This window comes from Engystomops pustulosus, chromosome 4 (genome assembly GCF_040894005.1).
Source record: "Engystomops pustulosus chromosome 4, aEngPut4.maternal, whole genome shotgun sequence".
Classification (NCBI taxonomy): domain Eukaryota; kingdom Metazoa; phylum Chordata; class Amphibia; order Anura; family Leptodactylidae; genus Engystomops; species Engystomops pustulosus.
The window spans coordinates 209,672,766-209,744,854 of NC_092414.1; the positions used below are offsets into that span (position 1 = coordinate 209,672,766).

The window sequence follows — 72,089 nt, forward strand, 5'->3', positions numbered from 1 at the left end:
ACTGTGACATCACTGTGTGTATTATTTCTGTACTGTGACATCACTGTGTGTAATATCCCTGTACTGTGACATCACTGTGTGTATTACCCCTGTACTGTCACATCACTGTGTGTGTTATCCCTGTACTGTGACATCACTGGGTGTATTATCCCTGTACTGTGACATCACTGTGTGTGTTATCCCTGTACTGTGACATCACTGTGTGTATTATCCTGTAATGTGACATCACTGTGTGTATTATCCCTGTACTGTGACATCACTGCGTGTATTATCTCTGTACTGTGACATCACTGTGTGTATTATCCCTGTACTGTGACATCACTGTGTGTATTATCTCTGTACTGTGATATCACTGTGTGTATTATCCCTGTACTGTGACATCACTGTGTGTATTATCCCTGTACTGTGACATCACTGTGTGTATTATCTCTGTACTGTGTGTACTGTCCCTGTACTGTGGCATCACTGTGTGTATTATCCTGTAATGTGACATCACTGTGTGTATTATCCCTGTACTGTGACATCACTGTGTGTATTATCCCTGTACTGTGACATCACTGTGTGTATTATCTCTGTACTGTGACATCACTGTGTGTATTATCCCTGTACTGTGACATCACTGTGTGTATTATCTCTGTACTGTGTGTACTGTCCCTGTACTGTGGCATCACTGTGTGTATTATCCCTGTACTGTGACATCACTGTGTGTATTATCTCTGTACTGTGGCATCACTGTGTGTTTTATCCCTGCACTGTGACATCACTGTGTGTATTATCCTTGTACTGTGACATCACTGTGTGTATTATCTCTGTACTGTGACACCACTGTGTGTATTATCTCTGTACTGTGACATCACTGTGTGTATTATCCCTGTACTGTGACATCACTGTGTGTATTATCCCTGTACTGTGACATCGCTGTGTGTATTATCTCTGTACTGTGACATCGCTGTGTGTATTATTCCTGTACTGTAACATCACTGTGTGTATTATCCCTGTACTGTGACATCACTGTGTGTATTGTCCCTGTACTGTGACATCACTGTGTGTATTATCCCTGTACTGTGACATCACTGTGTGTATTATCCCTGTACTGTGACATCACTGTTTGTTTATCCTTGTACTGTGACATCACTGTGTGTACAATCCCTGTACTGTGACATCACTGTGTGTATTATCCCTGTACTGTGACATCATTGTGTGTTTTATTCCTGTACTGTAACATTACTGTGTGTACAATCCCGGTACTGTGGCATCACTGTGTGTACTGTCCCTGTACTGTGGCATCACTGTGTGTATTATCCCTGTACTGTGACATCACTGTGTGTATTATCTCTGTACTGTGGCATCACTGTGTGTATTATCCCTGTACTGTGACATCACTGTGTGTATTATCCCTGTACTGTGACATCACTGTGTGTTTTATCCCTGCACTGTGACATCACTGTGTGTATTATCCCTGTACTGTGACATCAATGTATGTATTATCCCTGTACTGTGACATCACTGTGTGTATTATCCCTGTACAGTGACATCACTGTGTGTAATATCCCTGTACTGTGACATCACCGTGTGTATTATCCCTGTACTGTGACATCACTGTGTGTATTATCCTTGTACTGTGACATCACTGTGTGTATTATCTCTGTACTGTGACACCACTGTGTGTATTATCTCTGTACTGTGACATCACTGTGTGTATTATCCCTGTACTGTGACATCACTGTGTGTATTATCCCTGTACTGTGACATCGCTGTGTGTATTATCTCTGTACTGTGACATCACTGTGTGTATTATTCCTGTACTGTGACATCACTGTGTGTATTATCCCTGTACTGTGACATCACTGTGTGTATTGTCCCTGTACTGTGACATCACTGTGTGTATTATCCCTGTACTGTGACATCACTGAGTGTATTATCCCTGTACTGTGACATCACTGTCTGTATTATCCCTGTACTGTGACATCACTGTGTGTTTATCCTTGTACTGTGACATCACTGTGTGTACAATCCCTGTACTGTGACATCACTGTGTGTATTATCCCTGTACTGTGACATCATTGTGTGTTTTATTCCTGTACTGTGACATCACTGTGTGTACAATCCCGGTACTGTGGCATCACTGTGTGTACTGTCCCTGTACTGTAACATCACTGTGTGTACAATCCTGGTACTGTGGCATCACTGTGTGTACTGTCCCTGTACTGTGACATCAATGTATGTATTATCCCTGTACTGTGACATCACTGTGTGTATTATCTCTGTACAATGACATCACTGTGTGTATTGTCCCTGTACTGTGACATCACTGTGTGTTTTATCCCTGCACCGTGACATCACTGTGTGTATTATCCCTGTACTGTGACATCAATGTATGTATTATCCCTGTACTGTGACATCACTGTGTGTATTATCCCTGTACTGTGACATCACTGTGTGTATTATCTCTGTACAGTGACATCACTGTGTGTAATATCCCTGTACTGTGACATCACCGTGTGTATTGTCCCTGTACTGTGACATCACTGTGTGTTTTATCCCTGCACCGTGACATCACTGTGTGTATTATCCCTGTACTGTGACATCAATGTATGTATTATCCCTGTACTGTGACATCACTGTGTGTATTATCCCTGTACTGTCACATCACTGTGTGCATTATCCCTGTACTGCGACATCACTGTGTGTATTATCCCTGCACTGTGACATCACTGTGTGTATTATCCCTGTACTGTGACATCACTGTGTGTATTATCCCTGTACTGTGACATCACTGTGTGTATTATCTCTGTACTGTGACATCACTGTGTGTATTATCTCTGTACTGTGACATCACTGTGTGTATTATCTCTGTACTGTGACATCACTGTGTGTATTATTCCTGTACTGTGACATCACTGTGTGTATTATCCCTGTACTGTGACATCACTGTGTGTATTATCCCTGTACTGTGACATCACTGTGTGTATTATTTCTGTACTGTGACATCACTGTGTTTATTATCTATGTACTGTGACATCACTGTGTGTATTATTCCTGTACTGTGACATCACTGTGTGTATTATCTCTGTACAATGACATCACTGTGTGTATTGTCCCTGTACTGTGACATCACTGTGTGTTTTATCCCTGCACCGTGACATCACTGTGTGTATTATCCCTGTACTGTGACATCAATGTATGTATTATCCCTGTACTGTGACATCACTGTGTGTATTATCCCTGTACTGTGACATCACTGTGTGTATTATCTCTGTACAGTGACATCACTGTGTGTAATATCCCTGTACTGTGACATCACCGTGTGTATTGTCCCTGTACTGTGACATCACTGTGTGTTTTATCCCTGCACCGTGACATCACTGTGTGTATTATCCCTGTACTGTGACATCAATGTATGTATTATCCCTGTACTGTGACATCACTGTGTGTATTATCCCTGTACTGTCACATCACTGTGTGCATTATCCCTGTACTGCGACATCACTGTGTGTATTATCCCTGCACTGTGACATCACTGTGTGTATTATCCCTGTACTGTGACATCACTGTGTGTATTATCCCTGTACTGTGACATCACTGTGTGTATTATCTCTGTACTGTGACATCACTGTGTGTATTATCTCTGTACTGTGACATCACTGTGTGTATTATTCCTGTACTGTGACATCACTGTGTGTATTATCCCTGTACTGTGACATCACTGTGTGTATTATCCCTGTACTGTGACATCACTGTGTGTATTATTTCTGTACTGTGACATCACTGTGTTTATTATCTATGTACTGTGACATCACTGTGTGTATTATTCCTGTACTGTGACATCACTGTGTGTTTTATCCCTGCACTGTGACATCACTGTGTGTATTATCCCTGTACTGTGACATCAATGTATGTATTATCCCTGTACTGTGACATCACTGTGTGTATTATCCCTGTACAGTGACATCACTGTGTGTAATATCCCTGTACTGTGACATCACCGTGTGTATTATCCCTGTACTGTGACATCACTGTGTGTATTATCCTTGTACTGTGACATCACTGTGTGTATTATCTCTGTACTGTGACACCACTGTGTGTATTATCTCTGTACTGTGACATCACTGTGTGTATTATCCCTGTACTGTGACATCACTGTGTGTATTATCCCTGTACTGTGACATCGCTGTGTGTATTATCTCTGTACTGTGACATCACTGTGTGTATTATTCCTGTACTGTGACATCACTGTGTGTATTATCCCTGTACTGTGACATCACTGTGTGTATTGTCCCTGTACTGTGACATCACTGTGTGTATTATCCCTGTACTGTGACATCACTGTGTGTATTATCCCTGTACTGTGACATCACTGTGTGTATTATCCCTGTACTGTGACATCACTGTGTGTTTATCCTTGTACTGTGACATCACTGTGTGTACAATCCCTGTACTGTGACATCACTGTGTGTATTATCCCTGTACTGTGACATCATTGTGTGTTTTATTCCTGTACTGTGACATCACTGTGTGTACAATCCCGGTACTGTGGCATCACTGTGTGTACTGTCCCTGTACTGTAACATCACTGTGTGTACAATCCTGGTACTGTGGCATCACTGTGTGTACTGTCCCTGTACTGTGACATCAATGTATGTATTATCCCTGTACTGTGACATCACTGTGTGTATTATCTCTGTACAATGACATCACTGTGTGTATTGTCCCTGTACTGTGACATCACTGTGTGTTTTATCCCTGCACCGTGACATCACTGTGTGTATTATCCCTGTACTGTGACATCACTGTGTGTATTATCTCTGTACAGTGACATCACTGTGTGTAATATCCCTGTACTGTGACATCACCGTGTGTATTATCCCTGTACTGTGACATCACTGTGTGTATTATCCCTGTACTGTGACATCACTGTGTGTTATATCCCTGTACTGTGACATCACTGTGTGTATTACCCCTGTACTGCGACATCACTGTGTGTATTATCCCTGCACTGTGACATCACTGTGTGTATTATCCCTGTACTGTGACATCACTGTGTGTATTATCCCTGTACTGCGACATCACTGTGTGTATTATCTCTGTACTGTGACATCACTGTGTGTATTATTCCTGTACTGTGACATCACTGTGTGTATTATCCCTGTACTGTGACATCACTGTGTGTATTATCCCTGTACTGTGACATCACTGTGTGTATTATTTCTGTACTGTGACATCACTGTGTTTATTATCTATGTACTGTGACATCACTGTGTGTATTATTCCTGTACTGTGACATCACTGTGTGTATTATCCCTGTACTGTGACATCACTGTGTGTATTATCCCTGTACTGTGACATCACTGTGTGTATTATTTCTGTACTGTGACATCACTGTGTGTATTATCTATGTACTGTGACATCACTGTGTGTATTATCCCTGTACTGTGACATCACTGTGTGTATTATCCCTGTACTGTGACATCACTGTGTGTATTATCCCTGTACTGTGACATCACTGTGTGTATTATTTCTGTACTGTGACATCACTTTGTGTATTATCTCTACTGTGACATCACTGTGTGTATTATCTCTGTACTGTGACATCACTGTGTGTATTATCTCTGTACTGTGACATCACTGTGTGTATTATCCCTGTACTGTGACATCACTGTGTGTATTATCCCTGTACTGTGACATCAATTTATGTATTATCCCTGTACTGTGACATCACTGTGTGTATTATCCCTGCACTGTGACATCACTGTGTGTATTATATCTGTACTGTGACATCACTGTGTGTATTATCTCTCTACAGTGACATCACTGTGTGTAATATCCCTGTACTGTGACATCACTGTGTGTATTATCCCTGTACTGTGACATCACTGTGTGTAATATCCCTGTACTGTGACATCACTGTGTGCATTACCCCTGTACTGTGACATCACTGTGTGTATTATCCCTGTACTGTGACATCACTCTGTGTATTATCTCTGTACTGTGACATCACTCTGTGTTTTATCTCTGCACTGTGCCATCACTGTGTGTATTATCCCTGCACTGTGACATCACTGTGTGTATTATCCCTGTACTGTGACATCACTGTGTGTATTATCCCTGTACTGTGACATCACTGTGTGTATTATCTCTGTACTGTGACATCACTGTGTGTATTATCCCTGTACTGTGACATCACTGTGTGTATTATCTCTGTACTGTGACATCACTGTGTGTATTATCCCTGTACTGTGACATCACTGTGTGTATTATCCCTGTACTGTGACATCACTGTGTGTATTATTTCTGTACTGTGACATCACTGTGTGTATTATCTCTGTACTGTGACATCACTGTGTGTATTATTCCTGTACTGTGACATCACTGTGTGTATTATCTCTGTACTGTGACATCACTGTGTGTATTATCCCTGTACTGTGACATCACTGTGTGTATATCTCTGTTGTTCCTCGTTCTGCCAGTACATAGATGATGTTTTGTCCTTTTATAGTGACACAAGGACGTTTCATTCCCGTGATATCCGGATGGACTCGGATGATTTCCCGCTTCTTGTTATCTGTGTATTAGTTGTCTATAGTGGAGGCGTTTATTCCAGAATTACTCAATGTCCTCCCGGCAGAAGAAGGAGATAAGAGACTCTGCAGAGCGTGTATAAAGATATATACAATTACCTTCATATTACACCACTCCTCACAGTGACTGTATGGAGCTGCCTGTATATATGGACATGAATAGTCAATAGTTCTCGATCTGTCTTTCGTTTCATACATCACCTAATCAGGAAATGATTTTGGTCTCTTTCCTCCCTTATAAAAGCAACATCCCTTACTGCCTCCTGCCCCTCTAGTGCCTCCTGCCCCTCTAGTGTCTCCTGCCCCTCTAGTGTCTCCTGCCCCTCTAGTGTCTCCTGCCTCTCTAGTGCCTCCTGCCCCTCTAGTGCCTCCTGCCCCTCTAGTGTCTCCTGCCCCTCTAGTGTCTCCTGCCCCTCTAGTGTCTCCTGCCCCTCTAGTGCCTCCTGCCCCTCTAGTGCCTCCTGCCCCTCTAGTGTCTCCTGCCCCTCTAGTGTCTCCTGCCCCTCTAGTGTCTCCTGCCTCTCTAGTGCCTCCTGCCCCTCTAGTGCCTCCTGCCCCTCTAGTGTCTCCTGCCCCTCTAGTGTCTCCTGCCTCTCTAGTGCCTCCTGCCCCTCTAGTGTCTCCTGCCTCTCTAGTGTCTCCTGCCCCTCTAGTGTCTCCTGCCTCTCTAGTGCCTCCTGCCTCTCTAGTGTCTCCTGCCCCTCTAGTGTCTCCTGCCTCTCTAGTGCCTCCTGCCCCTCTAGTGTCTCCTGCCTCTCTAGTGCCTCCTGCCTCTCTAGTGTCTCCTGCCTCTCTAGTGTCTCCTGCCCCTCTAGTGTCTCCTGCCTCTCTAGTGCCTCCTGCCCCTCTAGTGCCTCCTGCCCCTCTAGTGTCTCCTGCCTCTCTAGTGTCTCCTGCCCCTCTAGTGTCTCCTGCCTCTCTAGTGTCTCCTGCCCCTCTAGTGTCTCCTGCCTCTCTAGTGCCTCCTGCCCCTCTAGTGTCTCCTGCCTCTCTAGTGCCTCCTGCCCCTCTAGTGTCTCCTGCCTCTCTAGTGTCTCCTGCCCCTCTAGTGTCTCCTGCCTCTCTAGTGTCTCCTGCCCCTCTAGTGTCTCCTGCCTCTCTAGTGCCTCCTGCCCCTCTAGTGCCTCCTGCCCCTCTAGTGTCTCCTGCCTCTCTAGTGTCTCCTGCCCCTCTAGTGTCTCCTGCCTCTCTAGTGCCTCCTGCCCCTCTAGTGCCTCCTGCCCCTCTAGTGTCTCCTGCCTCTCTAGTGTCTCCTGCCCCTCTAGTGCCTCCTGCCCCTCTAGTGTCTCCTGCCTCTCTAGTGTCTCCTGCCTCTCTAGTGCCTCCTGCCCCTCTAGTGCCTCCTGCCCCTCTAGTGTCTCCTGCCTCTCTAGTGTCTCCTGCCCCTCTAGTGCCTCCTGCCCCTCTAGTGCCTCCTGCCCCTCTAGTGTCTCCTGCCTCTCTAGTGTCTCCTGCCCCTCTAGTGTCTCCTGCCTCTCTAGTGTCTCCTGCCCCTCTAGTGTCTCCTGCCTCTAGTGCCTCCTGCCTCTCTAGTGTCTCCTGCCTCTCTAGTGTCTCCTGCCCCTCTAGTGTCTCCTGCCTCTCTAGTGCCTCCTGCCCCTCTAGTGCCTCCTGCCCCTCTAGTGTCTCCTGCCTCTCTAGTGTCTCCTGCCCCTCTAGTGTCTCCTGCCTCTCTAGTGTCTCCTGCCCCTCTAGTGTCTCCTGCCTCTCTAGTGCCTCCTGCCCCTCTAGTGCCTCCTGCCCCTCTAGTGTCTCCTGCCTCTCTAGTGTCTCCTGCCCCTCTAGTGTCTCCTGCCTCTCTAGTGCCTCCTGCCTCTCTAGTGCCTCCTGCCCCTCTAGTGTCTCCTGCCTCTCTAGTGTCTCCTGCCCCTCTAGTGCCTCCTGCCCCTCTAGTGTCTCCTGCCTCTCTAGTGTCTCCTGCCCCTCTAGTGTCTCCTGCCTCTCTAGTGCCTCCTGCCCCTCTAGTGTCTCCTGCCTCTCTAGTGTCTTCTGCCTCTCTAGTGTCTCCTGCCTCTCTAGTGTCTCCTGCCCCTCTAGTGTCTCCTGCCCCTCTAGTGCCTCCTGCTTCTCTAGTGTCTCCTGCCTCTCTAGTGTCTCCTGCACCCCTGGTGCCTCATTCCCCTCTAGTGTCTCCTGCCTCTCTAGTGTCTCCTGCCCCTCTAGTGTCTCCTGCCTCTCTAGTGTCTCCTGCCTCTCTAGTGCCTCCTGCTCCTCTAGTGTCTCCTGCCCCTCTAGTGTATCCTGCCCCTCTAGTGTCTCCTGCCTCTCTAGTGCCTCCTGCTCCTCTAGTGTCTCCTGCCCCTCTAGTGTCTCCTGCCCCTCTAGTGTCTCCTGCCTCTGTAGTGCCTCCTGCCCCTCTAGTGCCTCCTGCCCCTCTAGTGTCTCCTGCCTCTCTAGTGTCTCCTGCACCCCTGGTGCCTCATTCCCCTCTAGTGCCTCCCGCCTCTCTAGTGCATTCTGCCTCTCTAGTGCCTCCTGCCTCCTAGTGCCTCCCGCCTCTCTAGTTCCTCCTGCCCCCTAGTGCCTCCCTTCCCATCTAGTGCCTCCTACCCCTATAGTGCTTCCGGCCTCTCTAGTGCCTTCTGCCCTAGTGCCTCCTGCTCATCTAGTGCCTCCTGCTCATCTAGTGCCTCCTGCTCATCTAGTGCCTCCTGCTCATCTAGTGCCTCGTGTTTCCTGCCCCTCCAGCGCCTCCTGCTCATCTAGTGCCTTCTACTCCTCTAGTGCCTCGTGTTTCCTGCCCCTCCAGCGCCTCCTGCCTGCCTAGTGCCTCCTGCCCCTTCCCTGTACCAGGATGTCAAAATGCTTCACCTCGGCTGAACTACAACTCTGATCTATCATCTGGTTAATGCCAAATCATACATCACAATGACTATTCCCAATATTTTGTGGAGGGAAATTTGATCCCAGGACAATTTTGCAAGTTTTCCCTCCAACAAAGAATGAAAGAATGGAGACGTCTATCATTGTTATTGTAGGTCACTTTAACAGAGACAGAATCTAAAAAAAAATCCAGAAATACACATTGGGGGTCTTTACTAAGGGACCGATTCGTGTTTTCCCGACGTGTTACCCGAATATTTCCGATTTGCGCGGATTTTCCCTGTATTGCCCTGGGATTTTGGCACACGCGATCGGATTGTGGCGCATCGGCGCCGGCATGCACGCGACGGAAATGGGGGGGCGTGGCCGAACGAAAACCTGACGGATTCGGAAAAACCGCTGCATTTAAAAAAAAAAAGTGTTGCGGGACACACGCTTACCTGCACCAGGTATAGGATCGTGCATTCCGGCGGACCTCGGGGAACTTCGGCGCAGCAGCGACATCTGGTGGACGGCGGAGGAACTACCTTAGTGAATCGCCGGAAGACCCGAATCCACCGCACAGAACGCGCCACTGGATCGCAAATGGACCGGGTAAGTAAATCTGCCCCATTGTATTTGTAATTAGCTTTTTATTGCATGAAATAAGTATGTGATCCCCTACACATGAGCAAGAATACTGTCTCTCTCAGGGCTGTTAGTTTTTCTTTAAGAAGCTCCTCCTACTCCTCACACATTACCTGTAGCTCCTCCCACTCTGCACTTGTAACCTGTATTATTTGTACCTGTTTGAACCTGTTGCCTGTATAAAAGACACCTGTCCTCCGGGGCCGGTTTTAGACAAAGTGGGGCCTTGGACAAAACTAAAAGTGAGGCCTCAAAATAAAATATTTTATGAGCCGTCACAGTCAGTAAGAGGCTCCCGCAGCCCTGCACAATAATAATAACACTTTGTAGTTTACAAACATAAATAAGCGGAGGCGCTCAGTATAGCTACCAGACAGACAGACACAAGACAGACAGACAGGTATGAGATAGACAGACAGGTACGAGACAGACAGACAGGTACGAGACAGACAGACAGATACGAGACAGACAGACAGGTACGAGACAGACAGACAGGTACGAGATAGACAGACAGGTACGAGACAGATAGACAGGTACGAGACAGACAGACAGGTACGAGACAGACAGGTACGAGATAGACAGACAGGTACGAGACAGATAGACAGGTACGAGATAGACAGAAAGATACGAGACAGACAGATACGAGACAGAGAGACAGATACGAGATAGACAGACAGACAGATATGAGACAGACAGATACAAGATAGACAGATAGACAGATACGAGACAGACAGACAGATACGAGATAGACAGACAGACAGATATGAGACAGATATGAGATAGACAGGCAGACAGATATGAGACAGACAGATAAGAGACAGACAGATACGAGACAGTCAGATGCGAGATAGACCGACAGACAGATATGAGACAGACAAACAGATACAAGATAGACAGACAGTTCTGAGACTGACAAACAGATACAAGACTGACAAACAGATACGAGATAGACAGACAGATATGAGACTGACAGACTGATACGAGACAGACCGACAGACAGTTATGAGATAGACAGATAGACAGATATGAAATAGACAGACAGATACGAGACAGACAGATACGAGACAGACAGACAGACAGATATGAGACAGACAGATACGAGACATACAGACAGATACGAGATTGACAGGCAGACAGATACGAGACAGACAGATAAAAAAATCTTCAAGCATCACACTCAGGGCTTAGAAACATGTGGGTGCACAGTACATTAGGACTTTCCTAACTATATAACAATGGTGCAAACATCATACATAATATTCCACAAACCTCTAACTACTAACCAAAATGCCTCCGCAAGATTTTAACCCCTCAATGATGTTGTATGGGGTTTTTAGGGGAACCATTAAGCGTTCTTCATCTGACGTGATGTGGGACATCAGGTTGTGTCATCATAGCCCAGACCCGACTCTAACAGGCGGGGTCTAAAAAAGCTCAGATACCAATTGTTAAACCCCTTACATGCCACGGTCAAGCATGTAAGACTATGCCCCATGGATCGTACCCCCCCCTGGGTTTACTGTAATCGCAGTGAACCAGAGAATAAAGATAAAATATTATGTTTACGTCAAGCTGGAATAAAATGTACTGAGAATACAAAATAATAACTGATTATTTGGTTTGTGTCCCCCTTAAAATCTTGTGAATAAGCCCTCAAATGTTCACATTACCAAAAAAATTTTATTTTATAGCTTGTACAATGTGACAATAGAAATCTGCTGTGCCATCCTATGCCCGGCCGTGCGCCCATACAGCAGTCACCACCACATATGGAGTATCCGTACTCAGGAGAAATCGGGCATCAAACTTTGAAGAGTATTTCATCATTCAATTCATTATGAAAGTGTCAGTTTTGTCCTAAATTAATGTATTTTCCCCAAAAAACTGTAACGTTTCTAAATCGCACCCTTAAATGGTTAATATACTTAACAGAAGTTGTTTTACATACGTTGAGGGGTGTAGTTTCTATAGTGGAGTAATTTATGGGGTTTTTACGACTATTTACGCCTGTTCACTTGAAAGCTGAGTTGTCCCTTAAAAACGTGAGTCTTGGCGATTTTTATGAAAATGAGAAAACTCGCACCTAAAGTTCTGCGCCTCATAACATCCTAGAAAAATGACAGGACACTTATAAAACCATCATGAAGCAGATATTCCCTGAAATTTTAGTTATAAAGGTTTTGGGGTAATTGTACTTCCTGCCCGGGAAGCAGAACATTTCAAACTTTGAAAATAAAGAATTTTCCCGAACTTTTGGCAAATTTAATTTTTTTCAGAACGAAACACAAACTTATTACTTAAATTTTTTTAAATTTACATGAAGTACAATCTCAAAATCACCCGGATATGTTAAAGCTTCCGAAGTTATAACCAATTATTGTAGCACATGTTAGATTCTAAAAATGGAGTCTGGTCATTAAGCTGAAAACAAGCGTTGGTGATAGGGGGTTAAACAAAGACAACGGTGCTAGAGGAAACACAAAAAGTCAAATTCCAAAAAAATAACCTTTCAGAAGTCCAACACAATTCCAAATGGTTCCTCTGCTTTAATGTGCTTTCGAATATCAAAAAGAAAATCTGCAAACTTAAAAAAAAGTATGAAGCATTTCAAGGTCTTAGAGTTGTCCTCCCCGTTTCCAGACCAGAACCCAATCAGAAATCTTTGGAGGGAGCTAAAATTCAATGTTGCCCAAGAAATACAGGAAATGTCCGACCTCTGGCACTTGTTTCTGTACCAAATATTCTGTTCTGTTTTCTATGGGATCAAAAACTTATTTCATGCAATAAAATGCTCATTGATTATATAAAAATCATAAAATGTGATTTTCTGGATTTTTTTTTTCTTAGATTTTGGATTTTTTTTATTTTCTGTCCCTAATAGTTGAAGTTGAAGTAACCTACAATACAAATTAAGGACCTCTCCACTTTTGTAGGTGTGAAAACTTGCAAAATCAACCGGGATTAAATACCTATTTCCACCAATGTGCACCCTGAGAGGAGATTCATGAATGGTATCACAAAATACATAAATGTTGGGGTCAAGACTGGTGAATGATGGTGGAATTTAGTAATTTTTGGTGCAAGGTTTACTATCTGGTGCCAGCTTTGAGGTGTTTTCTCACTGTGATTTTACATTGTGGTGCACGGCCTTGATTTATTTGGCCCATCTCAAAAAGAAATAATGGTTATCAGAAATGACAATCCATATTCATGAAGGGGTTTCGAAGTTGGGAGACTTTTGTTGGTCTAAGTTTGTGACAAAAATTGCACCAAATTATTCGTCAGGAAACTAGAACTGAAGGAAAAAGTGTTAGAAATAAAAGCTCCGTCCAACTTGAAAAACAAAAAAAATCTTTGTCGGAAAAATGTGCTTTTTGTGGCGCTGACATGGTAAATCTGTCACAAAAGGTGCAAAATAAACAACCCTGGGATTGCCCAACAAAAAACTCCCTTTGATGAGCCTACAGGAGGTGGTGATTTTAAAGGCCCACTCTCCATTCATAAATTCCCATGTATCATCAATAAAAATCTAATTACCGTATATACTCGAGTATAAGCCGACCCAAATATAAGCCGAGGCCCCTAACTTTACCATAAAAACCTGGGAAAACCTGTTGACTCGAGTATAAGCCAAGGGTGGGACCCTGCCCCCAGTATATAGCCTGCTGGACCCTGCCCCCCGGTATAAAGCCAACCCCCTGCCCCAGTATATAGCCTGCCCCCTGCCCCAGTATATAGCCAGCAGCGGGGGAAGCCATTAAGGTGAGTTTTGATATATACATTTTTTTTACTCAAGTATAAGCCAAGTTTGGGTTTTCAGCACATTTTTTTGTGCTGAAAAACTAGGCTTATACTCGAGTATATATGGTATCCATTTGTGGCTCAGAGATAGACCATAGTGTTGAGTGCTTGCTCAATTTGCTTCCAAATTTATTAGTTTTTTATTGGATCTTTGAAGGCCATAATAATTTGTCAAAATATAGGTCCACTCTGATGGGTCAGTCCAGCCCTGATTGGGTCCTGTACAAATGACACGTGTTATGGTAGCTCGATCATCCTACTATCTTCTTTATACCATTCCATCACTGTGTTCTTGTATTCTCAACATAGTTGTCCTGTAGATCTTGTGTGTGTATTATACATGTTCCATTTAGTTGAGCTTGAAGAACCTCAAAGCCAAACCTTTTGCCTTCTGCCCCTTATAAGATTTGCGTGCCAAAATTGTAGAATTTCCAATAATAAGAACACAAGAACTAGTAAACATAAGCTTTATTGCCATTTAAAAAAACAACGTAGAATTGAACACTATAGGTATAGTAAATGTGAACGTAGAAGGCAGAAAATCGTTAGTGTTCCCGTTTCTATGAAAAACATCCATTTATCTCCAGATTCGCAGTGAAGTCAGCGAAGTCATCGCACTGCTTGTTGTTTTCCTCATTCTGACATTCTCTTTCGTTTGGCCACCATTCAATCCATGTGTCTTTCCCAATAATATAGGAGTAGCTGGAAAAAAAATGGAAGTTATATTAATCATGGCATTTGAGGAAAGTTTATCTTAGCCCAGAGGAGGTTGATCTTGATGACTCATCACCATGTTTTCAAACCATTTCCCACTTCTGACTTTTTGGCACTGCCCACTTGTCTGTGTTTGTGTTCTGGCGCATGTTCACTGTGCATGTGTCTCACCCGGAGGCTCGGAGTAGTAGGCAAGGGCATACGAGCATCCGTAATATGGTTGTGGATAGTTGTTTATCGCTAGGGAGGTGCTAGACACCCTTTAAAACAATGAAGACAAACAGAACCCCTCGGGTGCCAGTACTGGAGTCCAACATTTTGTCACTCATGGAAAAACTCCACAAAGGATTTTTTATCACATGAAATGTTATCTTCACTCTGAGCTTTTGAGACAACTGTAAACTTAGCCTTATTGTGAATATAAATTAGACAGAATAAAAAAAAAGTTAAAAGGAAATCAACCACTCAAAAAAATACAAAAAAAAATAGAAATACTCACCTCCACTCATCTCCATCTTGATCTTATGAACATCCTTGCTACCTCCCTGTACCATGCTCTGAGCATGGGAGAGGGAGGTGACATCACATGAGAGGCATGTATTCATGAATCTCACATGATATCATCTCCCTCTCCCAGGAGAGGGGTTGGTGAGGGCGTGCATAATTAGCAGCCCGGAGCACCGGACATCTTGCCCCCATGTTCCGTTCTGCTAATTATAATTTTCTTTTCTAGGTGATCCTGGCGTGACAAGACTAGCAACAGACAGCATCAGGATCATAATGAAGAGGAGTGGAGGTGAGTATTTCTATTTTTTTTTTGTTTTTTTGAGTGGTTGATTTCCTTTAACCTTCTTTGGACGCATGACAGCCATCTTAGCATCAAGCATGATGTATTGAGTTGACTCAGCAGTAGAGTGCCAGCCATAAAGTGACTGCATAAATGTCCTAGTTACTAAGAAAATATTGATCCCTTGGTTAAATAAAGGGGAAATAAAAAACTAAATGGGTAGATCTACAGTTTTCTGCCCAACAAATATTGAATGATAAGAGATCGGCAAATCAAACATTCAGCCAAAACAAAAGAAAGAGCCTTTACACTTTGTAAGCATGAAAAGTTATAGGTGTCATTATATGATGTGCATGAGATATGGTGACACCCTACCCCCCATGCCATGATGAGCTGATGGATAGGGATGAGTGAGCCAAAATCCACAATGTTTGAGTCTGTACCAATAATTACAAGTTAGGATCCCCAAACCCAGATTTCAGCAAGAGGTTTCGGTTCATCGTAAGTTTAACGTCCCCCTGCCAGGTGTCAACTCTTTGAATGCCACCAACAAAGCATGATGTCCTTGAGTGGCCATATGCAATTTTGTCAGTGGCATTAATAGGGGAACACCGCAATCAGTGACAACACCGATCATCAGTGTTACCAATGGCGGTGAGCATTTGGGTTGGAATCTTAACCTTACCGGGTTTGCTCATCCCTATCAATGGACAGTTCACAGCTGCCCTCATGTATGCCCCCAACCTCAAGAAGTTTTCACTATTATTGAGGCTGAATTGTCATCTGTTGAGTATTATCTCCACTGAGTACCACCCTTGGTAAGCACAGACGGTAACCCTATACTCCTGAATATTGTAATTGTTATTTTTTAATGGGTTTAAGTCCCATACATTGATCACCTATATGTCTCTATAAAATGTGCCTCCGATGGAGCATTGTACAAGAATATCAATGGATCCATTAATATAATCTCATAACTGTCATGATAATTGGAATTACTTGATCATATGACTCACCCAGATGGCTGGTCCCAAAGGTCATTCTTAATGCCCCAGATCAGGTAGTCGCGCCCTTCTATCAGATTTAGTGATTTGCGGCACTTGATGTGACTGACGAAATTCTTCTGTTTGTTTAGAACATTTTCATCGGTACCTAATAATGTGGCAAGAGGTAAAAAATAAAGTGTCAACACAATGGGGTGCATATATATATATATATAGTGTCAGATGAATAGTGGAGTGTGGACATTTTCTTACTAATGTGGGCCAAGTGTGATCAGTTTCTCATTCAGGGTTGTTTAGTCATTATAATTTCTTATTCAGCAATTCATAGTGTGAGCAATATATTCTTCCAGGGTTCACAGAATGGACATTTTCTTAATCAGGGTTCATAATGTAGACAATTTGTTAATCATGGAGACATAATGTTGTCAATTTTAATATTTGGGGGGTTAATATGGGCTTTTTCTTAAACAGGGGACCATAGTGTAGAAATGTTCATATTTATAGGAGCATAGTGTGGGCATTTTCATATTACGAGGAGCATAGTGTGGGCATTTTCATATTCAGAAGAGCATAGTGTGGGCATTTTCATATTCAGAGGAGCATAGTGTGGGCATTTTCATATTCAGAAGAGCATAGTGTGGGCATTTTCATATTCAGAGGAGCATAGTGTGGACATTTTCATATTCAGAGGAGCATAGTGTGGGCATTTTCATATTCAGACGAGCATAGTGTGGGCATTTTCAATTTTTTCCCAGCTTCCCATACACTGAACAAAGTATAACATAGTGTGACTATGGGTGTGGGTATTTTTGGTAAGTGTATGCTGTTTATGTCATGTATTCTCTGATAGTTACCTTCCTTGATGACAAGGATTATCTCCATCACATAGTTGTCGTAGTTTTGAGACTTATCAATTTTTACCAGTCGCGTCTTGTACACTAATAAAAAAAAATTACATGGGATTAATATGACATTGGATGGACCAAATGGCAACCAAACATTTATTCAACGTAGTCTGGACCTCATTGGGGATAACAAATGTCAGAGACAAACAGAAGAGAGATTTACCGATCCTGTAACATAAACTTAGGACACAAAGTCTAAAATAATTTCCAAATTTACCAAAGTGGTCCATTCTGTCTAATGAATATGGCACCTCTTTAAAAAATGTGTGTCTTACTTCACACTAGTTACTGTCAACCAAATTCTTGTGAATTTTGGGAGATCTTTTTTTTTTGGTATAAAAGCCAGGCATATGATTGCAAATATGTTTAAGTTGCGCTAATTTAATCAGTTTATGATAAGCTAAAAGTATGTGCCCCTCACCATAGTCCACTCCAGGTGCACACGCTCTTTCATATCTCCATTCTGCATCAATTGCGCCTTCCAGTTGTTGCTTCATGAAACAATTCTCTAAAAGACAAAATCCATTAGAAAATCAATATATTAGAGGTTTAGAATGGAAACACTCTAGATTTGATAAGCTTCTACGGCAGTCATTTTCAACCTTTTTTGAGCCGCGGCACACTTTTTATACTTAGAAAATCCTGGGGCACACCACCAACCAAAATAGCACAAAATGACACTAAAACAGTCATAAAAGGCCTCCCTTTACTAATAAAAACCCCCTAGCGGCCTCCTTTTACTAATAAAGAACCCCTAGCGGCCTCCCTTTATTAATAAAAACCTTTAGCGGCCTCCCTTTACTAATAAAGAGCCCCTAGCGGCCCCCCTTTGCTAATTAAAAGGCCCTAGAGGCCTCCCTTTACTAATTAAAAGGCCCTAGAGGCCCCCCTTTACTAATTAAAAGGCCCTAGATGTCCCCCTTTACTAATTAAAAGGCCCTAGAGGCTCCCATTTACTAATTAAAAGGGCCTAGAGGCCTCCCTTTACTAATTAAAAGGCCCTAGAGGCCTCCCTTTACTAATTAAAAAGCCCTAGAGGCCTCCCTTTACTAATTAAAAGGCCCTAGAGGCCTCCCTTTACTAATTAAAAGGCCCTAGAGGCCCCCCTTTACTAATTAAAAGGCCCTAGAGGCCCCCCTTTACTAATTAAAAGGCCCTAGAGGCCCCCCTTTACTAATAAAAAGCCTCAGCCTCCCTTTACTAATAAAAAAAAGACCCTAGCTGCCTTCCCTATACAAATAATAACCTTATATACTTACCCTTGATGTCTTCTTCCGCATACCTTCACTCCTAATGGCGATCCGCCCACCTTCTGTCACGTGACATGGGCCGCGCAGTGCAGGAGCTATAGAAGATGGGCGGATCGCCGACGCGGGGCTTGTAGGTAAGTATGGGGGCCGAAACACGGGGGCGCGGCGGCAGCGCTACACAGGTGCACCATAGTTCGGGGAACTTTCCCCGCGGCACACTCAACCATGTGTTGCGGCACACTAGTGTGCCGCGGCACACAGGTTGAAAATCACTGTTCTACGGTATACAGAGAGGTGTCGTTGGGTGATCTCTATGGCCAGTTGAGTGATGGTAGATGAGTCTTTGTAAGAAGGAACCATGTTCCTATAAAAGTTATGCAAATGACCCTGATGCACTCAGGCTACCTCGGCCAAGTGCCTCATGGAGCCTTGTATTTTAATAAAAGCACATCCCAAGTTGTACAAGTGACTACTGGAGGTTAAGGAGGGAAACACTCAACATTTGATTAGCTTCTACATACATTGTCGTTGGGAGATCTCTATGGCCAATCAGTACGCCCGTTGGTCACATGAGGGAGAATATTGATCTCATACATTGTCGTTGGGAGATCTCAATGGCCAATCAGTACACCCGTTGGTCACATATGGGAGAATGTTGATCTGACTGTTCTCAATATTATGAATGGAGTAGTCACTGATTTACCATAGTGTTAAACTGTCTACTGACACCTCTGGCCCCACAGGAACTTCCAGCCATAGATCAGAGAGACTTTCTCGGGAACAGGAAGTGAAAGCAAGGTGCTTTTGCTAACCTCGTTTTCTTTCTCCAAAATTTACATGTCAATATAAGTAATTTAAGCCAATTACTTGTCTTGAAGAGCATCGAAAATGTATTCGTAGCATAGTGGGGTCAACATCTTGAGAGCAAAACTCTTCAATCAAAGACCAAAACACAACATTTGGCATGCCTTACATCAACCCCAAATAGCTATAGTGTTTGGTGGTGTAAAAGAGATAACTTATTTACTGTAGTTTGACTCTTTGCTTCTATTGTTCATTACATAACCCATGTGTAGTCTAAGGACTTACCCTCGGCACACCGGCACACATCATTTTGACATATGGTGCCCAATAACTTGCTGTCCTGGTCCACGTGGTAGAATTTAGTGCAGCGGTTTTCTGAAAACACATCACATGTAAAATAAGAGTATAGTTATATGTAATATGTAATGTTCAGATCATTTGGAAATATCTGTTTTTCTCACCTTGAGCGTAATAGTCATACACAGTGACAGATGCCGGTTGGATGAGACCAACTTTAAAGATCTGTTTAACATTGAATTTGATGCATTCCTCTCGTTTGTGTGAGATCTGTTCAGAGTAAGAGAAGACAAGTTGTCAGATTATTGAAGAACTGAAACATAAAATGTTCATATATTCTGGGTGTATTTGGTTTAAACTGGTTATTTCAAGAGTACCGTATTTTCCGGGCTATTAGGCGCACCGGACTATAAGGCGCATTAGTAGTCAGCGCCTTATATATGGAATAATTCCATATATAAGGCGCAGGGTACGGGGGAGTGGCGGAGATCCGGGGGCGTGGCAGGAAAACGGAGCAGAGACCGACCCGGCAAGAGGTGAGCGGTCTCCGGGGAAGGGGGTCGGTTCAGGTGGAGGAGGGCTGCGGACCCTTACATAGGTCCCCGCTACCGGAGACAGCAGATCTCCACTGGGAACTGTAGACCGACGCCGCAGAAGTTAGTTTGCGCTATGGCGCCTGTTGGCCATGCCGCGTGGTCTGCAGTTCCCGTTGAAACGCGTTAACCTTATCATCTCTTCATATGAACCTGTGCATCTTACAGAATAAAGGATACTTTGTTTGGCGTAAGACTCAACATGGATTTCCTTTGTGCAGTCCTGGCTTGCACTTTTTTTGTACTGTTTATCCAGAAGGCTGTGGATCATTTTTGTGCACCGGAAGGAAACCGGAGTTGTGATTCCATTTTGAAGTCCCGTGATTGGGTGAGGTGGCGTTTTTTGCTACTTTATAGTAGTTTAATGTTTTCACAATAGAAATAAATAATGTCCTGTGCGTGACCAAGTAGAGTTTGCTGGTGGCATTTAAAGGGTAAAAACCATATGCGATTATTGTTCGGGTTCAGTACCGGGACCAAAATTTCAGGGTCTACTCATCCCCATTCATAACCCCTATAACTTAAATATAATTTAATATTTTTATTTATAATGTGCCATCATATTCCGTAACATTTTTACAAAACATTATTTGGTTAAAGACGCAAATTTCTCATAAAAACAATTCAATAAAACAAACAAGCCAAACACAAACCACAGTTTGGCCATGCAGAAAAGTGAAAATGTTAACAAAGGATCTCTGCATTGAGAAGAAAGTGTCCTTCGAGTAGTTGATAGGTCCTACCTTATCCAAGTAGATGATGAGGGATCCCTTATCGGTTGCTTCCTTGTTGATCTCATACTTGGTGATATATTTGTCCACTCCCTTCATCAGCTGTGAGTAAGAAGAACACAAATTTCAGCTAAGCTTCATAAAGAATTATTAAGTATAATTTTAAGAAAAAAACACATGATATACAAAAGTTTTTTTTCCCCTTTAATGAACTCCACCTTATTAAGACTCTCAACATCGGGGGCGAATCCAGTCATCATGGAGACATCAATGATAGACATGGTGGCATCAGTGTTTTTCAGATGTCTGTAAAAAAAATAACATAATGTGAGACCGATCGCAGATGAGAGCAACATCCAGGAGAAAATTTTGGAGTCCTGTCTGCGGCCGCATGTACGTCTTCATGTACGGCAATGGCGGCCCAGCACCGGTACAGTGCCACACATGTGCACCGCACCGTACATCGGGGAAAAAAATAGCCTGCTCTATCTTTCTCCGCTGTTTCCTATGGAGGGGGGCGGAGTCACCTCCTCTCCAGCGCATACCGCCGTGTGCATGCACCTTAAATTTAAACTATATTGTATTTTTTTTTATTATTATTTTTTTAACGTTTACTATAAGCACAAAATAATTTTTGAGATTAAAAGTTATTTTTTTTAACTTTAAATGCAAATTCTCACTCATATTATTTTGTGTTGTTATTGTATATTTCTTTTCTATTGGAAGATTTTCAGTACCTTGCACAGATTTCAATAGAAGCGGTCAAATCGTCTCTGAACGCTGAAAAATACAAATGGATATTATTTTTTAAAGAAGTTTTTTTTTTCATTGAAAAATTTAGGTCAATATAAATGATATATTTTGAGGTGTAAACTTACGATTGTTTTCTTCCTCTACTGTAATGGAAAGATCAAAGTTTTTGCATTCCTTTTCTTTCTCGGTCACGAGAGCGTAGTAAACTGATGTAACCTAAACGGATAGATCAAACAATAAAAAGAAGATCCCTACATCTTTAACCCAATTTCCAATTTAGGTTTTGACTTGTTTTTTATCTGTTTTTTTTTCTAGGTTTAGCTTATTTTATTTGACAAGCTACTTCTCAGCCAAAGGGTTTGGAAGATTAGCAGTGGCCTAACTTGAAACTGATGGGCCCCAAGGCAAAGTCTCTGCCAGGCCCCCGACTATAATGTATGAGGTTACGCCCCTGAAGATTAGGAAGCTTGTAGTGGAACAAACCAACTCAACTTGTTCAGTTTTAACCCCTGATCATTAGGGTTCTAGTTTTGTCTAATAAAAACTATGCAAAATACTGACCAACATATGAAACAGGTCTACTGACGTCTAGTACCGACTTAACCCTAACCTGTAAAGTTGTTACACTTTTATAGTATAGAATCCCTTTCTATATTACTAAATACTGAAGTTTACTTTTCTTTGTTTGGTTTCCAACTTTCCTTCTTAGTTGATCCCATAAATAGGTACCATAGTCCAAGTACCTGCCTGATAATTTGTAAAACTGAAGAACTTTTTGTGTATTATGTTACATAGTTACATAGTTTATATGGTTGAAAAAAGACACATGTCCATCAAGTTCAACCAAGGAAGGGAAGGGATTGGATGAGGAAGGGATTTAGGGGAAACAATTCTATATAACATAACCATCAATGTTATTTAGTTGTAAAAAGGCTTTAGACCCTTCTTGAAGTTCTCTGCTGTCCCTGCTGTGACCAGCGCCTGAGGCAGGCTATTCCACAGATTGATAGTTCTCATAGTAAAAAAGCCTTGTCGCCTCCGGTGATTAAACCTTGTTTTCTCCAGACGGAGACAGTGCCCCCTGGTCTTTTCATTTGATTTAACCTGGAACAACTTTCCACCATATTGTTTGCATGGAGCATTCATATAATTACATAAATTGATCACGTCTCTTTTCAAGACTAAATAAATCTAGGTTTTCAAATCTTTCCTGAGACCCTCCATACCTGTATGAACCCCCTTGGCTTTAGATGTAACTTTTATAATTTTATTCTTTGGTGTTGTCAAAAGAAAAGGTGCTACAAGCAAATATCGACTTACCGTTAGTGTCCCTTGGCCTTTGCCCGTGGCTTTCACAACAAATTGTTTATTCAATTTGGTCTGTAAAAAATGTATGGATGCAATATATATTATTCTTTATATGATGTGACATTTTAAAACACCTCAGCAGTTCTGATAATTTTTTTGGCCAATTTGCTCAAATCTTGCCCATTTCACCTTTGGACCTCAGTGCTCAGCGCTATATCATTTTTCAAAAATATTCTATGTCCCCACGCCCCTCGTGCCTGTCTGATATTTCAGGAGGATCTGTTCTCCTCATGTCTATGATTGCGGCTGTGTGCTGCAACCCAGGAATGCCCCATGTTGCCCACTCTGCCACTGGGAGCACCCCCTTCACAATGCACCATGCTCAGTTGGTGCAAAGGTGGTGCAGTGGGAGAAATTATCAAAATATCTTGCATGTAGGGCCTAAGAATAACCTCCATAGTGTCCAGTTGAGCTATTCCATACTCACCTCTGCTGAACGTGCCAGTAAAGCATTATCCAGGTTAATACGGTATTTTGTGTCAGTGCTCCTTCCTGGGAGTTTAAGGGACACATCTAGTTCAATGTCCTCTAAAGATGGAATGTCTATCTGATATTGGGCCAAAGCTTGAAACATCACAATTGTAGCCTAAAAAGACAAAAAACACAGATGCATGAAACCGTTGTATAATCATGTCAGTGTACTCTGCTTATACGGGACAACGCACAATAAATGACAACAACAACAAAGTATGGTCGTTGCTTACTTGAGTGTTACCCCAAGCTGCTCCATGATATCTCTGCTCGGTGATCCAGCGCACAATTGGTCCTGTAAGATCGTAAGCCTTCAAGCGCAAAAGAGCCAGAAGAGCATAAGACGTGGCCTCAATGGTGATGAAATGGGAGTTTGTTTTCCATTGAAGTTTGTCTTGTAAAGGAAAGAAAAAGTCAGTTTCTGACCAACGGTTACACCTTTAGAAGGTATTACTATGAGCTATGGTACAGTAACTCAAAAAATCCTAAATAGGTCCACCATAGAGAATTCATGCTAAAATTATGGCTTGTATGTCAAAAAGTTATTAGAAACCTTTCCTCATTTAGGTTTAATGAAACTATAGATTAAAGGAAGTATCGAGTGAGGTCCAGTACCTGTGGTAGCTGAAAGCAACTTTTCTGGATGCTTTATTGCCCCAGCCATAGCGAGAGCATAAGAGGAAATAGCGATGATGTACGGTTTGTTAAGATCTTCGAACTGACCCAACAAGAAGCTGGTCGCCTTCTCTATACTCATCTTCAGGTTCTAGAAGGAGATAGTGGGAACATTTTTACATCAATACAGACACGTAATGGACTACAGACTAAGGGATGATCAAGATAAGACACTCACATTGACATGTGGAGTGCAGGTCTGCTCACTTTCAAGCATAGCGATGAGGACAAAGGCTGTAAGTGCAACATCTTCTGATGTTCCTTGAATAGCTCCCTGGAAGGAAATATCAATAATACCAAGTACATTCATTGCAATAGTTTACAAGGCACCAAAAGAAAAGAAATGAAAATTACACGAGGGAAGCCTTCAGCTAATACATACCACCATCTCCTGATGAATAACCGGGGCGTCTTCTTTGAACATTCCATCTGGTTTTTGTCTCTCAAGTACCAGCCACTTAATGGCGCCACACAACACATTGGTCTCAATTTCCACCAGTGGTTGAGCCATTGCAAAAACCTTGGCCACGTAAGCTGTGAGCCTGGTCAGAGAAAAAGAGCGTTAACAAAAGATATTCAATGCCAAATGACATAGCTTGCAAAATTATCCTCAAAAACAAGGAAAAACATACATTTCAACCTTCCTTTAAAGACGGGGCTGTATAGCAGGATTTTAAGGCCATGATTAAGAACTAGAATATAAACATATGGTAGATCCACGCCCCCCGCTCCCAACTTCCCATTATTTGCACTTTTTTACATTTTTGAGTAATGGAGTTTTGCTTTCTTTTTAATGAAGTTTTTAAGGCTAACTTGGTTTGTTTTCTGGGCATTGCCCAGTTTAAGTGCTTATTCATACTTCTGATTATGCGTCATGGTCAGCAATGGAGAGCACCCCATGATATCAAATACACATGCAAATGGTACATCTAATATTAAATCAGAAGAGACTTTGTTTTAATGACCCTAAAAACCAGAAGAGTAGAGTATTCATTTATTAAAAAAACTGGTAATGTTTTTAAGGTCTTTTCAAAAAGTAGAATATTTTTCTGTAAGAGTCAAAAAAAAATATGGTGACAGTTTGTAATGATTGCCATAAAAAGCCTTTAAGTCTTCAAGTGGTCAAAGTCTTCAAGTGGTCAAACACCATTAATAAGATATTTGTGAGAAATCCTAGTTACAGGAAGTAAGAGGTCTCCTTATGGAGACTTTGCCAATTAAGGCCACCTTGTAGGCATGTGAAGAATAATAGCCATTGATGCTCCACTGGGGTGTTCTGGGAAAATATGCAAATAAGTTTTCCAGGAGGAAAAAAAAGAAAACAACGTCAATATTTACTCCACATCAGATATGACTCTTACCATGTGCTGGCTGGCCTATCTTTGAAAGCTGCATAGGAGCTATCCACTTTACGGTACACAAGTTGCTGCACATAACCTGCAAAGATAAGAATCATCTTTTACTTCCATAATCACTAAAAGCTTAAGTGCTCCCGAACATTTGAATAATATTAATCTAGTGCCCTGTAACAAGATAAAGGAGTTATTTTTTCAGTAAAACCTCTTGGTCAGGAAACTGTGAATGTTCTTTGACCTATTCTTTTGCAACCTTGACCCTCTGTTAGTGTTCACATTGGCCGTGTCGAAGCCCCCTCGATTACAATGTTCTACTTGTTGAGGAACAAAATTCGGCAATAGATCCAAGATTGTAGATCTTTACATTTTTAAGAATTAAACACTGTCCTAGTTTTAAAAATTTTTAAAAATATATGTAAAAATATTAATTAAAAAGTTGACTTTTATAAAAAAAATAGTTTTCTAAAATATTAACGAAAGGACATTTGAGAAAGGTAGCAAATCTCAGAGGCGTAACTTGAGGGGGTTCAGAGGGTGTAGTCGCAACTGGAACCAAGAGGATTAGGGCCCAAAATGGTGTCACTTTTCATATTTGAGAAGGCTAGAAACCATACAGTATAGTATAGTAAATTCTATAGGAACAGAATTTGAACTGGGGCCCATCATCTTCAAGCTACGCTACTGGTAACTCTGGTTAGAAAATGCAAATTGCAGTTCCTGTTCCCGCTCCTGCGCACTAGTTGCAGTCAGTGAAAGTTGAACATTCTGCACTTATTTCTACTCCTGGTAGAACCTGGCCTAGGAATATACGATATGCGGCTGCCCCACTGGAGACATCAGGAGGTGTAAGCCCTCTTGTTGTATTCGGCGGCACAAGAGGGGCAGGAATTTCATCATATGCTAGCACTCTACCCTAGAGGGTTTACTTCATCCATTTATATTTTTCAATGCTGAGCACTCAAGGAGGCAGTCTCTCAGGAATGGACAGCTATCGTTTGTTACCCGGCCTGATGTATACTTAAAAACAAGTAACATTTGATATTTTCAGTTTTTCCTCCACTCACCCTGCTTGATGTTCTTGAGTGCTTGTTCTCTTCGATTCAGACCAATTCTCTCCCACTGGTTGGTGGCATCCAGGTAAATGGTGGCTATTACACTGGGAGTCATAGTGATCATGTTTTGCTCTCCACAACCTTGTGGAATAACGATCAGATGATTGAGATTGCCACCATCGACTGCATTCTCCACCATCTGGCTGATTGGAGTTCCTACAATAAATTCAAATGAAAAAAAATGTTTTCATATGGGACTTTAAAGGAAATCTACCATTACCTTCAAATATGATAAACCTAGGGACAATGACCTTGGTAATACTATTTTTGTTATTCGTGGCTTTCTTCCTTTTAAAACGAACCTTTAAAATTATTCTAATGAGACAGAAGGGCTCTAGGGGCATTCCCAGAGCCCCTCTGTGCTCTGGCTTCAAAAGCTGTAAGTATCATACATGTCTGACAGCATTATTAACATCTAAGGCTTGGAAAGGCATCATTACCTGCTCTATCATTTGGTAAACATTTTAGTTAAGTGTTAACCATACAGTAGACCACCCTGTATTAGTGAAGCTCAGAGAGGCGATCAGTAGATAATACACAACCGGATTAACATCTAGCTTTGGTTTCAGCAAAGAATAGGTACATCCATACATGGTTGCGTGTCATACCTTGAATGGTCACCGTCGTTTCAATATCTGTCCTAGGTACGATATTTTTTTCATCCAATGGAGACACAAGCTCTTCCTGAACACCACCTATTGGAGGAGAAGACATTAGTCTCTTTATTAAAACGCAACTCCAATCATTTTTCTCAAATCAATAGCTCTGTCATTTAGGGCAACTTTGCCTTTTGTTACCGATGTCCAGAAGGTCCATATCTACTCTTACTGAATGTCGCTATGTATCCATAGAGTGTTAACACAAAATATACAAGATGGGTTCACAGGCGGAAGAGGCTACTGCTCCCGCTGCCCCCTAATCAGTAAGTCAGGAGTATGGGGGCTAATGTGATTCTGCTCTCTTTGTGAATTTAACTGGAGTGTTTCCATGCAGATCTGTGGATACAAATGTCTTCTGCAAAGAATTCTGACAAGTCCCTACAGTCCATGAATCTACAGAACTTTCATTATTGCTTTAGGCACCTCAAGCTATATCATAAACTATTCATCATCTCCAGACACTATCTTCACAGCAGAAAAGCTGTTAGAGCTTACGCAGCACAAACTATAATTTATGTAACAATTTTACTGTTTTATCTTACTGCTTATTCCATGCTCTGTGCTACTATATGGCATTAAAGCTTCTAGGATAGTCACCAGATAGATGCTGTATGCAAGTCCAGTGTCACCCCTGTCACTGCTTAATTAGTTTAAAGGGAACACACGGAATTATGGAAACTGTGGGCAACTTAAAATGGACTGGTGGAGATTTGTCTCTACCCACTTCCTTGCTGCTGATAAAGATTTATGACAAGTAGCTTTAGAACAGTAAAATAGAATAAATCTGGAAAGAAGAAGGGGAATAACACAATATGGGTATCATTCTATTTGCTTTGAAAGGGGAAATGAAATATAATTAATTGGTGAAAATCATTATGAAATCAGAGCTACACTTTAACCAAAAATTCCCATTTTGGTCTTAGCAAATCTAAAACCATATTTATACTTTCTAAACAAATCCACCAATTATTATTTCAGATACATAATATATAACAAAACAAAGAGACATGGAGAATATGCTCTATTAGTGGATTTGGTCAGGAATTTAGAAATTCCTATGACCCTTTTTAATACCTCTAATGAAAGTTGCGAATGTACTTTCATTTTCTAGAACAAGCAGGGACACAGAGTCACCTGCGTCTATGCCTGTGCAACGGGTTAATGCGTCACTGAAGAGATGATTGGCTGCCAGGATGAGTTTCGTCCCTCTTTACCAATGAGTAGATGAGTGGACCTGTTATGTATTAGTCTGTGTTCAAGCTGAGCCTAATGGTAGGACCTGTGATTGGTGCATTTAAAGACCACTATTGATTTTGTAAATGGTGAGGAGTGAGCTGGATGTCAAAACCAAACTTCTGGATGACATTCAGGTCCGTGGACCCAAATCTGCAATGTTCAGCACAGACCCGGACATTGCTGGCTTGGGTCCGCTCACTATTAATGTCCTGTCCGAATAAATCCTTTAAAGTTTCAAGTAAATCCAGTGCAGATGGTAACCCATGAATCTCCATTGTAACAGGCAAAAAAATCAAAACCCTATGTTATGTGCAATCCTACAGTTATGTGTTTCCCCACTATCTTTACCTTCTCTTTTTGCTAAAATATTAAGTGAGTTAACTTTATAAAATTTTATTAAATATTTGTCTCACCTTTTCCTTTGACTTTTGGTTCCAGTGTTACAGATTTTATATTTTTAACAAGACGGACACCTTCTGGCTGCAAAAACAATGTAGAGTATATAAATTGTGTTGTAGGGTATCACTTGGATATAGGATATCACATGGCAATAGGAAATGTACACAAAATATTTTCCAATTTTGAACAGCGACCGCCTTTTTATATCTTTATATCTTTATAAGATTTTAGTAGTTGGTTTGACAGGTGTCAATACTAGAGAAGTCTATGGTTGGACTGCAGAGTGAGGAATTGGATGTAAATTGTAGGTACATATAGATAGAGACCACAATGTTCGGTCCTGTGATGAACATTAAGGGGTTTGGTTCCTAAAGACTTTACATCGTTTGGGGTTTTGCATAGTTTGAGGTTTGGTGCCCCAAAACTTCAGCCAAAACTTCAGAAGTTTGGGTTCCTTCAGGTTCACCCCTAGCCTGTGTCAGCACTCTGGCGAAAATGCTGGTGGCATTTATGCACCAAGAATAGGTGCGTGCGGCTAAAATAATGAAAGTGACGCATATATGCCGACATTTATTCTAGTATTGTTGCTACTTGATGACATCTTGTGACGAACCTTGGAAAATGGTGGCACGCATGCACCACAGACCGTTAAAGGGTAAAACCCAAGAGCATTCGGGGACCCGATCCAAACTTTCAGGTTTGGATTCAGCCGATAGAGGCAAACCGGAACCTAAACAGGTCTGATTACAGCTAAAAGCAACATAATAATAAAAATAACTGGTTCCTTCCTACATAAGTTGATAGAAATGTAGAGTTTCACTGCATTGTTGTGTAATAATCAGTATTTTATACAGGATTTACTTCTCACTTACCACAACCTTCAGCTTCTTTCTGACTCCATCCGACACAAACTGTCCAAAAACTGCAGCCTTCACCTCCACATCATGAGATCCCAGGCTCAGTGGGACAAGGATAAAGGGAACGGCTACAGAAGACTGAGGTCTAATCTCTATAATCTGACGGAATTTTGCTTTGGCTGTAGCCAAACTACAGAATTCTGGGTTGTGCGTTAGTTCCACTCGCACCTAAGATAAATGTGAATAAAGGAAGGTGAGAATACTTGTACTGCTCACATAGAGAATTTCTCAATTACTTATGAAAACCCAGATGTCATTTTTTACCTTGATCTTTTCCGATCCATAGTTGTAGAGTACGGCTCGAACTTCCACCTGCTCGTTTCTGACCACGGAATATGGAAGCTTCAGGTCGATGAAGAAGTCCTTCATTACCTGGATTTCATAAGGCTTGGCTATACAGATACCTGAGTACAGATAGAAATTATATGGATGTTTCAAAATTCTGCTCTGGGTATGAAGATCCTGATGAGGTTATAATAGGGGACAAGATAGAATATGGGCTAAATCTCAAAAAGACAGGTGAGAACAGTTAATAGGGGAAAGTAAGGGTGGGCAGAAAGTCACAATGTGCATTTTATTTAAAATCAATGGATAATTTCTAGGGGAATATTTTTAATGCATCTTCTATGAGTCAAAGAAATCAAACTATACAACATGTGGTTAAAACATTTTTGGTTGGTTTCTCCTCTTTTGGTGTTTTTTTTTTTGTCATTGACTGCAAGCTGGTATTTCCAGACAGTTCAGTGGCCTGTATTGTAGTTTTCCAGTGTAGCCTTGGTATCATCTAAGTGCCTTGGGAACCACCAGGTATTGCCATTATTTCCCCCTTTACAGCACTGGTCTGATCCCATCCCAACCTCTATCGGGGGGCTGTAATTATATCCATCACTTTCTACAGGAGCCATGGCTTCAGTTGCAGCTGAAACCCAATCTAAGGAGATTTATAAAAAATGTCTGAGCTCAAATTATTCTAGTTTTCAATGGAAACCAATCAGAGCTCAGCTTTCATTTTATAGCTGTTTCCATGGGCAACTAGAACAGTTCTGCTCTTGATAAATCTTCCCCATAGAGCCACCTGCTTCCTGCAAAGTACTAAACTTACCGGTGTAGGAGATTGGCGCCTAGTGTATACGGAGGATGGGCCATCAAACTTAATGCTGTCAACACCTTTTAATACAAATAAAAACATGCACAGCAGCAATTTTCCATTTTTCTAAGGTTCCTACCTTTATTTTTACTGAGGCTAACAGCCAGGACCTCCCAAGTAGTGATCGAATCCTTCAAGAAGACATTAAGGATCTTGGTTGAAACTCTAAAATATATAAAAACTCATCAGTGGTGATGACATATACATTACATTTACTGAGAGGTCATTGTTGATGGTAGTTTACGTACTGACCGGAAGGGGACACCTGTTTATGGATGGGGACACCAAGTTATATTGCATGTATTATACATGCAATTAAACAGTGGTGGCACCATAAACCAAGCCCAAGGAGCTGACACTTGGCTCCCAGTGTTACTTTCATAGCTTTAATATTCCCCTTGTAATACCATGTGCAGGAAGGTGTAAATAAACGAATTTCACCTGGTGTGCAAAATGGTAATACATCATGAACTGTTCATTGAAGCTTCGATACATATTTTGAAAGACTCGGTTTTGAATGGAAGTGATCTGAACCGATGTTGTTGGAGTTGCACTGTTTAGGGGCGTGACTACAGTGGTAGCAGCCATAACGGCTGCTATGGGGCCCGTGGTGTCAGCGGGGCCCATCATCTGACCTGACACACCAAAGAATGGAGGATGTACACCGTTAAATACATGTAATGCTGTACAGCATAATATGTATATGTTGCACATGGTCTACAGTCAGCAGCTCAGATAAGAAATGTTGCGGGCGAGGGAGGGGACAGCAGAACAGCAGGACTAGGGATTTCTCCTTTCTACTTCCTGCAATCTACTTCCCCATGTGATCAGCAGCTACTGTATAGGGGTATAAAGTAAGTAAGTAAATATCTATTCTTTTGGAGAAGTTTGCGATGGGGCCCTTTTATTCACTATTGAAGGCTGAAAAACCAGGTTGAGATTTTTCAAAGCAAAGTTAAGCCTTCAGTATTTTGGGGCAAAAGAAGACAAAATGGAATAAAAACTGACACACAACGAAGACAAAATGCAACAGATGCGCAACTGAAGCTGAACATCAACGCCAATAAGAAAGAGTCCTTACACTAATAAAATAAATAATGGAATGAGATATTTTGATAAAATATCATTGTTTTGTCATTCCTAGTGGACCCGCTTACGTCTGATATCTGATGTCATTTGTTTTATGAATTAAACTGATTCCACCATCTAGTAACTTTTCAAACAAATATTCCTAAAATATTAATATGTCACCATAAATGTAAGATTAATGTACCCATTACTATCAGCCTTTTCTGTCATGGGTTCTACTTTCCAGAACCAGGACTCGGGAAATTCAGTTCTTGTTGCGATCTCAGCATCTGGGAGATATTGGTCATCATCGTCACCTGCAGAAGAAGCATGACATATATAGAGCTGGAGATTATGGAGTTATGTTTTATGTATAAATCACTAAAGAGGACCTGTCACCCCCAAAAAGACCCTCACCAAACGTGCCCCCCATCATCCTCTCCCCAGCCCCTTACTATATATATGCTAAATTTATTTTAATTTATGTTGGGAAAGTTTTTCCTAAAAGATCTGACCTCTTACCAAATAAGAGGTTGGTTCCTCGTATACCCTGTGCTGGAAGTCGGCTTTATTCATATCGGGGCCGACCGACACTCCCCCACCACGCCCCTGTCAGCAGGGACCTGTAAGAGAAGCCGAACTGACGGAGACCAGCGATTGTGCAATATATGCTATGCTGCCAGCTTTTCTTACAGGTCCATGCTGATAGGGGCGTGGTTGGGTATGTCGGTCAGACCATACAGAGGAGTGCCGGCACCCTTATGAATAAAGTCGACTGCCAGCGCTGGGAATATTTGGAGAGGTTAGATCTTTTAGAAACAACTTTCTCAACATAAATGAAAATAAATTTAGCATAAATAGTAAGGAGTTGGGGAGAAGATTATGGGGTGCATGTTTGGTGGGGGTCTTTTTTGGGTTGACAGGTCCTCTTTAAGGAGGAACTCAACCGCATCTTTACAAAGCTATGGGTAATAGAGGAGTAAATGACAGACACTATGGGACTTATTTACTTTCGTCGGAATTTGGAATTTTTTCGGGATTTGTGCCGCTGTGACAGCTATTTAGAAAGGGGATTGTGTTGCACGCCTACTTTCATGCCACAGAAATCGGGGTAGTGGACCATCGGACCTTCAGATGGATTCAGACTAACCGCGGGATTTAACTTTAAAATTATGTTGCAAGACATGCACTTACATACACCGGGAAGAAGAAGGTGAACTATGGCGGACCTGAGCGGGGAAGTGACAGATGCAGGATACAGGGCGCCTAATCTTATTGAATCGCGGCAGAGTGCGTTGTAGTCGGACAATGCACTTTCAGGAACTCATCCGGAATGGGCAAGTAAATGTGCCCCTATGGGGCAGTTTTATCAGGGCTTTTACAGCTGAAAACAGGCATTAAAGCCCACAATTCCTGGTGCATAGCCAGGAATTGCTCCTATACTCCCCAAAATGGGCATGGAGAGGAGTGAAGGGGCATGGGCAGTGGGTTGACGCAGGGCATTACTGCCTATGAACTAACTATAGCCTGCACCAGTGAATGCCTGAACCACCGGATTTAATATAGTCTCCTCTGGAAAACCGATGGAGACCATAACAGAAAACTTGGCCATGTCAAAACTGGACACAACAGGTGCAACCTGGTGGAGATTGGGCCTGTATCTACTAAGATACCAGAACTTCTTAGTAGATATGGGCACCAGAACTCCTGCTGGGGGAATTTTAAGACTTGCGTTGGAAACTTCCCTCCATTTGTAAGAGAGTGTAAAAAATTCTTGTATAGCGGATATGATGTGGCATCATTAATATTTTGTATTTAACTTGAAGTTCCCAATTCTTACTTCTGCCATGTATATCTTCAACTTTTAGCCTTTCCTCCTCTTCCCTCCTCTTTTTGAAGTAGTTGCAGCAGTCCAAGAAGGCGTCCACACATTCTTTGCCTTCTAAGATGTTTTCTGCTCTTCTTTCACAGCTGTGACCCATCGGATTCTCATGCATGCCATCATTGCAGCATGTCCTCAATGACTCCTTATATTTGGAGGCTGAAAAATAAGTTTTTATTGATAAGTTACATTTAAGTGATTCTTCTTTAAAAGGTGCAAAACTGACTAAGAAAGTATCACAAACACATCATATAACACAAAATCCTACTACATTTCCATCCTGGCATGTCAATACAGATGCATAATAATTCTGGCTTGAAATCATGAGTGGATCACACTCACAAGGGTCAGTAATGGTCCCTCTTCTTTTTAATTGCATTATTAATTACCTCAAAGTGGGTTTACACAATACAGTTTTAATATCGGCAGATAATACTGCGCTCTGTAAAGTAATGAATTTTTACAAAACTACAAACAAAAAGTAGCTAAGCTACTGAGTGCTCAGGGGAAAGTTTCGCACAAGATCGTTTTGTGTCACAATCGTGCCGGCTTTTACGTTACACAACTTGGTGGGCGGACGATCCGATGGATTCGGACTACGCGCAGGATTTAACAATTCAATTTGTGTCCCCAGCCGTGCAGCCATGCACTTACATACACCGGGAGGAAGATGGTGAACTCCGGCGGACCTGATCAGGGAAGAGAAACATGCAGGAAATCGGGCAAAGGATCTTCATGAATCGCGGCAGACGGGCATTCCGGCGGACATTCCAGAACGGGGACCGCGCAGGGACGGGGTAAGTAAATACGCCCATTGTTCGATATGCCACGAGACTTGTCAGGGGAGATATAAGTGCTATATATGGATGCACTTCAAGTGTTCTAGAGCTTAAATCAGCGCCAACAAGGTTTTGCCAACCCGTTTTTGAGTGCTGCACGTGATCAGTCAAAATAGCACTTAGTAGAGGTTGGCCAGTTATGGTACGGAACCTCTCTGGACCTATGTATACAGATTGCGACCTGTGCTCCTTTGTTGTAACAATTAGAGACCTGTATATACAGAATGAAACCTGTGCTCCTGTGCTATAACAATGATATACTGTACTCATCTAATGTCTTATTTATGACACTTGTAAGCTCCTAAATATAGATTGTTCAACAATCTGTTGACTGATACTGACGAGAACTACTAGGCTATCAACAATGCAAATTAAAACGAACTGACATTAACCCCCCGACATGTTTCACCATTATGACTGGCTTCATCAGGGGTAAGGGCTAGACTTAATAACCCCCTACTATCACCATAGACAAGGGGCATCCTCTACACCTATAGGAAAGGCAATTGTATCCATAACCATAGATGAGGGGCATCCTCTACACCTAGAGGAGAGGTGGTTCTACCATCACCATAGACATGGGACACCCTCTACACCTAGAGGAGAGGAGGTTATACCATCACCATAGACAGGGGGCACCCTCTACACCTAGAGGAGAGGAGGTTCTACCATCACCATGGACAGGGGGCATCCTCTATACCTAGAGGAGAGGCGGTTCTACTATCACTATAGACAGGGGGCATACTTTACACCTAGAGGAGAGGCGGTTCTACCATCACCATAGACAGGGGGCTTCCTCTACACCAAGAGGAAAGTTGGTTCTACCATCACCATAGACAGGGGGCATCATCTACACCAAAAGGAAAGTTGCTTCTACCATCACCATAGACAGGGGGCATCCTCTACATCTAAAGTAGAGGGAGTTTTACCATCACCATAAACAGGGGGCGTCCTCTACACCAAGAGGAAAGTTGGTTCTACCATAACCATAGTCAGAGGGTATCTTCAATACCTAGTGGAGATTTGGTTCTACCATTACCATAGACAAGGGGCATCCTCTACACCTAGAGAAGAGGGGCTTTATCATCACCATAGACAGGGGACATCCTCTACACCAAGAGGAGAGCAGGTTCTACCATCACCATAGACAGGGGGCATAATCTACACCTAGAGGAGAGGAGGTTCTATCATCACCATAGATAGGAGCATCTTCTACACCTAGAGGAGAGGAGGCTCTACCATCACCATAGACAGGGGGAATCCTCTACACCTAGAGGAGAGGTGGTTCTACCATCTCCATAGACAGGAGGCATCTTCTACACCTAGAGGAGAGGAGGTTCTACCATCACCATAGGCAGGGGGCACCCTCTACACCTAGAGGAGAGGAGGTTCTACCATCACCATAGACAGGAGGCATCCTCTACACCTAGAGGAGAGGTGGTTTTACCATCACCATAGACAGGGGGCATCCTCTACGCCTAGAGGAGAGGAGGTTCTACCATCACCATAGACATGGGGCATCCTCTACACCTAGAGGAGATGAGGTTCTACCATCACTATTGACAGGGGGCATCCTCTACACCTAGAGGAGAGGAGGTTCTACCATCACCATAGACAGGGGACATCCTCTACACCAAGAGGAGAGGAGGCTCTACCATCACCATAGACAGGGGGCATCCTCTACAGCTAGAGGAGAGGAGGTTCTACCATCACCATAGACAGGGGGCATCCTCTACACCTAGAGGAGAGGCGGTTCTACCATCACCATAGACAGAGGACATCTTCTACACCTAGAGGAGAGGTGGTTCTATCATCACCATAGATAGGAGCACCTAATAATTTGTATGTGTTCATGAGAGACCTGGATGCCTTTCTAAAGAAAATAAATCTTATGAAAAAAAATATATTTTTCCAGGAAGTTTTAATAATTATCCAGGAAGTTATGTATGATATGTATGATTTTAATGATAATTGCCCCAGCATCTCACCGTAGGAGGTTTTCAGTTCAATCACTTGTGCAGAGGAACGACGTCTTCGAGCAGCACGGATCTCACATTGTTGTTCTATTGGAAAAGAAAACACTAATCATTAATGTCCAATATGGACTACACAACACACCGGCTTTTCTTGGCAGACATCTATCAGACATTATGCAAAATTCTAAATCAATAATTGGTTATTACAAATATAATTTCTTTCGAACACGTTTGGCAATGTTTTATTTCCATTCTTCTTCCATGTCCCTTCCACAACTCTTTGCTTTCTTTGTTTCCTGTTTCCGGAATTGTTATTTCTTTACTTTTACTTGTTACCTTTTCATATTCTCATAAATCTTCAGTCTTAGTCTCTTCATCACATCAACTCATCACCTTCAAGACTTCCCTCTTGGTTCATCCCTCTACTTTCCAGGTTGACTCACATTTTGTCCTTAGAATCTCCTGCACAGCACTTGCTTTATCTACTCATAATCTCACAACATTTTTTACATTTTTCCTAATAACAGGGAAGATCCATCACCTGTCCTCTGCTGGGTTGTTGTTTGGACACTTGATTGTAGGGCCAGGCCGGCATCATAAAACACCCCCATACTATTGGCACCACTTCCAGATGTACAGCCAATGTCAGATTTCTCCACAGAGTCCCACACCTAGGTAAGTAGTTAATTATAGACAGGTTTTTACAACAGAAATTGATCAGTTATAGTAATAATTACTTATATATACACTTCTCACCTTCTTTTGGGAAATCTTGAATTTGCTGTTCAGAACATAAACACCTTTGTCTACGGCCACCAGGCCCACATTGGCTCCCTGATCAGCTTGAAGTTTTAATTTCATCGAACTACCAGGGCTTTGGACTTTGTTGTCTCTTTCTGTTTGACTTGTTACCAGCAACTGTTTGAAGATAAAGGATAGGTAGGTTATCAAACATTTCCTATTAAGTACAGATAGCAAAATTAACATCAACTTCTGCATATAGGCCTCACCGTTCCCATGCAGGAGTCTGTTACGTCCACCCAGACAGAGTCCGAGACAATCTCATTACCGACAATGTAATATGCAATGATACGGAAGGATGGAATGAATTCTTCTGTGATGGGGAGAGACAGGGTGACCACAGACTGACCCGCCAGCCGAGGTTGTCTGCCAACCTTCAGGATCCTGCCCTTGTTCATGATCTAAAAAGGAGTTAAAACATTGGATAGAAGCACAAACTTGAATCGATCTGGTAAGTCTATCATTTCAGTCATAACATCTAAGAAGCCTTAGAACTCATTACACATTACATAACTTCTCCAAGTTCAGCAGCCTGAATGTACATATGATTCAGATAGAATAATGTATATTGTCAAACCTTGGGTTTTCTCCACAGTGGAAACTATAGACATTCTTCAATCTCTATCCCATAAAGAGGGTTAGTATATCCATAAAAGAGTCTTAGAGGTCTGATGACTTACCAGGTAGGTGAAGTGTTGTATCTGGTTCTGCAGGGCCGCATTGCTATTACGTATATTGAAATTTACAGCCAGATTGTCTCCAGGTTTGATTTCTGAAGCGGTGATACCGATGTGCAGGTAGTTCCCTCCTGACTGATAAGCAAAGGCCGTCATTGAAGCGGACGCCTGCCGGGCGGGGGGAAGGGCAGGATTTGATGTTCTCACCTGAAATAAAAAGATGGAGCTTATGAATAAAGGATTCATTGATAAAAAGGTTAATCCAGTTATTGGAAAATAGAGGACTCCTCTGACCCTGGGGCACCGACCTCTCCATTGAATGATGACTACGTGACAGATTTAAGAAACAGATTGATAAATGCCCCACTATGTGTGTCAGGATTATATTTTTAAATTGATCCGGCCAAATGAAAAGCCAACTGTGTATCAAGTATATATAATAAATTCCCACGGTTCTATGGAATTGTGCCACAACAAACAGGAAGCTGGATCAAATCTTGGATTTTATCTCTTTAAATGTCGGTACAGCCGTGACGATTTTGAGATTGAGAATCCTTGGCAAAATGGCGGCTGGTACAGGTGTTACTGGTGGGGGTTCCGATTTGGCACCTGAACCCGAAAAGAACTTTGATTTTCAGATTTGGCCGAACCTGAACTTCAACGTGTCTTCTCATCCCTATGTATAAACTAATCTTAGAATCCATCCACAGACATCAGTACGAGGCCTACTTCTTTGATCTCCTTTTTCCTTCTGAGAAAAGATTTCTATATTTTGAAATACCAGACTTGTCCTAAGAAATGAAATCTAAACCATTTTTTAGTAAAGTCTTTGGCTTATGGGAACCCTATATGAACAGCTTCTAAGGTGCCTCGTTGTAGTGTTCATGGTGAGCGCTCATGGGCAGGATCTTCTCTCTCCCTCTCCATCAGTAAAAGTACAGTTTATATTATAAGTGCATTGATGTGTAGAGATACTCACAGTAATTTTAAGGTCTCTTGTGTCTGATGCAGTGTTCAGTGTCAGCCGGGCCGTTCCCTCCTTCCCTGTTATACCCTGTATCCTTCCTTCTTCAGCCACCACTGGGATCCGAAATGCAGGAGAACCATCAGGGTTTGTGACAAAAACCTACAGAGAAAAAAAAGAGAATTTCCCTTACACATTAAGTTTACATTAAAATTAAAGCAGATGAGATGATTTTATATTTATCTACATTCAAGAACTATAGAAAGTGACAAAGCAGCTCAATTAACTTTGTAAAAATTGCAATGATAAATCCTTATATATTAATTAGGTTTTTTGAGCTAAGAATCTTTAACATATCCATTGGATCGGTATCTTCAGCACCAGCTTGGTGGGTGTCCAATACCCAGCATTCCCACAATTCTGTTTTTCTCAGATGAATGGAGAAGGTATCATAAAGCAAAGAAACCTGTTTGGTGCCTAATTCAGGTTACTGCAGAACACCTCACTCTAATTTGATTAGGCGATAAGCAGCAGTAAATCAGTTTAGCCACTACACAGGAAATGGCGCTGTCTGCTTCCTGTTTCATTCTATTTTTCAGCTGCTGAGAGCAAACAATATGTGGGGGTAATGCATGGTTTACAACCAACAATCTCACACCGAGCAGCTATGGCTTAGTATGGGTCATCAATAATGTTATCACGGAAAGCAACATTAACCCCAAATGATTGCTTTTTGTGTTTGCATTTTTCACAAAAATCCATAACTTTTTTATTTTTCCGTATAAGGAACAGTACACAGAAAACAAATTGTTTTCCCTAGTAACAGTGTTTCATAGTCTACAATAAGTACTGGGAAGCTGGAAGATGCGTTTGCACCATTTCGTGGACAAGTTCTTGCCTCTCCCTGTGGGCTCCTCCCTCCCAATGACACCTCTTATGAAAGTATTTTTAGTTTAAATCATGGCTACCTAAGTGGGAGCTTTGCTTTAAATTTCGTGCACGCTAATCTCTAGTAAAAAGGCTAATTTATTGGCTCAATAGCAAGAGGGTGTGACGGTGGTTTGAGCAAATGTACGATCAGATGATGAAAAGGAACTTGACATTTTAGCTTCCCCATTCTGATCGTAGAGTTGTCTCTATGACCATCCCTGCATATTCATGTTCTTCTAGCCTAGCCTCACCGCCAGCCTCCTGACTGGTAAGGGGTGCACTTTCTCTTTAGCCATGACATGGCTCAGCTACCTCACTCCCCCTTCCCTCGGGGCATTAGCTGTGTGTGACCCGCTAAAGAGAATTCCTGGTGGAGGGGACATTCTGTAGCACGGAGAGCTTGACTTCAGTGGTAAAATCTTTGTCTCCTGGACTTTATACATTCTATTCACATCTCACTACAAAGTTCCATTTTCAAATGATTTCACAACTCTGGAGCATGAAAGAATCATGATCTGGAAGGTATTCATCTGCTTGACAACATACTAGTGGTGCTTAATTAGGTAAATTTCTGCTGACAGGTTCCATTTAAATGACAGGTTCCCTTTAAAGTAACCTTGAACTTTCACCAGTCAGAGGCCTAGTCTACAAACTTTGAATCTCTGAATGTTTTATGACTGAAATAGCCAGGTTAACCTTGGGAGGTTTTAGGGTAAGACAAGGGGCATAACTTAAGTGGATGCAGAGGGTGCGGTCGCAACCGGGCCCAAGAGGCTTAGGAGGCCCATAAGCTGTTACTTTCCCATATGAGGAGACCAATATTATAAACCATAGATTATCTTTGGGGGCCTGGTACAGACTTTGCACCGGGGCCCATCACCTTCAAGTTACGCCACTGGGTAAGACTATCATATAGGTAAGCCTGTAGCTTATTTTGTGATGGGGTAAGTAAAGATTGATCAGCACACATATACAGCACAGGTAAACAAGGGTCACATACCATAAGGTCAAATGGCAATCCAGGCTTGAAATATTTGGAGGTTTTGGTAAATAGAACTTTATATGGAGATTTTACAATATGAATGTTGTCCAGTTCACTTTCCACTATTTCACTGCCTGGAAGGATAAAAAAAAAACACATTTGAGATGAATTCTATTGAGAGATCACGAGTCGTTAGAAATCCAATTTGTGTTTTCTTTGCAGAATAAATTTCCCGATTCATTATGTATTACAGACGTATCCTGTGCATGCAGTAAGTGTTTGGTTCTTTTAACAAATCTGGAATTGTCGGAGTGCCACATGTCCGGAAGAGGACCAGCAGGGGACACGAACTCCACTGGCAAGGTAAAATTAGCTGGCACGGGGTGTTTACATCTGCATCTGTGAACCAGCTATAGAAAGTGCTGTTCAGACCTTAATGGTTGAAAGTTAAAGGCAAATCTACGGCAGAGCCTGGCATTGAATAGTGCGTCAGAAACAGACGCCTGCCAAACACTCAGTAGCCGAAGGGAATTCCAAAAGATGATTATTGAGAAGAAATCCCCAGTGCTATGCACCCAATAAATTAAATATTTCTTCTTGCATCTCATGGCTAACCTTATCATATTGACTAGAAGATATCTTTACCTTCCACCTCACGATACTCACCGGAATCAGTAATGAGAGTAACTGACATATATAAGGTGTACTGCAATAGCTCTTCTGCATCTTTGAAGTTCTTAATAAGATCTTCTCTCTGAAGTTGAACATTTCCATCTCCTTCACGAATCTAATAAAAAGATGAATAGTAAATCAAAACCAATAAGTAACAAAAGAGTTAAAAACTGGAAGATGAAAATGAAGCAAACAATAGGATAGCTCAAGTTCTGAGGTGAGTCTATAAGGGTTTTAGAATAACAAATTTATTACCGGAATTCGTCTCAGGGTATTCGGTAGACCGGTTCTTACGTCATCTTTTTTGACCCCAAACATTACAAATGCCGTCCCATCTACAGGCTTCCCATAGAGGAACCTAATGTTGAAAAGAAGAAAAGATATATGAGATTATTATAGTAGGATACATCACTAAGATTGAAGACCCAACTCAGCCTTTACAGTCCCCTGCCCCCTTTTAAAAACTTGGAAAAAAAGGGTCCACCTGACAGCATGACCACAACCACGCTATACTAAAAAGCAATTTGCATATTAAGGTGGAAATAAACCCTATATTGTTCTCAAGAAGGGCATGATTATGATATAGGGCAGTATACCATTAAGGTTATGGGGCTCATTTACTGGGATTTTGGCTCACTTGATCCTTTTTTGGCGCAGCTGTGCTGGCCTCCATGTGACAGAAAATGGGGGGCGTGCCGTCGGACGATCCGACTGATTCGGACTGAGTGCGGGATTTAATTTTCAAATTGTGTCGCGAGACAATGCACTTACATGCACCACTAAAAAGATGGTGAACTCCAACGGACCTGAGCGGGGAAGTGACACATGCAGGATATCGGGTGCATGATCTTAGTTAATAGCGGCACAGGGCATTATACACGGACAATTCATTCAGTGAACTCCAGTGGTCGGGTATGTAAATGTGCCCCTATATGTTTAGTTTATATGTGACCTGGGAGTGTACACATTTGGGGGAAATTTATCACAACAAGCCAGCATATGAGGAAAACTCTGTCCCTCCACAATGCCAGACTTATACATAATCACAATTCCTGGCCAGAAATAATCATAATTCCCAACCATATGCTGATTAATGCTGATTAGTAACCTGAGGGTGTGCAGAGGGTGCGGTCCCAACCAAGCCCAAGATGCGTAGGGGGCCCGAATGGTGTGCCTTAACTATTTGAGACTAGTCCTATAACAAGTGGCACACAACTTCAATTTTCGAAACTGAACTCACCTATATGTTATAAGTTATGTTTTACTATAATGTGAGGTGTGTTTGGTGGGGGGGAGGGCTTAATATTAAGGGATAAGAGCCTTCATTACATGAGTACAACCTCATGTGCTCAACTCTTTCCATCTGATTTATAGATCGCCGATTCTAATGCCCATTCCCCCGGGGTGGCTCATGCAAGTATTTCGTTTTTAAAATTGCTTTTAATAGTATGTGATTACTTGTATATTCCATTCCCACTGATCATGTACTTACTTTGCTTGAATATCCACATCAAACACAGGATTATCAATATAATAAAATTCAATCGACGGAATCAGTTTAATCTCAAATGTGGGAAGCACTATAGGGGAAAGAGAAGAAATAGTAACAGATCCTTATAGATCCAACTGTAACTGATAACATTATCACGAGCCCTAGTGATATCCTCTTACCATATTCCTTCACCTCGAAGTTTGTGGTGAAATTATAGAGCTGAGAGTCTTCATATTTGGCTGATATGGTCCATACACCATTACTGTGGAGGTACACAAATATGACATCATGGTACCAATCACTCAGTGATCTTTATAACATTGCATCATGTGAATATGAATCGTATGATCGAGAGCAAAGTGAATAAATTACCAATTAAGGTCCATAAACTTGACACAATATAGTATTTCTATGTAAAATGTGATATTTACTTGACCAGTTCTGGAAGTTTGTAGGATAAGGAAATGATGCCGGAGTTTCCGTCAGTTCTTATTGTATCTCTCTTAACAATTACACTTTCGGGCGTCTGTATGAAAAAAGGACATAAATTAAGAAACTGACGAAGAAATAAATGGGTAGAAATCCCCATTTATATGGATCTATCATTGGGTCAATTATTGGGAACTACTATATCTATAAAAATCAAAAAGATCAAAAATGAGCAATATTGAAGATTCCAGACTGGCAGTTGCACGTTATCCTGTGGTCCTTTTTTATAGCCTCTAATATGTTCTAAGAACATTTAGCTGATTGGTATTCATTGTCTGTGGAAGTTTCTTCTCACTCTCATCGCAGTCTGACTTTTTGCCTTGTACTTTTCAATCTTTTTACTTATGAGTAGAGATGAGCGGACATTAGCCCACAATGCCCCCGAACACAGACTTCTGTTTGAGTATGGCATTCGGTTCACCCACTTCACCCTAAATACCCAGGATCGCAGGTGCTAACATCTTAAATGCCACCGGCTAAACTTCCAAAGATCGTCAATCTTCGGGAAATTGGCCCTCGCATTTTGTCGCCATTTAAAGTGTCAGCGGTGTTACCAGTGGGGGCGAGTATTTAGGTTCAGACCAAAACAAAACCTTAATGGCTCGGCACATTCTTACTTATTAGACCATAAATCAGCTTAAATGAGTGTTTCTAACCACTAAGGAGAAGATAGATAAGAGATACACAGAATACTTTTGGCAGATTCTGCTGGATTTCTCTGAATAATTTAATTGCAAAGAATTTAAGAATAATTTGAGAAGAAAACAAAGCTTCAATTGTAATGAAAAAGTATTCGAGAAATTAGAGTCCAAATTAGACGCATTGAAGATGTTCACACCTTTTAACATTTCTTTGTTTGATCATTGTTTATCATAGCGTATCTCTCTTCATGACCTGCTTAAAGTATATCAGTCATTAGGCATCAATGAATGCCCCTCATTATGTCACAAGGTGATAATAATAATTCCTTTAATGAGATATGCTCTATTACCGATGATTTAGAAAATGTTACCCTTCCTACAACTTTTTATTTTGGTGCACCTTTAACATGGGGTGTGCAGCACACTCCTGTCGATCTTTGATTTTAAATCTGGCACAAGGTCTGGCTGAGCACCGGAACGCCCCCCACTTTGAGTCGCATGATAAATAGAGCAGCCGTGCCACAGAAGGGTCGCATGCGACACAAATGTGCTGCAGTCACTTCTTAAATACGTGGGCAAGCAGTTTGCACTAGATACAACATGAAAAGTCAGACAGACAACTGGTGCATGGCCCTTAGCAAAGGTGCCCCATAAAGTATAATTTTTGTGCTCACAATAATAGGATTCAAAAATTTATTTTACCAAAAACTCGATTATCACAGCTTTATTCACAGGGGACATCTTGTAGTCCATAGAAAAGATGCGATAGAGAACTGTGGAGTAAAGAAAGAGAAAAAAAAGTTAAATGGTTCAAAGGTAGACTATTTTCGAGACCAGTTGGACACTTGATGTATTTGCTAAGGTCCAAAGCAGATCTCAATGGGGGAGATTATGGAGGTTATTTATCATTAGGTGGCTCCTTGGGAAATTTCTGTCTATTTTTGGAGATCTTCTGCACATCAGTTGCACTAAAGTGGCTTTGGCCCTTTAATAAATGTTCTTATGGTCTACTTCCTGTCTGGATTTTTTTTCAAAAAGTCCCAGATCGGCCTCAAAATGAATAAAATGTCCCAGCACATAGACCAGCAGGAGACTGGAGTAACTATGAGACATTTTATGAGACTTTTTGCAAAAGTCTGAAGTCATGAATGTGGCTTTACCCGATGTTGCTCTAGCGGTAGTTCTATATTTACACCACATTAATAGTCCTTTGAGACATTTTAGCAGAGAAAAGTCTCAAAAAACCTCAATGGGGCTACTTTGAGACTTTTTTATCCCCGAAAACCAATGATAAATAACCTACTTTGTCTTCCCTGCAAGTTTGGACTGTTTTCTGACCCATATACCACATTGGGTGTGTCAGCGAACAGGGGGGTTGGGAAGGTGTGTGAATGAAAACTGGCAGGGACTATAGCCGAAATCTTTGCAGATCAGACCTGGTCTACAGGTCTGACCTAGCAGAGATTGTTCTGTATCTACTAAGAGGCCAGGATTTTAAAAAGCCAATCTTAATAAATTCCCCCAATATCTTGAATTCTTATAATGTGTCACTGTAATGAGGCATACAGGGGTCCTGAACAACATCTGCACTACTGTAACCCAAAATTACATCTTCATACCTGTAGACCCCGGGGTGTAGATGGTCTTGTCCGTCTGAATGAAGACATATCCACTTTGATAGCCCAGCAGGACGACCTTCTCCAGATTACACACAGGAGACTTCACAGTCACATAGACGTATTGCTTGGTTTTTGGGTTTATATTCAAATCATTAGTTGGAATCTGAGAAGATGAAAGGAAGAGAATTGACAATTGGATCAAGTATGGATCAAGCATGGATCCATGTGATATACAGTATTTAATATTGTGTTCTGCTATGATATTACCGTGACTGTAGTCAAACCGATGAATTTGTTGTCATTATTCAGGGAGACCCTTCTCTTTCCTAAATTCAAACTTCTCTTGGGAAAATCTTGAATCTCAATTTCAGCCTCAAAGGGCCTGTTGTGTCCATCTAGGACGATGGTTTCTTCACTTTCCACACGTAGAACATTAGGTGTAATGAGGGTGCACCTATCATGTAGCAAAAACATAAAAATTACTATTCAAACAACAGAATGAGAATATATCTGCAGGGACTGCTGGGTAAATATTATTATCCTTTATTATAACGATTCACTCGCTATGGTTTGGATAGGCACAAAACATTGTGTCAAAGATAACAGCAAAAATTAGCTAAAAAGGTCAGATAAGATGCCACCCCATAATAGGGCAAGTAAAACCCTTTTAATAGTCATTCTCCTGATTTTGTGATACTGTTCAAGATAAATAGAAGTCCCATGGTCTGGCTCTAGACATGAGGAAAGCTAGATCAGTGTGAATATGTTGTATTAAGGAGGGACAGTCAACACCATTGTCTTAATTCCTATTGTTCCTAATGTCCCCCTATTTGAACAGAAGATCTGCAATCAAAGGATATATTTGCAAATAGATCTGCCCCTCCCCCCAACTAAAATTTTTGAAGGAAATGCATCTTATTCTTAAATAAAGAAAAAAAAATCACACCTGGACTATCGTCCTGTGATGAGACTTTACGTAATGCAACATTGACCTATGGACCACCAAGAACATGGACAGTTCTCCTTTACTCCACTTTCCCGTGTTACTCAATCATTTCAGTAATCTTACTATTAGTGATGAGTGGACACGTAAATTACTCCAAAGGACCATGAAAGTCTGTGCACACGCCAAAGGGTCAGGTTCTTAGCAATCATGTACGAAGGAAGAGGTCAACAGACAAGGACGAGCTTAGGGTGAAGAAATTTACACAAATTTGACCATCTAATGTAACAGACCGGCCTAAAATCATGCATTTTTATAAGGCATCTGAAACTTTGAATATGATTGTCCAGGGTGAAAAATTCTGTGAAACCATTGCAAGTGGAAAAAAAATCTTCTTTATGGGATTGGAAGATGTAGATCATGTCTGAGACTGAGGAGACTGGTAGATATAAATGGGTACCACCAAATGGGGAGAAGTGGGAATTATATTGTATGGTGAATAGGCAAAAAGTGTGGGGACTACTCAATGTATTAAATCAGTGTAGTGGTTGGATGAGACTGGATGTTGCATTTAGGTAAAATAGTAAGGTGGAAAGTTTGCTAAGAAGTGATACAGTAGTGAAGATAAGAACATATCACAGCAATAACAACAGTTTTTGATATTTCCACAGTAAGAAAGATTTTGACTGTAGATTTTTAGATGTACAGTATAACATGGTTAGATTCCCACACAATGCCATCACATACGGCTATATAACACTGGGTAGTCCTATTCCCGAGAAACTCTCAGTATACGAGAACCATAATATTGCTACTATTGCTAACAAAATGATACAAAATACCATACACAAACATAAAACCTCAATGTGTCTTATTTCTATATTGTCTAAATGTAAAGGGAATAGAAAATAAAATCACTCACGGTTGTGCATAGCACCCAGCCAGTAGGGCGAGTAGGGTGAGACACAGAAGTCTGCACCCCATGCTGTGTCCAGGATGCAGTGTAACCTCCGATGGTCAGTGCTGTCTTATATATTCTATAGGATTTACATAGCAAACAGTCCATCTAATGAGTAACTGAAGGACAAGAAAGATATGAGAACTATGGCAAAATAACCTGAGAATGAGTTACTGAAGCTCAGGGACAATGATCCCTAAAAAAAACAGGGGTCAGAGACATAGCTCATGGTATTAAGAATTATGGGCCATCAATGGGCCATCAATGGGCCATCCTTGGGCCACATGAAGTAACGCTAACATGTTATAGACTATCGAAGAATAAGGAAAGTCGAAAATGGAACTTTTTTGCCATTTTGAAAAATATAAAAAAAATCTATAAAAAGTGATCAAAAGTTTGTACATTCCTAAAAATGATATCATTGAAAATATTATCAAATGTCTCAAAAAACGACACCACCCACAGCTCCATAGACCAAAGTATAAAAAAGGTATTAGTGCCAGAAGATGGCAAAAAAAAAAAAAAAAAATTTGTACAGAAGGTTTTAATTTTTGTAAATGTATGAAAACATTATAAAACCTATACAAATGTTCTGTCCCCGTAATCGTATTGACCCAAAGAATAAATTAGACCTGTCATTTGGGGTGCTCAGTGAAAGCTGTAATATCCAAGCCCAAAAGAAATTGGCGCAAATGCGTTTTTTCACCATTTTCACAGCATTTGGAATTTTTTCCCTCTTCCGAGTACATGGCATGAAATATTTAATACCATCACTATGAAATGCAATTTGTTACGCACAAAACAAGCCGTCACACAGCTCTTTACTTGGAGAAATAAAAAAAGTTATAGATTTTTGAAGGTGGGGAGTGAAAAATGGACATGCAAAAACAGGAAAGGGTCCGGTCTTTAATCTGTATTAAAGGCCCACTCTGGAGGTATTATGGGTCTGCTCTGGAGGTCTCCAGTATTATGAGTCTGCTCCGGGGGTCTCCAGTACGATGGGTCTGCTCTGGAGGTCTCCAGTATTAGGGTCTGCTCTGGAGGTCTCCAGTACTATGGGTCTGCTCTGGAGGTCTCCAGTATTACGGGTCTGCTCTGGAGGTCTCTAGTACTATGGGTCTGCTCTGGAGGTCTCCAGTATTATGGGTCTGCTCTGGAGTTCTCCATTTTTATGGGTCTGCTCTGGAGGTCTCCAGTATTATGGGTCTGCTCTAGAGGTCTCCAGTACTATGGGTCTGCTCTGGAGGTCTCCAGTACTATCGGTTTGCTCTGGAGGTCTCCAGTATTATGGGTCTGCTCTGGAGGTCTCCAGTATTACGGGTCTGCTCTGGAGGTCTCCAGTATTAGTAATCTGCTCTGGAGGTCTCCAGTACTATGAGTCTGCTCTGGAGGTCTCCAGTATTATGGGTCTGCTCTGGAGGTCTCTAGTACTATGGGTCTGCTCCGGGGGTCTCCAGTACTATGGGTCTGCTCTGGAGGTCTCCAGTATTATTGGTCTGCTCTTGAGGTCTCCATTTTTATGGGTCTGCTCTGGAGGTCTCCAGTATTATGGGTCTGCTCCAGGGGTCTCAGTATTATAGGTCTGCTCTGGAGGTCTCCAGTATTATGGGTCTGCTCTTGAGGTCTCCAGTACTATGGGTCTACTCTGGAGGTCTCCAGTACTAAGGGTCTGCTCTGGAGGTCTCCAGTATTATGGGTCTGCTCCGGGGGTCTCCAGTATTATGGGTCTGCTCTGGAGGTCTCCAGTATTATGGGTCTGCTCCGGGGGTCTCCAGTATTATGGGTCTGCTCTGGAGGTCTCCAGTATTATTGGTCTGCTCTGGAGGTCTCCATTTTTATGGGTCTGCTCTGGAGGTCTCCAGTATTATGGGTCTGCTCTGGAGTTCTCCATTTTTATGGGTCTGCTCTGGAGGTCGCTAGTATTATGGGTCTGCTCTAGAGGTCTCCAGTACTATGGGTCTGCTCTGGAGGTCTCCAGTACTATCGGTCTGCTCTGGAGGTCTCCAGTATTACGGGTCTGCTCTGGAGGTCTCCAGTATTAGTAATCTGCTCTGGAGGTCTCCAGTACTATGGGTCTGCTCTGGAGGTCTCCAGTATTATGGGTCTGCTCTGGAGGTCTCCAGTATTATTGGTCTGCTCTGGAGGTCTCCAGTACTAAGGGTCTGCTCTGGAGGTCTCCAGTACTAAGGGTCTGCTCTGGAGGCCTCCAGTATTATGGGTCTGCTCCGGGGGTCTCCAGTATTATGGGTATGCTCTGGAGGTCTCCAGTACTATGGGTCTGCTCCGGGGGTCTCCAGTACTATGGGTCTGCTCTGGAGGTCTCCAGGATTATTGGTCTGCTCTGGAGGTCTCCATTTTTATGGGTCTGCTCTGGAGGTCTCCAGGATTATTGGTCTGCTCTGGAGGTCTCCATTTTTATGGGTCTGCTCTGGAGGTCTCCAGTATTATGGGTCTGCTCCAGGGGTCTCAGTATTATAGGTCTGCTCTGGAGGTCTCCAGTATTATGGGTCTGCTCCGGGGGTCTCCAGTACTATGTGTCTGCTCTGGAGGTCTCCAGTATTATTGGTCTGCTCTGGAGGTCTCCATTTTTATGGGTCTGCTCTGGAGGTTTCCAGTATTATGGGTCTGCTCCAGGGGTCTCAGTATTATAGGTCTGCTCTGGAGGTCTCCAGTATTATGGGTCTGCTCTGGAGGTCTCCAGTACTACGGGTCTGCTCTGGAGGTCTCCAGTACTAAGGGTCTGCTCTGGAGGTCTCCAGTATTATGGGTCTGCTCCGGGGGTCTCCAGTATTATGGGTCTGCTCTGGAGGTCTCCAGTATTATGGGTCTGCTCCGGGGGTCTCCAGTATTATGGGTCTGCTCCGGGGGTCTCCAGTACTATGGGTCTGCTCTGGAGGTCTCCAGTATTATTGGTCTGCTCTGGAGGTCTCCATTTTTATGGGTCTGCTCTGGAGGTCTCCAGTATTATGGGTCTGCTCCAGGGGTCTCAGTATTATAGGTCTGCTCTGGAGGTCTCCAGTATTATGGGTCTGCTCTGGAGGTCTCCAGTACTATGGGTCTGCTCTGGAGGTCTCCAGTACTAAGGGTCTGCTCTGGAGGTCTCCAGTATTATGGGTCTGCTCCCGGGGTCTCCAGTATTATGGGTCTGCTCTGGAGGTCTCCAGTATTATGGGTCTGCTCCGGGGGTCTCCAGTATTATGGGTCGGCTCTGGAGGTCTCCAGTATTATTGGTCTGCTCTGGAGGTCTCCATTTTTATGGGTCTGCTCTGGAGGTCTCTAGTATTATGGGTCTGCTCTGGAGTTCTCCATTTTTATGGGTCTGCTCTGGAGGTCTCTAGTATTATGGGTCTGCTCTAGAGGTCTCCAGTACTATAGGTCTGCTCTGGAGGTCTCCAGTACTATCGGTCTGCTCTGGAGGTCTCCAGTATTACTGGTCTGCTCTGGAGGTCTCCAGTATTAGTAATCTGCTCTGGAGGTCTCCAGTACTATGGGTCTGCTTTGGAGGTCTCCAGTATTATGGGTCTGCTCTGGAGGTCTCCAGTATTATTGGTCTGCTCTGGAGGTCTCCAGTACTAAGGGTCTGCTCTGGAGGTCTCCAGTACTAAGGGTCTGCTCTGGAGGTCTCCAGTACTAAGGGTCTGCTCTGGAGGCCTCCAGTATTATGGGTCTGCTCCGGGGGTCTCCAGTATTATGGGTCTGCTCTGGAGGTCTCCAGTACTATGGGTCTGCTCCGGGGGTCTCCAGTACTATGGGTCTGCTCTGGAGGTCTCCAGGATTATTGGTCTGCTCTGGAGGTCTCCATTTTTATGGGTCTGCTCTGGAGGTCTCCAGTATTATGGGTCTGCTCCAGGGGTCTCAGTATTATAGGTCTGCTCTGGAGGTCTCCAATATTATGGGTCTGCTCTGGAGGTCTCCATTTTTATGGGTCTGCTCTGGAGGTTTCCAGTATTATGGGTCTGCTCCAGGGGTCTCAGTATTATAGGTCTGCTCTGGAGGTCTCCAGTATTATGGGTCTGCTCTGGAGGTCTCCAGTACTATGGGTCTGCTCTGGAGGTCTCCAGTACTAAGGGTCTGCTCTGGAGGTCTCCAGTATTATGGGTCTGCTCCGGGGGTCTCCAGTATTATGGGTCTGCTCTGGAGGTCTCCAGTATTATGGGTCTGCTCCGGGGGTCTCCAGTATTATGGGTCTGCTCCGGGGGTCTCCAGTACTATGGGTCTGCTCTGGAGGTCTCCAGTATTAATGGTCTGCTCTGGAGGTCTCCATTTTTATGGGTCTGCTCTGGAGGTCTCCAGTATTATGGGTCTGCTCCAGGGGTCTCAGTATTATAGGTCTGCTCTGGAGGTCTCCAGTATTATGGGTCTGCTCTGGAGGTCTCCAGTACTATGGGTCTGCTCTGGAGGTCTCCAGTACTAAGGGTCTGCTCTGGAGGTCTCCAGTATTATGGGTCTGCTCCCGGGGTCTCCAGTATTATGGGTCTGCTCTGGAGGTCTCCAGTATTATGGGTCTGCTCCGGGGGTCTCCAGTATTATGGGTCTGCTCTGGAGGTCTCCAGTATTATTGGTCTGCTCTGGAGGTCTCCATTTTTATGGGTCTGCTCTGGAGGTCTCTAGTATTATGGGTCTGCTCTGGAGTTCTCCATTTTTATGGGTCTGCTCTGGAGGTCTCTAGTATTATGGGTCTGCTCTAGAGGTCTCCAGTACTATAGGTCTGCTCTGGAGGTCTCCAGTACTATCGGTCTGCTCTGGAGGTCTCCAGTATTACTGGTCTGCTCTGGAGGTCTCCAGTATTAGTAATCTGCTCTGGAGGTCTCCAGTACTATGGGTCTGCTTTGGAGGTCTCCAGTATTATGGGTCTGCTCTGGAGGTCTCCAGTATTATTGGTCTGCTCTGGAGGTCTCCAGTACTAAGGGTCTGCTCTGGAGGTCTCCAGTACTAAGGGTCTGCTCTGGAGGTCTCCAGTACTAAGGGTCTGCTCTGGAGGCCTCCAGTATTATGGGTCTGCTCCGGGGGTCTCCAGTATTATGGGTCTGCTCTGGAGGTCTCCAGTACTATGGGTCTGCTTCGGGGGTCTCCAGTACTATGGGTCTGCTCTGGAGGTCTCCAGGATTATTGGTCTGCTCTGGAGGTCTCCATTTTTATGGGTCTGCTCTGGAGGTCTCCAGTATTATGGGTCTGCTCCAGGGGTCTCAGTATTATAGGTCTGCTCTGGAGGTCTCCAATATTATGGGTCTGCTCTGGAGGTCTCCATTTTTATGGGTCTGCTCTGGAGGTCTCCAGTATTATGGGTCTGCTCTAGAGGTCTCCAGTACTATGGGTCTGCTCTGGAGGTCTCCAGTACTATCAGTTTGCTCTGGAGGTCTCCAGTATTATGGGTCTGCTCTGGAGGTCTCCAGTATTACGGGTCTGCTCTGGAGGTCTCCAGTATTAGTAATCTGCTCTGGAGGTCTCCAGTACTATGAGTCTGCTCCGGGGGTCTCCAGTACTATGGGTCTGCTCTGGAGGTCTCTAGTAATATGGGTCTGCTCTGGAGATCTCCAGTATTATTGGTATGCTCTGGAGGTCTCCAGTATTATTGGTCTGCTCTGGAGGTCTCCATTTTTATGGGTCTGCTCTGGAGGTCTCTAGTATTATGGGTCTGCTCTGGAGTTCTCCATTTTTATGGGTCTGCTCTGGAGGTCTCTAGTATTATGGGTCTGCTCTAGAGGTCTCCAGTACTATAGGTCTGCTCTGGAGGTCTCCAGTACTATCGGTCTGCTCTGGAGGTCTCCAGTATTACTGGTCTGCTCTGGAGGTCTCCAGTATTAGTAATCTGCTCTGGAGGTCTCCAGTACTATGGGTCTGCTTTGGAGGTCTCCAGTATTATGGGTCTGCTCTGGAGGTCTCCAGTATTATTGGTCTGCTCTGGAGGTCTCCAGTACTAAGGGTCTGCTCTGGAGGTCTCCAGTACTAAGGGTCTGCTCTGGAGGTCTCCAGTACTAAGGGTCTGCTCTGGAGGCCTCCAGTATTATGGGTCTGCTCCGGGGGTCTCCAGTATTATGGGTCTGCTCTGGAGGTCTCCAGTACTATGGGTCTGCTCCGGGGGTCTCCAGTACTATGGGTCTGCTCTGGAGGTCTCCAGGATTATTGGTCTGCTCTGGAGGTCTCCATTTTTATGGGTCTGCTCTGGAGGTCTCCAGTATTATGGGTCTGCTCCAGGGGTCTCAGTATTATAGGTCTGCTCTGGAGGTCTCCAATATTATGGGTCTGCTCTGGAGGTCTCCATTTTTATGGGTCTGCTCTGGAGGTTTCCAGTATTATGGGTCTGCTCCAGGGGTCTCAGTATTATAGGTCTGCTCTGGAGGTCTCCAGTATTATGGGTCTGCTCTGGAGGTCTCCAGTACTATGGGTCTGCTCTGGAGGTCTCCAGTACTAAGGGTCTGCTCTGGAGGTCTCCAGTATTATGGGTCTGCTCCGGGGGTCTCCAGTATTATGGGTCTGCTCTGGAGGTCTCCAGTATTATGGGTCTGCTCCGGGGGTCTCCAGTATTATGGGTCTGCTCCGGGGGTCTCCAGTACTATGGGTCTGCTCTGGAGGTCTCCAGTATTATTGGTCTGCTCTGGAGGTCTCCATTTTTATGGGTCTGCTCTGGAGGTCTCCAGTATTATGGGTCTGCTCCAGGGGTCTCAGTATTATAGGTCTGCTCTGGAGGTCTCCAGTATTATGGGTCTGCTCTGGAGGTCTCCAGTACTATGGGTCTGCTCTGGAGGTCTCCAGTACTAAGGGTCTGCTCTGGAGGTCTCCAGTATTATGGGTCTGCTCCCGGGGTCTCCAGTATTATGGGTCTGCTCTGGAGGTCTCCAGTATTATGGGTCTGCTCCGGGGGTCTCCAGTATTATGGGTCTGCTCTGGAGGTCTCCAGTATTATTGGTCTGCTCTGGAGGTCTCCATTTTTATGGGTCTGCTCTGGAGGTCTCTAGTATTATGGGTCTGCTCTGGAGTTCTCCATTTTTATGGGTCTGCTCTGGAGGTCTCTAGTATTATGGGTCTGCTCTAGAGGTCTCCAGTACTATAGGTCTGCTCTGGAGGTCTCCAGTACTATCGGTCTGCTCTGGAGGTCTCCAGTATTAGTAATCTGCTCTGGAGGTCTCCAGTACTATGGGTCTGCTTTGGAGGTCTCCAGTATTATGGGTCTGCTCTGGAGGTCTCCAGTATTATTGGTCTGCTCTGGAGGTCTCCAGTACTAAGGGTCTGCTCTGGAGGTCTCCAGTACTAAGGGTCTGCTCTGGAGGTCTCCAGTACTAAGGGTCTGCTCTGGAGGCCTCCAGTATTATGGGTCTGCTCCGGGGGTCTCCAGTATTATGGGTCTGCTCTGGAGGTCTCCAGTACTATGGGTCTGCTCCGGGGGTCTCCAGTACTATGGGTCTGCTCTGGAGGTCTCCAGGATTATTGGTCTGCTCTGGAGGTCTCCATTTTTATGGGTCTGCTCTGGAGGTCTCCAGTATTATGGGTCTGCTCCAGGGGTCTCAGTATTATAGGTCTGCTCTGGAGGTCTCCAATATTATGGGTCTGCTCTGGAGGTCTCCATTTTTATGGGTCTGCTCTGGAGGTCTCCAGTATTATGGGTCTGCTCTAGAGGTCTCCAGTACTATGGGTCTGCTCTGGAGGTCTCCAGTACTATCAGTTTGCTCTGGAGGTCTCCAGTATTATGGGTCTGCTCTGGAGGTCTCCAGTATTACGGGTCTGCTCTGGAGGTCTCCAGTATTAGTAATCTGCTCTGGAGGTCTCCAGTACTATGAGTCTGCTCCGGGGGTCTCCAGTACTATGGGTCTGCTCTGGAGGTCTCTAGTAATATGGGTCTGCTCTGGAGATCTCCAGTATTATTGGTATGCTCTGGAGGTCTCCATTTTTATGGATCTGCTCTGGAGGTCTCCTGTATTATAGGTCTTCTCTGGAGGTCTCCTGTATTATAGTCTGCTCTGGGGGGTCTCCTCTTTTATATGTCTTCTGTAGAGTGCATTAGTTATTGTACAATGTAGTATTTGGTTTCGGGGGAGGTATTTGTGCTGTACTGTGGTTTTTATTATTTACAAAACTGCCATTGGCAGAAAAAATTACCCATATCCGGACAAAGAATAAATCGTAAAACGTCACTTTTATTATTCATACATCATTTAGCTATTACAGGTCTAGAGAGCTGTGTCGTACTGTCCCATAGAGCACCCAGTAGCAATGCTTTACCAGTTTATGATGTATGAATAATAAAAGTGATGTTTTACAATTTATTCTTTGTCTGGATATGGGTAATTTTTTATTGAGCAAAAAATCCCTGACAATTGGTCCATTTTTTGTGATAAGTACTGTAGCTTTTGGCACATCCAGGGTTTAGTGTGATCCTTTGAAGTGAGCAGCGTGACAATGCATCCCCTGGACTGATAAAGGTTGTGCACCTCCATTGTCTATATGATAACTTATCTGTAGAACCAGCTGGTGATACGGGAGGGGGAGGAATAGCTGCTTGCTTCTGTCATTGCAGATACACTAGACTAAACCTCTTCTAGAACTTAATGCAGACAAGTTTTCTTGCTATTGGCCAACCAGAACTGGATAGAAGGAGACCATGGGGTAATTTCCATCAGATATAAGGAAAGTCCCACCTATCACCGTAGTAAAACCCCCACGAAGGTCAGAACAAGAAGCTCCCTTCAAGGTTTCGGTTTACTGGAATGGGCTGGAGCTGCAGGGTATTGAGTGCTCTTTCTGTGTTTTTTAGGATTAATTTGTCAATAGGTTTCCCAGAGTTACTCAATGTTTACACGCTGGACACTGATCCCGAGATAAAGATTCGGCTGCATCTAAATGGAAGGTTACACAACACGGCCGCCCGTCTCTCATCTGATGTTATAGCCCAGGGAAGAGGAAGTTCTCATACAGAAAAATCATGATATCCTTCAAGGTGGAGGATTATTGGTCCAGCACACCCCAAACTTTATGGGAATTATTCATTTAATATTCCTTAACTTTTAATTACTTTAATACTTGAAACTGAATTGTCTACTCTCTAGGATTAGGAGACTTTGTAGAATCCAACTTACTTGTATCATAGTATCATAGTATATAAGGCTGGAAGGAGACGCAAGTCCATCAAGTCCAACCTTCAAGAATTAAATAAATGTTTTATCCCCATAACCCGTGATATTTTTTCTCTCCAGAAAGTCATCCAGGCCTCTCTTGAACATGTACATAGAGTCGGCCATAACAACCTCCTGCGGCAGAGAGTTCCACAGTCTCACTGCTCTTACAGTAAAGAACCTTTGTCTATGGTGATGGTAAAATCGCCTCTCCTCTAGGCGTAGAGGATGCCCCCTTGTCCTGGTCACAGGCCTAGGTATAAAAAGATCTTTGGAGAGATCCTTGTACTGTCCGTTCAGGTATTTGTACATTGTAATGAGGTCTCCCCTCAGTCGTCTTTTTTCTAAACTGAATAATCCCAAATTTTGTAATCTGTCAGTGTATTCTAATCCCCCCATTCCCCTAATAATCCTGGTTGCTCTCCTCTGCACCCGTTCCAGCTCTATTATATCCTTTTTATACACTGGTGCCCAAAACTGTACACAATATTCCATGTGTGGTCTGACCAGGGATTTGTATAAGGGCAAAACTATGTCTTTATCATGAGAATCTATTCCTCTCTTGATACATCCCATTATTTTATTTGCTTTAGCAGCAGCCGCCTGGCTCTGGTCACTAAAATTAAGTTTACCATCCACCAATACGCCCAGGTCCTTTTCAGCTTCAGTTTTACTAAGTAATTGACCGTTTAGAACATAATTATACTTTTTGTTTCCATGGCCCAAGTGCATAAATTTACATTTATCTACATTAAACCTCATCAACCATTTCTCTGCCCATCCCTCAAGCTTCCACAAATCCCTCTGTAATGCTAAACTATCGACCTCAGTATTTATTACTTTACACAGCTTAGTATCATCTGCAAATATTGACTGTGTAAACCCACTACAAGGTCATTAATAAAAATATTAAAAAGAAGTGGCCCCAATACTGACCCCTGTGGCACTCCACTGGTAACATCAACCCAATCTGAGAATGTGCCATTAATGACCACCCTCTGTTTTCTATCACTAAGCCAATTACTTACCCAGATACACAGATTTTCTCCTATTCCCAGCAGTCTCATTTTATATACCAACCTTTTATGTGGCACGGTGTCAAATGCCTTTGAGAAGTCCAGATATACAACATCCACAGCGTCCCCCAGATCCAGTCTTGAACTTACCTCCTCGTAGAAACCAATCAGATTAGTCTGACAGGACCGATCTCTCATAAACCCATGCTGACGCTGGGTTATAAGGTTGTGCACAGTGAGATACTCCAGGATAGCATCTCTAATAAACCCCTCAAATATTTCCCCACCACAGCAGTTAGACTTACGGGTCTGTAGTTTCCAGGATCGCTATTTGATCCTTTTTTGTATATTGGTACCACATTTGCTATGCGCCAGTCCTGTGGAACATAACCAGTCCTCAGTGAATCTTCAAATATTAAAAATAACGGTCTGTCTATCACGGTACATAATTCATGCAGAACTCGGGGGTGTATGCCATCTGGCCCCGGTGATTTATCTATCTTAGTGGTTGCGAGGCGGCGCCTTACCTCTTCCTGGGTTAAACTGTTGACATTCCAAAGAGAATTAACATTATTCCTCATTGTGTCTTCCACCAGGGGATTTTCCTGGGTAAAGACAGTTGAGAAGGCGACATTCAGTAGATTGGCCCTTTCCTCATCTCCTTCCACCATGACCCCCATGTTATTTCTAAGGGGACCCACACTCTCTGTTTTTAGTTTCTTATCATTTATATACTTGAAAAATAATTTGGGATTATTTTTGCTCTCCCTGGCAATATTTCTCTCAGTCTCTATTTTTGCGGCCTTTATCTGCTTTTTACAGGATTTATTTTTCTCTCTATAATCCTGTAATGCCTCATCGCTACCTTCACGTTTTAGCACCTTAAATGCTTTATCTTTCTCGCTTATTGCTTTCCTTACAAGACTAGTTAGCCACATAGGGTTTTTCTTGTTCCTTTTATGCTTTTTCCCATAAGGTATGTGTTTCTCACAGGACTTTTTCAGAATATATGAGAAAAAGTCCCATTTTTGGGGGGGGCTTTTGTCCTTGAGAGCATTATCCCAGTCTATGCCTTTAAGGTCTTCCCTTAGTTGCTGAAAATTTGCCCTCCTGAAGTTTAGAGTGTTGGTTGCCCCTTCACTAACGCTCTTAGTAAAGCGTAATACAAAATCAATGATATTATGATCACTATTCCCCAGGTTCCCCCCAACCTGTAGTTTTGATATCCTATCAGGTCTGTTGGTAAGGATAAGGTCCAGCAGTGCCCCCCCTCTTGTTGGCTCCAGGACTAGTTGCGACAGGTAATTGTCTTTTGTTGTTGACAAGAACCTGCTACCTTTGAAGGACCTGCAGGTTTCTGCCCCCCAGTCAATATCTGGGTAATTGAAGTCCCCCATGATAAGTACTTCACCATGCTTTGAAGCCGCATCCATTTCACTTATCAGCATTTCCTCTGCTGCCTCCATTATATTTGGAGCCTTATAACAAACCCCTAGTAATATTTTATTATTCTTTTTCCCTCCTCTTATCTCCACCCATAGGGACTCCACATTTGCGTTACTGATGTCATCTCGCAGGACGGGCTTGAGGCAAGAATTCACATATAAACAAACCCCTCCCCCTTTTTTATTTATACGATCCTTTCTAAAAAGACTATAACCATCTATAGTAACAGCCCAGTCATAGCTACTGTCCAGCCATGTCTCGCTGATACCCACTATATCATATTTCCGTTCCAACATCAAGAGTTCCAGTTCCTCCATTTTGTTTGTGAGGCTTCTGGCATTTGTGTACATACACTTTATATGGTTTTCCCTGTCCCTATTCCTTTTGTCCTTATTCCCCAATCTCATTCCAGCCCCCCTTCCTCCCCCATGGACTATGACTCTTCCCAGCTCTCTATGTACACCGTCTATTTGCCCTGCACAAGTGTAATTGCCCTCCCCCCAGGTCTCTAGTTTAAACACTCCTCCAACCTTCTAGCCATTTTTTCCCCTAAAACAGCGGCCCCCTCCCCATTGAGGTGCAGCCCATCCCTACTGTAGAGCCTGTAGCCCACAGAAAAGTCATCCCAGTTCTCCATGAACCCAAACCCCTCCTTCCTACACCAACTTTTGAGCCACTTATTTACCTCCTTGATCTCCCGCTGCCTTTCTGGTGTGGCACGTGGTACAGGCAGTATTTTGGAGAAAATTACCTTTGAGGTCCTTGCCCTGAGCTTATGGCCTAAATCTCTGAAATCATTTTTAAGGACCTTCCACCTACCTGTTACTTTGTCATTAGTGCCAATGTGGACCATGACCGCTGGTTCCTCACCAGCCCCTCCCAGTAATCTGTCAACCCGATCCGCAACATGCCGAACCCGAGCACCCGGCAAACAACACACTGTTCGGTATGCACGGTCTTTGTGACAGATTGCCCTGTGTGTTCCCCTAATAATGGAATCTCCCACTACCAGCACCTGTCTGACCATGCCTGTGCTCCCATTACCCTTTTTACTGGAGCAGACATTCCCCTGGTTGCTAGCGGCCACGTCTTTCTGCAGCATTGCTACCCCAGAGCTGATATCCCCCTCATCCACCAGCCTGGCAAACTTATTGGGGTGCACCAGATCAGGACTAGACTCTCTACAACTCTTCCCTCTACCCCGCCTTCTACATGTTACCCAACTAGCTGCCCCCTCCCTCTGCACCTCCATACTTCCCTCCCCACAACCATCTTCCCCAGAGAGTTTGTGCTCCAGGAGCAGCAAACTTCGTTCCATATTATCAATTGCCCGCAGCCTTGAAACTTGCTCATTTAGATCCAGAATCTGGGCTTCCAGATGAGCAATTTTCACACACCCCACACAGCAGTATTCCCCCTCGAACGGCTGTTCAAGGAAAGCATACATGGCACAGGATGTACACCGTGTAGCAATGCCACTTATGGAGTCCATTATTCTAATGGGGATTACAATATAAATATGCACAGAAAGAATTTACAGTCAAAGTAACACAAAACACAGAAGTTACCTACTAAAGCCCCTCAAACTTAAGTCCCTTAAACCTAAGTCACACTTATGACACTGCACGCACTTGGGATCAGTGCACACTCGCCGCCAAGCTCACGCACTCGCTTTGCTAATGCTTTTTTTAAAGTTATCGGCCACAAAAATCTGCAGAGCTCACTGCACAAGATCTGGCTGCAAACCCATATTGAAGCTTTGTGATCACAAGCCCAGTTGGGAAGTCTCAGGTCATGTGACCTACATGATGGGACTTCATCAAATATAACTATAAAGTTAGCAGAAATGACCAAATTATTTAAGATTCACTTAAGATGAAGCTGCGGCAGAAGTTTTCCAAAGTTTACATCGTTTTGAATCTTTTTGCTTTCACAGTCCTGGAAATCAGTAAACAAACCCCTTCTATTCCTCTAAAACACACATATTTTAATAATAATAATAAAACCTTTATTTATATAGCGCACACAGATTGGGCAGTGCTACACAGATCAGTCCCCAATGGGGCTCACAATCTACTCAACCTACCAGTATGTTTTGGAGTGTGAGAGGAAACCAGAGGACCCAAAGGAAACCCACGCAAACACGGAGAGATCATACAAACTCTTGGATGGAACTGGAACCCAGGACCCCGGTGCTGCAAGGCTGTAATGCTAACCACTGAGCCACCTTTTTCACTAAAATGATTATTAGAGATGCTTAATGATCGCCCCTCCGCTGCAAATTCGCAACCCGATACATCAAGAGGCATCTGCCTCTTGATATATCGGGCTGCCAGCAGCGCAGCGTTTATCCTACGTAGAAAAAAACCCAGCCGGCGACTTTTCAGTATGAAAAGTCGCCGGCAGCAGCGAGTGCGCAGGCGCGGGGACAGTAAAGTAACGCCCCGCGCCGGCCCACTCCTGTCTGGCCGAGCCCCCCGCTCGGCCGGCCGCGCCCCCCTTCACGCACCTTCACGCCCCACTGGCGTGAAGGTGGCGGATTGGGGAAAATAATCGCAAAAGCTAGCTATAAGCTAGCATTTGCGATTATTTCAGGGCGTCTGCGCCACTGGCGGTGCACAGAGGTCCTGATAAATATGCCCCTTCATTATTATTGTATAAACAAGATTCTTCCGAAGTGCAAAGAAAATTTATTTTTTTTTTCAGTACCTGAAAATTGCCAATTTGTACCAGATCTAGCAATTTATTTGGTTCTCCATTACATCTCAACCTATCAAAGGGGAAGAATGTCCCGGAGTAGAAATACCCTGTTCCTGGGCAGTTGGCCCTTAGATCATTTTTCTCATCCTGTAGATGGATAGGGATTGCTTTGTGAACTTCAGGAAATCCAATGAGTAGTGAAAGCAAAGAGAAGCAAAACAGAAGACAAAACCTCACCAAAGTCCAAGGTATCTATTTAATGAGTCTCACCTTATAATAAAGAAAAAATTGGGCATATGTAGGTAAATTTCTTTTGAAATTATTATCTCATATGCTGCTGGCTGGAATCTCCATTAGGAGCAGTGTCGGATCCCTTAGGCACGGTCCCTTGGTCATTGAAAACATACATCTATGTATGTTTTAAGTCTGAAGTACAGGATCAAAATGCGTCACCTTTATAAATACATTGGGGATTATTTATCATTTGTTTTCATGGGCTCTTTTTGCATAAAAAGTCTCAAAGTTGTCATATTGAGGTATTTTGAGACTTTTCACAGCTAAAAAGTCTCACAGGACTATATACACCTCTTCATTAATCCGGCCTAAACATGGAACTACTGCTAGTGCATCACCGTGCAAAGCAACATTCATGCAAAAAGTCTCATAAAAAGTCTCATCGTCACACCAGTCCACTGCTGAGACTTTTTTTTTTGCCTTTTGAGACTTTTTGGGACTTAAAAAAAAATCCCAGACAGAAAATAGACCATGAGAACATTTATTGAAGGGCCATAGCCACTTTAATGAATCTGATGGGCACCGGAGCTCCAAAATTAGACATAGAACTGCCCCAAGGAGCCGCCTAATGGTAAATAACCCCCAATGTGCCAACAGTTTCTTGTTCCTAAAACTCCTGATCTATAGGTGTCTTTATTGATCATTTTTCTTATGCAGTGACCATGAAAAAAATTATCTTTAAAGACTGCAGAATTGACTGGAGTCTTCCTGCTTAAAATAAAACCCTTGATCGATATTGTTGTCTGTTTACCCATAAATAACACTCATAACTGACTGATCCCATAATGGGGGGTGGTTCTGACTGCTGGGACACACACGGAGCCATTTTTCCCTGTTACTGGGGCTCTTATAGATGCTATACATATTGGGACTTATTTACTAAGGGCCTACGGCCGTACTTTTGTCCGACATTTTTGGGATTCGCACCGCTGGGACAGGTATTTAATTGGGGATTGTGTCGGTCGTGATTGGATTGTGGCGCGGCTGTGCTGGCTTTCATGCGACAGAAACCAGGGGGTGTGCCGCCGAGCGATCCGACTGATTCGGACTGAGTGCGGGATTTAACTTTCGAATTGTGTCACAAGCCCAAGCACTCACATGCACCAAGAAGAGGAAGGTGAACTCCGGGGACCTGAGCGGGGGAAGCAACACATGCAGGATATCGGGCACACGATCTTAGTGACTCCCCGCACAGTGCATTATACACGGACAATGCACTTACATGCACCAGGAAGAAGAAGGTGAACTCCGGGGACCTGAGCGGGGAAGCGACACATGCAGGATATCGGACGCAGGATCTTAGTGACTCCCCGCACAGCGCATTATACACGGACAATGCACTTACATGCACCAGGAAGAAGATGGTGAACTCCGGGGACCTGAGCGGGGAAGCGACACATGCAGGATATCGGGCGCAGGATCTTAGTGACTCCCTGCACAGCGCATTATACACGGACAATGCACTTACATGCACCAGGAAGAAGAAGGTGAACTCCGGGGACCTGAGCGGGGAAGCGACACATGCAGGATATCGGACGCAGGATCTTAGTGACTCCCCGCACAGCGCATTATACACGGACAATGCACTTACATGCACCAGGAAGAAGATGGTGAACACCGGGGACCTGAGCGGGGAAGCGACACATGCAGGATATCGGGCGCAAGATCTTAGTGACTCGCAGCACAGTGCATTCCATTTGGACAATGCACTTTAGGGGAACACGTCAGGACGGCTAAGTAAATGTGCCCCATTATATATCAAAACATCTCTTGAACACTAGAAAATTCAATTATTATGTGTTATTAATTTATATGGGGCTTTTGAGTTAATTATAGAAGCTGAAAATAAATACATACTAAGCAAATTTTCCACCTTTTGTGACTTAAAAACAAAAATAAAAATTGTTAAAAAAACATTTTTTCATTTATTTTTATGTGTCACCTAAAAAAAAACTCATCAAAATTTAGCAATCCGCATAAAAATAGCTCAAAATGCTTTTTATGGCCTTGTCAGAAAGGGGTTAATTGGTAGATTGAAGGGATGAAATACTATGATAGTTTTTAACAAATTTTCAAACAATGTACTAGATATCGGCTTCCAGGAACCACATGTGTTGCATCAAGATGATTAATATGTTGCTGGGTTCAGTCTTTGAGCAGAACATTTATGTGAACGTAACATTGGAAACTTCTCTCAATGCACCTTGAGCTTTGTCCTACAAACCTGGAGACTTTGTAAACAGACCTTTGCCTTATGTCCAAAAGGCTTAGACAGATCAACGCGATAGACGTATCACCACGGTAACTAAAACAGATCCGTGGCGCGTTATACTCTACACATTTAACCGCAGGAATGACTGGACATGTCCATGTGGTCTCTGATGTCCAAGTAGATTTTTTTCTCACCTTGTCACCTCTCATCAGGGTTCCGACCCAGGGGCAACAAACGTTTGTGTGAATTTATCCTAAGTCTTTGAATGTTGCCCAAAAATATGAATGTTTGCACAATTTTTTAACAAAAAAATGAAAAAAACCTATCTGTGATACTTGGGGTTGAGCCTCTACCTCCTTTCATTTGACTTGAGGTCAAGGCTTTCATCATATGGACATTGGAACCTCCGTGGCAACTACATTCCTTTAGAAATGTAAAAATTAAGAAAAAACCTAAACATTTCTTTCATCTTTTATCTGTGGCTCCGCTTGTTAAGCATGATGTAATGACTGCTAACAAAGGAAAAACAAATAGATAGTCCTCCACTGCCAACTACCGGCCGGCCTCTTTTCTGTAGGTATCTCAATACTTAGTGTCTTCTTGACTCCTTACAATCTGGTCTCCTGCTGTTACGACACAGAAACCTCTCTGTAAAAAATGTTAGATGATCTCCAGAAGGTCTTAGGTTTATAGAAAACACTTTCTAGTAGTCTGATGTTATTTTTTTATTTTTTATTGGGAGTTTATTTCCTGCTCTGGGGCAGGATAAATGGTTCAGAGTTAATAATGGGTCTGGGGTCTAATGAATTTAGGGGTTTGATGTGGAAACTTGGGTCAGGTCTGTGACCTGATTTAAATTTAGAATTTATACATGTCACTCCTGTATGAACCTCTGGTGCCATAGTAGAATACCAATTCGAAATAATCCTTAGAAATTAACTCGGAACTTGAAGGAATTCCCTCTGATAAGGAATGTAAAGCGACAAATCAGTGAATACGTAGTCTCCTTGGTGCATACGTACACAGCGATTTATCTTTTTACATTCCTTCTGATACTTACCTTCCAGGTTCCAGTGGAGCTAGTCTTCTCTTTGTTCCTGTGATTTCTGCCAGAAGTGCATCATGGTTGGCATGACATCACTTCCTGGGTTGGATGGTGCGGCCATCGCTTCCCAAACTTGAAAAAAAACTAGAAAAAAAAATTTGGAATCCAGCACTCAAATTCGTAAATCCACAATAAAAACGACATCTTTAATAAAGAAAATACGGTAAAGTAGGTTTCCCAAAAAATAATGAAGGGAACTAAGTGGACACAAAACACACACTACGCAGGGCACAAAAGGAGGGGGATAGAAAAAGGTGACGCGTTTCGGATTTAACCAAATGTTAGTCCTTACTCAGACCTAGTTCCTTAGTAACTACTAATTAAAAAGTATCATACACACAATGGATGGAGCCAACGCTGGATGGAAACCACGACAGCACACAAGGCGTGTCAGTCACCTAAAAATTCATTACACAAACACCTGAGAGATTTCTGTGATCGGTTCCAAGCGGTGACCACTTACAGTTAATAAAGATACATACGTTTGTGTCTAAAGTTCAAGCCTAGAGGAAAGCAAAATGCCCCGCGAGTGAGCAAGACCTTTCTCCAATCCCCTTTCATCAATCAATTGCAGTCACGGTCATACCCAAAATAGAACTAGAATGTGTTTCCTTAAAATGTTTAGACGCACCCGACAGATTTTGGGAGCTAGATAGATAGATTGTTTGGATTTGCAGCAGCAATGTGTTCGCTGATGCAATTTTTCAATTTACTTACTGTACAACCTACCTACTGCTGGGGACATTTAGTACCATGATTTAAATATACTACATGTGTGGACTCACATTCATGTAAGTTCTGATGTTATAGGACTTCTTGGTCACTGCAAATGTAAAAGAGGTTTTTCTCTCCACATATTGACATCCATTGCAGCGATTGCCCCCACAACAGTAACTACCCTCACATTGAAGCCATTTGTCGTTGTACTCTATCTGTGAATACCTAATGAAATAATGGCCCACATTTATCAAAAATGGTTCCGTTTGCCTGTGGAGGGTTCAGTGTGCAACAGATTCAAGAATTGTGGCGCTTGTTCTTCATGAATCTGGAATCCGGCAGTGCACCAATTTTTTTTACTGTGCACCTTTAATATAGGGTGCGCAACACAATTCTGTTGGATACCGCACGATGTGGCACACGGTACAACTGTGCACCGGAACACCTATTTCAGTGTAGAATTTTGTGTCACGTTGAGCATAGTGCATAATGCAGCTATGAAACATATGTGTCACTGACACTTTATAAACACCTGGTGCAGGGGCTTTAATAAATGTGGGTCCCTATATTGCTCAAAGATGTACCCCTGGTGGATACAAAGGTTATGCCATCTTTCAAAATGTTCCTTAATTAGTATCATGATAGAGAATGGGCAAAAATGTTTTAATTGTTTGTACTATTAGCAACAATTGTAAGCTGTATCCAGTGCTAAAGGTAAGTTTTGTAGACGTCCATGTATTTTCCTTTTTTCCACTTTCCATATTAAGCAATGACGGTCTAGACCTATTGTCAACAATGTTGTTCGCTTGCGATGAGCTGAAATTAGTTTTACACATATTTCTTTTTCCCGGTATGTTGGAATTCGGCTATGTCCTCCTGACCGGCTCCCACCTTCCTTACTCTCTATACTCTATAGGGCACATTTACTTATCTGTCCTGTCGCGATCCCCAAAAGTGCATTGTCAGACCGGAATGGACTCTGCTGTGATTCATGAAGATCATGAGCCTGATATCCTGCATCTGTCACTTCCCCGTTCAGGTCCGCCGGAGTTTACCTTCTTCTTCCCGGTGTATGTAAGTGCAAGTGTAAATTGAATTGTAAATCCCGCACTCAGTCCAAATCATTCGGATCGTCCGATGACCTGCCCCCCCCCCTAATTTCTGTTGCATGAAAGCCGGCTCTTCGGCGCCACAATCCGATCACATGTGACACAATCCCTAGTTAAATACCTGTCTCAGCAGCGCAAATCTCGAAAACTTTGAAAATCCGAAAGTGCGATCTGCGGACCCTTTAGCAAATAAGCCCTTATATCTATACTCGGAGGTCTCCATGAGCACTACGGCGTTCTCTCATCTGGTGGCACATCTATTGCAGATCCTCACAATGTTTATCGCTTTAAATTATATAACATAATCAACTGATATGTTTATTAAATTGATGCTCTACACTTATATGTAAGGCCATTTTTCATACGGATTTAATGAATTAATAGGGCACATTTACGAAGGGTCCACGGACCGCTATTCCGCCGGGTTTTCCCGAATATTTCCATTTTACACCGGCTTGCACGTGACAGAAATAGGGGTCATGGCCATTGGACAACCCAAAGGATTCGGAAATACCGCAGAATTTAAAAAACGAAATGTGTTGCAAGATCAAGCACTCACATGCACCGGGAAGAAGAAGGTGAACTCCGGCGGAACTGCAGAAAAATTGGACGCACGACCTTAGTGAATCGCGCCGGACCCAAATCCCTAATCCTTCTTTATATTCCAAAGTGTCTGAAAAAGGTTGTGTTTGACTGGATTGTCACAATCTACTGTGGATTGCTGTGTCTCAATTGAGAATAGAAAATACCCTATCTGCATGATATTTGTCAAGTTAATTTTTATGACCCAATTTAAGCTCAAATTGATGCAGCCGACTACCATTCAACTAAATAGCTTATGATTTGGGGTGCTGAACTCCCATCCTAACTTGGACAACCCTTAAACCATTCAACAACAAATGCCATAGTTGAACATCACAGCATCAGCTGAGTCCCCTCCATACAGAGTGTATAATAGAGATAGCGGCCTCCGTAAACACACACAATTTGATTTGATTGCTGCGACATCATTGGGGCAGTGTCAGGTATGACGGCTGGTAAATTCATAGGCCTGTCATTCAATAATCCCTATGAAAAAGGAGCATATTTGCAGTTTTATTGATTCTAGCACCTCAGTGGACCTAAAAAAATGTTAAAAAGCATTTTAAAAAAATGTAAATCATACCCATTGTACCGGAACATAGATATAAATGAATGTACCCAAAAATCATACAAAAAATCTGCCATTTTCCCAGAGCCTAAAATTAATCTGGCAAACTTCTAGAAAAAACTGCGCTCTAGCCCCGGGCCTTGTTATCCACTAACGAACAAACAGCCTCAGTGCCGCTGCCTCCTGTCCATTCACCATTGTTTAAAAATGATAATAAGGTTGAGGTTATTTCAAGTATCAGGGCTGTACGTCACTCCACTCAGTTGTAAGCAAATTTCAACGATGCTCGAGTAGGATCAGCAATCCTTCAATCTAATGTACAGGAAACTCGGCAAAAATCTAAGAATTTATATTGAATGAATTGAGCAGCAATCCAATGTGTAACGTTTCGGTCTCAACATAGACCTTCTTCAGACACGGATTTCAGGTTGTTAAAGGAGGAGTAGAAATGGCATATAGCCATATGACCAAAAAGACTTTCTTCTACAGCCGTGCACACCGCTAGACCTCTTTGCTCTTACGGCTTTATGCCATTTTTACTTCTCTTTTCCCACCCTGCAATCCGTGTCTATCCAGAGACCGATCCGATTTGGATTGCTGCTCAATTCATTCTAAATAAATTCTTCGGTTTTTGCATCTAAGTTACGAGTGCTGAGTTTACTCTATTTAAGGTTATTTCTAGTCATTAGAAAGCAATTCAGGGAGCTGAAGCAATGAAAACACGTGACTCTCGTAGGTCCAATCTGTATCATCCACCCTAGACCCTAGTGGCCTCCAAACTGGGTTGTCTTCTGCTTTACCTCTGTGGTTCAGTATTGGCTCAGAGCCAACTGGAGGATTATTTTGTACAACTTTGGTCCAAAACACTGCTCCCCTAAATTATTACACTTGGGAGTCTTTAGGTCTAATTTAATCACGTGACGTTAGACATAAGCATAAAGTGCTTTTCTACATAATCGTATCAGAATGTGGTATGAGTTCTCCTCTCTTTAATTATTAGTCATTAGTTAAATTTATTAAAACTTTTTCAAATTGTTACATAAAATTATTTGAAATTACTTCTATAAATTCATTATTTAAAATCAGAACATTTCAATAATTTCAAATAATTTTCTTAAGTGGAAACTGAAATATAAAATTGACCGAAATCATTTGAATCATTTTTCGGCATTGGATGTCATTGCTCTTCGTTAATAATGAACGGGTCGCCTGGATTTATTTTGGTTCAGTCATTGAGCTGCAGAGGATATTTTGTGGTTTCAGGACGCACTCGCTTGCTTGACCTTGGAGGGGTTGGAGTTGTGAAATTTTAGGTTGGGCAGCTCCATAATGGGGTTTTCTTGAAGTGTTTGCTTTGCGAGTATAATGCACCTTCCTTGACCGTCTCTTGACAGTGAGGATTGTATTTGTCTTCAGCTGAGAGGTGTTCATTGCACTGAGCTCAGACGAGGTGAACCAGTGGCGTTGTACGGCTTACAGGATTACAGCTTCTTATTGTATTCAGGAGAAGAATAGATGGTGGAATTCCTATTGTTGTTGACTCAGATTAAGGACCTTTGAGCACCTGATTGTTCTGCGCTTTATTATTGGGTTACTCCATCTATTAGATTATAACTTACTGATTTGTCGTAGCAGTTTTGAGCTACTCATGGATGTTCTCTACGGATTGGTTTGAGCTGGCAGCAGATATCTCTCTCCATTATATGATGCTCGGCCTCATACACTTCACAAACATTTGGAGATGAAAAGATCTGGACCTACATCTACACATTGCGCAATGATCTATTGTTACATTACATCTATGGTTACATTACATAAACAAACTTGGTCCAGATCTTTTTGTTGGTTTCAGATGAATTCTGTTCAGTCATTTATTTATTCTTTCCTGGCACCAGCACCTCGATCCATTTGTACAGGTGTTTTTCTTTCAGCCAGTTTCTGACACCACATGGAACCACATGGAGTATCTCCATGGTGCAGTACTGCAGGGTAATATCTCTGTGGTGCAGTGCTGGTGGTGACCCGGGACCCTGGGGGGCTACTGGGCCTTGGTCTTTTCTGGTGCTGTGTTGTGGTGACAGTGTGATTCTGCACCCACTAATATGAGGTCAACGTGAAGTGGTTATGGGACTTATGCAATTTGATCAAAATGTAACTAAGAACCTCGAGTTTATTTTGTTAAAAAAAACTGAGCGATCATAGATCTTTGTATAATGGGGCACATTTACTTACCCGGTCCCGTCGCGATCCGGTGATGCGTTGTCCGACGAGGATTTGGGTCTGCCGCGATTCACTAAGGTCGTGCACCCAATATCCAGTAGGTGTGTGTAATAGCCGAAAGGAGTAATCTTTATTAACAAATGAAACAATATATACAAAAACGACACACAGGTCGGACACAAATGATTAAAAACATCTAAAAGGGGAAGGGGATACAGCCCAGCTGTACCCCTCACACAAGTATGGACAGAGGGGGAACAGTGGCACCTGATAATACCAACAAACTGTCGCCCCAAGGCGACCCTGCTCAAGGAACTGTCAGGAACCCATGCAAGTGCAATGGATAATGTGAATACTACACAAAAAGCAGCTGGTAAGTAAGGGCTATGCTGGGCACTCAAATAACAGGCAACCTGTCAGGCTGGATGAAGTGTGCAACAAATCGGCACAAGATGAGAGCCTGCTAATGAATGTCCAGGAATAATCTGCACCCCTAACATGCATAAGAGATGAAACTCTGCATAAACACCCAAGCAGAGGGAGCGAATAGCTCCTGGCAATGAATACCCTGCTGTGAAAATGATGAAAGTTACCATCGGGTCCGGACAGTGCAGGGAGAGACAGGGTCGGAAAAAGACGCTTCTTTTTCCGACCCTGTCTCTCCCTGCACTGTCCGGACCCGATGGTAACAGGTGCCACTGTCCCCCCTCTGTCCATACTTGAGTGAGGGGTACAGCTGGGCTGCATCCCCCTCCCCTTTTAGATGTTTTTAATCATTTGTGTCCGGCCTGTGTGTCATTTTTGGATATATTGTTTCATTTGTTAATAAAGATTGCTCCTTTTGGCTATTACACACATGTTCTTGTGTATTTTCTAATTGGTTGCTTTGCCATGTGTGTAGCTCCTTATATTTAGTTACTTGGTGCCACGTTCCCACCACTCCCTGATATCCAGTAGATGTCGCTGCTGCGCCGAGGTACGCCGGACTTCACCATCTTCTTCCTGGTGCATGTGAGTGCTGATCTTGCGACACAAATTCCACAGTTTTTCCAAATCCGTTGTGTTGTCCGACGG

The 72,089-nt window shown here is 42.8% G+C and overlaps 1 protein-coding gene across 1 annotated transcript; it reads right to left on the minus strand.

Annotated features, from left to right (window-relative positions):
• Positions 1–14,282: 14,282 nt before the first annotated feature.
• On the minus strand, positions 14,283–48,019 carry LOC140128247 (A.superbus venom factor 1-like). The gene is made up of 41 exons (XM_072149807.1): positions 47,904–48,019; positions 46,306–46,492; positions 46,039–46,201; positions 45,122–45,192; positions 43,721–43,815; positions 43,469–43,551; positions 43,290–43,377; positions 42,053–42,155; positions 41,792–41,912; positions 41,144–41,259; positions 39,229–39,375; positions 38,253–38,456; positions 37,782–37,973; positions 37,528–37,689; positions 37,313–37,442; positions 36,784–36,858; positions 33,915–34,115; positions 32,280–32,391; positions 31,086–31,171; positions 30,124–30,263; positions 29,815–30,027; positions 28,957–29,023; positions 27,257–27,343; positions 26,601–26,804; positions 25,543–25,618; positions 24,564–24,723; positions 24,360–24,455; positions 24,122–24,272; positions 23,740–23,900; positions 23,463–23,621; positions 22,988–23,047; positions 21,793–21,883; positions 21,652–21,694; positions 21,133–21,220; positions 20,927–21,016; positions 19,755–19,860; positions 19,579–19,668; positions 17,661–17,747; positions 17,189–17,272; positions 16,347–16,482; positions 14,283–14,531 (listed from the first exon to the last, which is right to left on the minus strand). Exons 1-41 carry the CDS (start codon positions 47,963–47,965, stop codon positions 14,390–14,392), a joined length of 4,929 nt encoding a protein of 1,642 aa, XP_072005908.1. The 5' UTR covers positions 47,966–48,019; the 3' UTR covers positions 14,283–14,389.
• Positions 48,020–72,089: the final 24,070 nt, after the last annotated feature.

Excerpts from the sequence above, each read along its gene's own strand:
- LOC140128247 (XM_072149807.1), bottom strand. The coding sequence starts at position 47,965 with ATGGGGTGCAGACTTCTGTGTCTCACCCTACTCGCCCTACTGGCTGGG. Across the intron at positions 39,376-41,143 it reads GATTGCCATTTGACCTTATG|GTTTTTGTCACAAACCCTGA; the intron begins GTATGTGACCCT and ends TTTTCTCTGTAG. Across the intron at positions 27,344-28,956 it reads ACCAAAAGTCAAAGGAAAAG|GTGGTGTTCAGGAAGAGCTT; the intron begins GTGAGACAAATA and ends CTCCTCCAATAG.